Consider the following 64,142-nt stretch of genomic DNA (forward strand, 5'->3'; position numbering starts at 1 on the left):
TCTCTCCCCCACGAACATAATCCATAATCCGCTGATCCATGAACATGAATATGAATACATGAGTGCTTAAATCACAGATGTTAAACATTGTTTGGGTTAGCTAAGTAACTCATTTTGTTATGGGCTCCTGAGTGGCGCAGTGGTCTAAGGCACTGTATCTCAGTGCTAGAAGTGTCACTACAAACCCTGGTTCAATTCCAGGCTGTATCACAACTGGCCATGATTTGGAGTCCCATAGGGTGGTGCACAACACTATTGTTGTCTGGGTTTGGACGGGGTAGGCTGTCATTGTAAATAAGAATTTGTTCAATGACTTGCCTAGTTAAATTTTAAAATATATACTTACGGTGACTATCATCTGAGGGTACAATATGTTATATATTACAAAATATATTGTCTACGATATATTTAAGCAATAAGGCCGAGGAGGTGTGGTATATGGCCAATATATCATGGCTAAGGGCTGTTCTTAACCACGGATGGTCCCTGGATACAGCCCTTAGCCGTGGTATAATGGCCATATACCACAAACCTTCGAAGTGCCTTATTGCTATTATGAACTGGTTACCAACGTAATTAGAGTAGTAAAAATAAATGTTGTGTCATACCCGTGGTATTACGGTCTGATATACCACGGCTGTCAGCCAATCAGCATTCAGGGCTCAAACCACCCAGTTTATAATACAAAATATATTGTCTACATTTTACAATGAAAGGTGTTGTTTGTGTGGGAGCTGGGAGGAATCAAAGCATATGTCTGGCATATGAAATTATGTATGTGAGGGGTTTGAATAGGAATAAAAACACTTCCTGCTCACTTGTTGTGTGTGTGTGTGTGTGTGTGTGTGTGTGTGTGTGTGTGTGTGTGTGTGTGTGTGTGTGTGTGTGTGTGTGTGTGTGTGTGTGTGGGGTTGATATTGCAGGACTATTAGATAAGGTGGTTGCCAGGGATATGAGCACAGCGGTTAAACTTGGTTAAATATGCAGCGGACCTGTTGGCATTGTGTAACTGCTTGGATACAGCCACGCCAATGAAAGCTTTCGCCAGCTCCCTTGGCAACAGTAGTAATGCATACATTCTCTTTTAGTTTCTCTTTGAGTGTGTGTATGGGTTGGGTGGGGGCTGGAGAGGGAGGGAAAACAGGACAGACTAGAGACAGACTACTGCATGGCCCCACTTCCAGTTAGAGACAGACTACTGCATGGCCCCACTTCCAGTTAGAGACAGACTACTGCATTGGCTCCAGTGCCTGCTAGAGACAGACTACTGCATTGGCTCCAGTGCCTGCTAGAGACAGACCACTGCATTAGCTCCAGTGCCTGCTAGAGACAGACCACTGCAGTGGCTCCAGTGCCTGCTAGAGACAGACCACTGCAGTGGCTCCAGTGCCTGCTAGAGACAGACTACTGCATTGGCTCCAGTGCCTGCTAGAGACAGACTACTGCAGTGGCTCCAGTTCCAGCTAGAGAGAGACCACTGCATTGGCTCCAGTGCCTGCTAGAGACAGACCACTGCAGTGGCTCCAGTGCCTGCTAGAGACAGATCACTGCATTGGCTCCATTGCCTGCTTAGACCTAGTTATTTTTAACCCAACCAGGGGGAAACAAAGGGGAATAATCAGCTTTCATCTTCCATTACTCTATTGTTGTTTCACCTCCAAATCTGACTCGTGAAGAAAGCATCCGGTTCGCCTGCAATCCTTCTTCCTCTGTGGTGATTATGTTTCGGCCTGGTCACCTATACACCACAAATGCCCTTTCTTCTTTTTTCTTTCTTCCTGGGCTGTATTGGGCCAACGTTCCCCCTGTTTCCTCGCTATGTGATGGGAATGGGGATGGTTCTTTTCAGCCCTCAGAGCGGAGGTCAGGATGAAAAAAAGACATTGTTTTCCAATGGGTAGGCCCAACAAGAGAGGTTCATACAGCTTTGTACAGCTCTCGAGGGAGGTTGTAATCTCCTATCACAGGGTAGACATTACACTGCTATCAGAGGGAGCTAAGTAGCTCATTAGGCAGGGGCTGACTGTCCCTTGGGAGGAGAGCTTGGAGTTTAAGATGGGCATATCATCAGAGGCTGGTAGTGAATAATAGTTATGGATGGAAGACCGGTAATGAGCCAATCAAAATCCACGATGGCTGCAAGGGGTTTGCAGGGGAATCCCCTAAGCATATCTAGTGTATCTTATGGAGAACCAAGGAGAAGCCACTGAGGATTCCTTAGAATGTCTTACTATAATGTGACTCTGGATAAATAGAAAAGTGATCAATCATTGCTCTAATAAAAAAATACTACAGAGTATAATAACCCATATGCACAATATATGATATATACACAATATACGCAATATGTACAGCATTTTATATATACTGAATTTTCACAACCAACATTCACATACATTAATGAAACAACATATTTGCATATGCATTTATTTAATTTGAAATGCTATCTCAAAGTTGTATAATAAACATATTTCAGTTGATATCACAGGATAATAACAGTAAATCCACTTGTATGGGAAGCTGCTTTGCATTTTTCTGATTCTGTGGCAGCAGAGACACCTGGTGGCAAAACAGGAACATTATTTCCTGTTTGACAGCTGCAGACACACTACAAAAAACATTGCTATACATTGAGCCACTACAGTGAATTGTGCCTTGACGCCTTAACCGACTCATTTTAAGCATGGAAGTATTGAGCTTGTCACTTAAGTTACCCACACAGGTATGACTAGCACGCAGTTGACTGGGGTTTGAGTATGAGTATAAGGTAGCAGGGTTATGTCACTCAAGTTACCCACACAGGTATGACTAGCACGCAGTTGACTGGGGTTTGAGTATGAGTATAAGGTAGCAGGGTTATGTCACTCAAGTTACCCACACAGGTATGACTAGCACGCAGTTGACTGGGGTTTGAGTATGAGTATAAGGTAGCAGGGTTATGTCACTCAAGTTACCCACACAGGTATGACTAGCACGCAGTTGACTGGGGTTTGAGTATGAGTATAAGGTAGCAGGGTTATGTCACTACCCACAAGGTATTACCCACACAGGTATGACTATGACTACACAGTTGACTGGGGTTTGAGTATGAGTATAAGGTAGCAGGGTTATGTCACTCAAGTTACCCACACAGGTATGACTAGCACGCAGTTGACTGGGGTTTGAGTAATGAGTATAAGGTAGCAGGGTTATGTCACTGAGAGTCCACACTGTGTTGGAGAGGGACACCGTTGACAGTTCAATCCAGGCATAAGTGACATAAGGGGTCGCTTAGGGGCCCCAGGCTCGCTTAGGGGCCACAGACTCAGTCGGGGTCTCAACTTACTATTGCAAGGTGCAACTTTGAAATTTGGTTGTGCATCAGCAATGATTCTCTTGTTATGTCAGACACGGACTGTAACTCAAGCCCTGACGTCCAGGGGGCCCTCATTGATTTTGTTAGTTACTCTCACTCAGATATCATGGCATAAGTCATGATATCCTGCCAAATCTCACTTAGGGCCCCCAAAAGACTAGTAGCCGGCCCGGGTTAAATTCCTTCTGATGGTCCTGAATTATCTCCTCTGGTCCTAGATTATTATATCAGTATTCCAGCAACGTTTCACAGTAAATTGTTGTCTGATGTGCAAATGCACAAGGTAACAAGACACATTCCAAAAGGTGTTGTATCTTGTGGGATGTGATACATGTTAATTAAGATAACAAGATCATGTATTGCCAGAGCTGCCCATGTTATACTGGATGACATGCTTTGTGACACTGAATGACACAGACACAATAAATTATAAATGTGACAACTTTCAGACAATAAAAATATTGTGTCAACCATTTACTTTTACATATCTAATTTGACACTACGTAAAGATACTAACCAAGTCAGCTACTTGACCTGTCAAATAGCCATCATGGGAGCATGAGCAGGTCCAGCAGCCAGCTCTGTTCCAACATGCACCCCATCCGGTATCACAACAAGCAGTGATACGGCCAGATTAACAATTCAAATCAAATCAAATTTATTTATATAGCCCTTCGTACATCAGCTGATATCTCAAAGTTCTGTACAGAAACCCAGCCTAAAACCCCAAACAGCAAGCAATGCAGGTGTAGAAGTACGGTGGCTAGGAAAAACTCCCCAGAAAGGCCAAAACCCAGGAAGAAACCTAGAGAGGAACCAGGCTATGTGAGGTGGCCAGTCCTCTTCTGGCTGTGCCGGGTGGAGATTATAACAGAACATGCCAAGATGTTCAAATGCCACTACAGACAGCCATGCCCTCCTCAGCACTACAGACAGCCATGCCCTCCCCAGCACTACAGACTGCCATGCCCTCCCCAGCACTACAGACAGCCATGCCCTCCCCTCCCCAGCACTACAGACAGCCATGCCCTCCCCAGCACTACAGACAGCCATGCCCTCCCCAGCACTACAGACAGCCATGCCCTCCCCAGCATTATAGACAGCCATGCCCTCCCCAGCACTACAGACAGCCATGCCCTCCCCAGCACTACAGACTGCCATGCCCTCCCCAGCACTACAGACAGCCATGCCCTCCCCAGCACTACAGACAGCCATGCCCTCCCCAGCACTACAGACAGCCATGCCCTCCCCAGCACTACAGACAGCCATGCCCTCCCCAGCATTATAGACAGCCATGCCCTCCCCAGCACTACAGACAGCCATGCCCTCCCCAGCACTACAGACAGCCATGCCCTCCCCAGCACTACAGACAGCCATGCCCTCCCCAGCATTACAGACAGCCATGCCCTCCCCAGCACTACAGACAGCCATGCCCTCCCCAGCACTACAGACAGCCATGCCCTCCCCAGCACTACAGACAGCCATGCCCTCCCCAGCACTACAGACAGCCATGCCCTCCCCAGCACTACAGACAGCCATGCCCTCCTCAGCACTTTTTGGTATTTTTTAAAAATTTGTACACCTTTATTTAACCAGGTAGGCTAGTTGAGAACAAGTTCTCATTTGCAACTGCGACCTGGCCAAGATAAAGCATAGCAATACGACACATACAACAACACAGAGTTACACATGGAATAAACAAAACATACAGTCAATAATACAGTAGAACAAAAGAAAACAAAAAGTCTATATACAGTGAGTGCAAATGAGGGAAGATACGGGAGTTAAGGCAATAAATAGGTCATGGTGGCGAAGTAATTACAATATAGCAATTTAAACACTGGAATGGTAGATGTGCCAAAGATGGATGTGCAAGTAGAGATACTGTGGTGCAAAAGGAGCAAAATAAATAAATACAGTATGGGGATGGGGTAGATAGATGGGCTGTTTACAGATGGGCTATGAACAGGTGCAGTGATCTGTGAGCTGCTCTGACAGCTGGTTCTTAAAGCTAGTGAGGGAGATATGAGTCTCCAGCTTCAGAGATTTTTGCAGTTTGTTCCAGTCATTGGCAGCAGAGAACTGGAAGGAAAGACGACCAAAGGAGGAATTGGCTTTGGGAGTGACCAGTGAGATATATCTGCTGGAGTGCGTGGTACGAGTGGGTGCTGCTATGGTGACCAGTGAGTTGAGATGAGGCGGGGCTTTACCTAGCAGAGACTTGTAGATAACCTGTAGCCAGTGGGTTTGGCGATGAGTATGAAGCGAGGGCCAACCAATGAGAGCGTACAGGTCGCAATGGTGGGTAGTGTATAGGGCTTTGGTGACAAAACGGATGGCACTGTGATAGACTGCATTCAGTTTGTTGAGTAGAGTGTTGGAGGCTATTTTATAGATGACATCACCAAAGTCGAGGATCGGTAGGATAGTCAGTTTTACGAGAGTATGTTTGGCAGCATGAGTGAAGGATGCTTGGTTGCAATATAGGAAGCCAATTCTAGATTTAATTTTGGATTGGAGATGCTTAATGTGAGTCTGGAAGGAGAGTTTATGGTCTAACCAGACACCTAGGTATTTGTAGTTGTCCACGTATTCTAAGTCAGAGCCGTCCAGAGTAGTGATGCTGGACGGGCGAGCAGGTGCAGGCAGGGAACGCTTATTTTCCACCATAATTTGCAAATAAATTCATAAAAAATCCTACAATATGATTTTCTGGATTTCTTCCCCTAATTTTGTCTGTCATAGGTGAAGTGTACCTATGATGAAAATTACAGGCCTCTCTCATCTTTTTAAGTGGGAGAACTTGCACAATTGGTGGCTGACTAAATACTTTTTTGCCCCACTGTATTTAGTTATAAAGAGACCTCTCAATACTCATTCTCATGATAGCATATTGTTAATAACCAGCAGACAAATATGAAACCTAAGCAGGTTTGGGCTTGGTTAGAACCTTGGATGGGAGACTAAATAAATTGCAGTATATAAATAAACTCCTCAGTAGGAGGTGCTGCACAGCCTATTGATTTTAACATTGAAGATCGGACTTTGCTCCAAAGGTACAAATTCAACATATTGTATACAAGATTTGTCTACGTTGAAAATTGGTTACCATGATGACATAATTCTGTGGTTGAAATTTCACCCTCAAAACAACAGTTTACTAGCTTGAAGACTTTTTCCAATCCGATGTATTTTCCACATAGATCCCATGTCACAATACGTTGACAAATTACGTTGAAACAACGTTGATTCAACCAGTTTGTGCCCAATGTGTAGTTTATTCTGCTTCATGCTGGGAGCATTAAAATTGAGCATGTGTCTATAAGTGGAGCATGTGTCTATAAGTGGAGCATGTGTCTATAAGTGGAGCATGTGTCATTCAGTGGAGCATGTGTCTATAAGTGGAGCATGTGTCTTTCAGTGGAGCATGTGTCTTTCAGTGGAGCATGTGTCTTTCAGTGGAGCATGTGTCTTTCAGTGGAGCATGTGTCTTTCAGTGGAGCATGTGTCTTTCAGTGGAGCATGTGTCTTTCAGTGGAGCATGTGTCTTTCAGTGGAGCATGTGTCTTTCAGTGGAGCATGTGTCTTTCAGTGGAGCATGTGTTTTTCAGTGGAGCATGTGTCTTTCAGTGGAGCATGTGTCTTTCAGTGGAGCATGTGTCTTTCAGCGGAGCATGTGTCTTTCAGCGGAGCATGTGTCTTTCAGTGGAGCATGTGTCTTTCAGTGGAGCATGTGTCAGCGGAGCATGTGTCTTTCAGCGGAGCATGTGTCTTTCAGTGGAGCATGTGTCTTTCAGTGGAGCATGTGTCTTTCAGTGGAGCATGTGTCTTTCAGTGGAGCATGTGTCTTTCAGCGGAGCATGTGTCTTTCAGTGGAGCATGTGTCTTTCAGTGGAGCATGTGTCTTTCTAAAGACTAAATACGGGGACACCTGGCCACAGAGCAATAACCACTCGAAGGACAAGGCAGAAGATACATCCTGAGACATTGTATAAGAAGCAGATGTTGTCATCCCCAAGCAGTCAGAGGCAGATTATTAGTATGGGCCAGCTTTGAAATGCATTGTGGCCTGTGGTGAGTGTAAAAATGCCCGACCTTATGGTGAGACTTAGCACCCACTAAACTGTGGACTATCAAAGACAATTTCCCAGAGGGGTTGTATAACCAAAGAAATAAACCCTATAACTAACATCATTATCACTCACTTTCCTTTGCTTATGATTAATATGTCTTGTCCAGTCAAACTCATGCGTAATGTCAACCCAAACTCTTATGTCATGTCAACTCAATCTCATATGTAATGTCAACTCAAACACATGTGTAATGTCAACTCAAACTCATGTGTAATGTCAACTCAAACTCATGTGTAATGTCAACTCAAACACATGTGTAATGTCAACTCAAACACATGTGTAATGTCAACTCAAACTCATGTGTAATGTCAACTCAAACTCATGTGTAATGTCAACTCAAACACATGTGTAATGTCAACTCAAACTAATGTGTAATGTCAACTCAAACTCATGTGTAATGTCAACTCAAACACATGTGTAATGTCAACTCAAACTCATGTGTAATGTCAACTCAAACACATGTGTAATGTCAACTCAAACTCATGTGTAATGTCAACTCAAACTCATGTAATGTCAACTCAAACTCATGTAATGTCAACTCAAACTCATGTAATGTCAACTCAAACTCATGTAATGTCAACTCAAACTCATATTTAATGTCAACTCAAACTCATGTAATGTCAACTCAAACTCATGTAATGTCAACTCAAACACATGTCAACTCAAACTCATGTAATGTCAACTCAAACTCATGTAATGTCAACTCAAACTCATGTAATGTCAACTCAAACTCATGTAATGTCAACTCAAACTCATGTAATGTCAACTCAAACTCATGTAATGTCAACTCAAACTCATGTAATGTCAACTCAAACTCATGTAATGTCAACTCAAACTCATGTGTAATGTCAACTCAAACTCATGTGTAATGTCAACTCAAACACATGTGTAATGTCAACTCAAACTCAAACTCATGTGTAATGTCAACTCAAACACATGTGTAATGTCAACTCAAACTCATGTGTAATGTCAACTCAAACACATGTGTAATGTCAACTCAAACTCATGTGTAATGTCAACTCAAACACATGTGTAATGTCAACTCAAACACATGTGTAATGTCAACTCAAACACATGTGTAATGTCAACTCAAACACATGTGTAATGTCAACTCAAACTCATGTGTAATGTCAACTCAAAACATGTGTAATGTGTAATGTCAACTCAAACACATGTGTAATGTCAACTCAAACACATGTGTAATGTCAACTCAAACACATGTGTAATGTCAACTCAAACACATGTGTAATGTCAACTCAAACACATGTGTAATGTCAACTCAAACACATGTGTAATGTCAACTCAAACACATGTGTAATGTCAACTCAAACACATGTGTAATGTCAACTCAAACACATGTGTAATGTCAACTCAAACACATGTGTAATGTCAACTCAAACACATGTGTAATGTCAACTCAAACACATGTGTAATGTCAACTCAAACACATGTGTAATGTCAACTCAAACTCATGTGTAATGTCAACTCAAACTCATGTGTAATGTCAACTCAAACACATGTGTAATGTCAACTCAAACACATGTGTAATGTCAACTCAAACACATGTGTAATGTCAACTCAAACTCATGTGTAATGTCAACTCAAACACATGTGTAATGTCAACTCATGTGTAATGTCAAACATGTCAACTCAAACACATGTGTAATGTCAACTCAAACACATGTGTAATGTCAACTCAAACACATGTGTAATGTCAACTCAAACACATGTGTAATGTCAACTCAAACACATGTGTAATGTCAACTCAAACACATGTGTAATGTCAACTCAAACACATGTGTAATGTCAACTCAAACACATGTGTAATGTCAACTCAAACTCATGTGTAATGTCAACTCAAACACATGTGTAATGTCAACTCAAACACATGTGTAATGTCAACTCAAACACATGTGTAATGTCAACTCAAACACATGTCATGTGTAATGTCAACTCAAACACATGTGTAATGTCAACTCAAACACATGTGTAATGTCAACTCAAACTCATGTGTAATGTCAACTCAAACACATGTGTAATGTCAACTCAAACACATGTGTAATGTCAACTCAAACACATGTGTAATGTCAACTCAAACACATGTGTAATGTCAACTCAAACACATGTAATGTCAACTACATAATGTCAACTCAAACTCATGTGTAATGTCAACTCAAACACATATGTAATGTCAACTCAAACACGTGTAATGTCAACTCAAACACATGTGTAATGTCAACTCAAACTCATGTGTAATGTCAACTCAAACACATGTGTAATGTCAACTCAAACACATGTGTAATGTCAACTCAAACTCATGTGTAATGTCAACTCAAACACATGTGTAATGTCAACTCAAACACATGTGTAATGTCAACTCAAACACATGTGTAATGTCAACTCAAACACATGTGTAATGTCAACTCAAACACATGTGTAATGTCAACTCAAACACATGTGTAATGTCAACTCAAACACATGTGTAATGTCAACTCAAACACATGTGTAATGTCAACTCAAACACATGTGTAATGTCAACTCAAACACATGTGTAATGTCAACTCAAACACATGTGTAATGTCAAACTCAAACAAACACATGTGTAATGTCAACTCAAACACATGTGTAATGTCAACTCATGTGTAATGTCAACTCAAACACATGTAATGTCAACTCAAACACATGTGTAATGTCAACTCAAACACATGTGTAATGTCAACTCAAACACATGTGTAATGTCAACTCAAACACATGTGTAATGTCAACTCAAACACATGTAATGTAATGTCAACTCAAACACATCAAATGTGTAATGTCAACTCAAACACATGTGTAATGTCAACTCAAACACATGTGTAATGTCAACTCAAACACATGTGTAATGTCAACTCAAACACATGTGTAATGTCAACTCAAACACATGTGTAATGTCAACTCAAACACATGTGTAATGTCAACTCAAACTCACACATGTAATGTCAACTCAAACACATGTGTAATGTCAACTCAAACACATGTGTCAACTCAAACACATGTGTCAACTCAAAATGTCAACTCAAACACATGTGTAATGTCAACTCAAACACATGTGTAATGTCAACTCAAACACATGTGTAATGTCAACTCAAACACATGTGTAATGTCAACTCAAACACATGTAATGTCAACTCAAACACATGTAATGTCAACTCAAACACATGTGTAATGTCAACTCAAACACATGTGTAATGTCAACTCAAACACATGTGTAATGTCAACTCAAACACATGTGTAATGTCAACTCAAACTCAAACAACTCAAACACATGTGTAATGTCAACTCAAACACATGTGTAAAACTCAAACACATGTGTAATGTCAACTCAAACACATGTAATGTCAACTCAAACACATGTGTAATGTCAACTCAAACACATGTGTAATGTCAACTCAAACACATGTGTAATGTCAACTCAACTCAAACACATGTGTAATGTCAACTCAAACACATGTGTAATGTCAACTCAAACTCATGTGTAATGTCAACTCAAACACATGTGTAATGTCAACTCAAACTCATGTGTAATGTCAACTCAAACACATGTGTGTCAACTCAAACACATGTAATGTCAACTCAAACTCATGTGTAATGTCAACTCAAACACATGTGTAATGTCAACTCAAACACATGTGTAATGTCAAAACTCAAACACATGTGTAATGTCAACTCAAAACATGTGTAATGTCAACTCAAACACAATGTAATGTCAACTCAAACACATGTGTAATGTCAACTCAAACACATGTGTAATGTCAACTCAAACACATGTGTAATGTGTAATGTCAACTCAAACACATGTGTAATGTCAACTCAAACAAACACATGTGTAATGTCAACTCAAACACATGTAATGTCAAACAAACATGTGTAATGTCAACTCAAACACATGTGTAATGTCAACTCAAACACATGTGTAATGTCAACTCAAACACATGTGTAATGTCAACTCAAACACATATGTAATGTCAACTCAAACACATGTGTAATGTCAACTCAAACTCATGTGTAATGTCAACTCAAACACATGTAATGTCAACTCAAACACATGTGTAATGTCAACTCAAACACATGTGTAATGTCAACTCAAACACATGTGTAATGTCAACTCAAACTCATGTGTAATGTCAACTCAAACACATGTAATGTCAACTCAAACTCATGTGTAATGTCAACTCAAACACATGTGTAATGTCAACTCAAACACATGTGTAATGTCAACTCAAACATGTGTAATGTCAACTCAAACACATGTAATGTCAACTCAAACTCATGTGTAATGTCAACTCAAACACATGTGTAATGTCAACTCAAACACATGTAATGTCAACTCAAACACATGTGTAATGTCAACTCAAACACATGTGTCAAAATGTCAACTCAAACACATGTGTAATGTCAACTCAAACACATGTGTAATGTCAACTCAAACACATGTGTAATGTCAACTCAAACAAACACATGTGTAATGTCAACTCAAACACATGTGTAATGTCAACTCAAACACATGTAATGTAATGTCAACTCAAACACATGTGTAATGTCAACTCAAACTCATGTGTAATGTCAACTCAAACACATGTGTAATGTCAACTCAAACTCATGTGTAATGTCAACTCAACTCAAACATGTGTAATGTCAACTCAAACACATGTGTAATGTCAACTCAAACACATGTGTAATGTCAACTCAAACTCATGTGTAATGTCAACTCAAACACATGTGTAATGTCAACTCAAACACATGTGTAATGTCAACTCAAACTCATGTGTAATGTCAACTCAAACACATGTGTAATGTCAACTCAAACACATGTGTAATCAACTCAAACTCAAACATGTGTAATGTCAACTCAAACACATGTGTAATGTCAACTCAAACACATGTGTAATGTCAACTCAAACACATGTGTAATGTCAAAACTCAACTCAAACACATGTGTAATGTCAACTCAAACACATGTGTAATGTCAACTCAAACTCATGTGTAATGTCAACTCAAACACATGTAATGTCAACTCAAACACATGTGTAATGTCAACTCAAACACATGTGTAATGTCAACTCAAACACATGTGTAATGTCAACTCAAACTCATGTGTAATGTCAACTCAAACACATGTAATGTCAACTCAAACTCATGTGTAATGTCAACTCAAACACATGTGTAATGTCAACTCAAACACATGTGTAATGTCAACTCAAACTCATGTGTAATGTCAACTCAAACACATGTAATGTCAACACAAACTCATGTGTAATGTCAACTCAAACACATGTGTAATGTCAACTCAAACACATGTGTAATGTCAACTCAAACACATGTGTAATGTCAACTCAAACACATGTGTAATGTCAACTCAAACACATGTGTAATGTCAACTCAAACACATGTGTAATGTCAACTCAAACACATGTGTAATGTCAACTCAAACACATGTGTAATGTCAACTCAAACACATGTGTAATGTCAACTCAAACACATGTGTAATGTCAACTCAAACTCATGTGTAATGTCAACTCAAACACATGTGTAATGTCAACTCAAACTCATGTGTAATGTCAACTCAAACTCATGTGTAATGTCAACTCAAACACATGTGTAATGTCAACTCATGTGTAATGTCAACTCAAACACATGTGTAATGTCAACTCAAACTCATGTGTAATGTCAACTCAAACACATGTAATGTCAACTCAAACACATGTGTAATGTCAACTCAAACACATGTGTAATGTCAACTCAAACACATGTGTAATGTCAACTCAAACACATGTGTAATGTCAACTCAAACATGTGTAATGTCAACTCAAACACATGTGTAATGTCAACTCAAACACATGTGTAATGTCAACTCAAACTCAAACTCATGTGTAATGTCAACTCAAACTCATGTGTAATGTCAACTCAAACTCATGTGTAATGTCAACTCAAACACATGTGTAATGTCAATGTAATGTCAACTCAAACACATGTGTAATGTCAACTCAAACACATGTGTAATGTCAACTCAAACACATGTGTAATGTCAACTCAAACACATGTGTAATGTCAACTCAAACACATGTAATGTCAACTCAAACACATGTGTAAAACTCAAACTCATGTGTAATGTCAACTCAAACACATGTGTAATGTCAACTCAAACACATGTGTAATGTCAACTCAAACACATGTGTAATGTCATGTCATCTCAAACACATGTGTAATGTCAACTCAAACACATGTGTAATGTCAACTCAAACACATGTGTAATGTCAACTCAAACACATATGTAATGTCAACTCAAACACATGTGTAATGTCAACTCAAACACATGTGTAATGTCAACTCATGTGTAAAACACATGTGTAATGTCAACTCAAACACATGTGTAATGTCAACTCAAACACATGTGTAATGTCAACTCAAACACATGTGTAATGTCAACTCAAACACATGTGTAATGTCAACTCAAACACATGTGTAATGTCAACTCAAAACATGTGTAATGTCAACTCAAACACATGTGTAATGTCAACTCAAACACATGTGTAATGTCAAACACAACTCAAACACATGTGTAATGTCAACTCAAACACATGTAATGTCAAACACATGTGTAATGTCAACTCAAACACATGTGTAATGTCAACTCAAACACATGTGTAATGTCAACTCAAACACATGTGTAATGTCAACTCAAACACATGTGTAATGTCAACTCAAAACACATGTCAACTCAAAATGTCAACTCAAACACATGTAATGTCAACTCAAACAAACATGTGTAATGTCAACTCAAACACATGTGTAATGTCAACTCAAACTCATGTGTAATGTCAACTCAAACACATGTGTAATGTCAACTCAAACTCATGTGTAATGTCAACTCAAACACATGTGTAATGTCAACTCAAACACATGTCAACTCAAACACATGTGTAATGTCAACTCAAACTCATGTGTAATGTCAACTCAAACACATGTGTAATGTCAACTCAAACACATGTGTAATGTCAACTCAAACACATGTGTAATGTCAACTCAAACACATGTGTAATGTCAACTCAAACACATGTGTAATGTCAACTCAAACACATGTGTAATGTCAACTCAAACACATGTGTAATGTCAACTCAAACACATGTGTAATGTCAACTCAAACTCATGTGTAATGTCAACTCAAACTCATGTGTAATGTCAACTCAAACTCATGTGTAATGTCAACTCAAACACATGTGTAATGTCAACTCAAACTCATGTGTAATGTCAACTCAAACACATTGGTTGCTGATGTAAGTGTATTTCAAGCATACTTTGAACATCACATTTAACAAGCGAAAAGTACAAGTTGGAAAGTTGACATTGATAACACTTTCTAATGATTTGACATGAACAAAAGCATCAACACATCAACAAATTGACACTGACACATTCAACAAATTCAGAGGTGTGGTGATTGTACTGTAATACAAATCTAAAAGTTGGGAAAGCGTTTGAGAGTAGTAAATAACCAAAGTAAAGTAGCATGGAGTTTGTCACACAAGGTCAGCGGCATTAGGAGGACATGCGTCATTAGAGAGATAATGGGAATACAGAGAGGTACAGCAACCGTTACATTATTCAATAACATGGAGGATGTATGGGCTTATTCTTAATTACGCTCTCAAAATGGTGGTGACTGTAAAACGTACGCAACAATTTATAACCAATATGTTCTTCTCCATGTTTATGTGTAGGGGGCTTTATGATGGTGTGATGGCAGAATTTGGGGTGAGCTGTTGTAACTTCTCAAGGGGATATGTTCTGTGTTGGACTGTGATGTCATGCCTTTCATAGACTCCTGGTATGTCTGCACCCTAACACAAGGCCATTGTGTTCCCGGAACTTTTGCTTGTATAAAGAACTGTTGTGTAAACAATATGATTGTATCGTCACCTCCCACAATATAAGAGACATGGAACCATTTACTCTTTGAGTTCTTCCCTGTGAAACCAGAGGTACATCTCCACTGCAGCTGCTTGTACTAAAGATTTTTCTATTATATAACTAAATAGTCTCTGATTTAATCTTTGGATCTAATTTTCCACAACAATGGTTAGTTGAATACTGTCTCCCATTTTCTCCAGTAAGTCCTGAAATTAATATATATAGATTACGGAGACATAATTTATAGAGCAGCTAGTAAGGGTGCTCTCGAGCGGCTAGATGTTCCTTACCATTCGGCCATCAGATTTGTCACCAATGCTCCTTATTGGACACATCACTGCACTCTATTCTCCTCTGTAAACTCCTCTGTAAACTGGTCTTCTTTGTATACCCGTTGCAAGACCCACTGTTTGATGCTTATTTATAAAACCCTCTTTTCTGAGATACCTACTGCAGCCCTCATCCTCCACATACAACATCTGTTCTGCCAGTCCCATTCTGTTAAAGGGCCCCAAAGCACACACATCCCTGGGTCGCTCCTCTTTTCAGTTAGCTGCAGCTAGCGCCTGGAACGACCTACAACAAACACTCAAACGGGACAGTTTTATCTCCATCTCTTCATTCAAATACCTAGTCATGGACACTCTTACTGACAGTTGTGGTTGGTTCGCGTGATGTAATATTGTCTCTACCTTCATTGTGCTGTTGTCTGTGCCCCATAATGTTTGTACCATGATTTTAGCTGCTACCATGTTGTGCTGCTGCCATGTTGTGTTGCTACCATGTTGTTGACATGTTGTGTTGCTACCATGCTGTGTTGTCATGTGTTGCTGCCATGCCATGTTGTTGTCTTAGGTCTCTCTTTATGTAGTGTTGTGGTGTCTCTCTTGTCGTGACGTGTGTTTGTCCTATATTTTTAACTGACTTGCCTAGTTAAATAAAGGTTGAAAAATAAAACATAAAAATATACATTCAAGGATTTTTCTTTATTTTTAATATTTTCCACATTGTAGAATAATAGTGAAAAAAATCAAAACTATGAAATAACACATATGGAATCATGTAGTAACCAAAAAAGTGGTAAACAAATGTAATTCCTCAAAGTAGCCACCCTTTGCCTTGATGACAGCTTTGCACACTCTTAGCATTCTCTCAACCAGCTTCATGAGGTTGTCACCTGGAATGCATTTCAATTAACAAGTGTGCCTTGTTTAAAGTTAATTTGTGGCATTTCTTTCCCTTCTTTCCGATCATAGATACAATTTGGCTACATAGGCCTACAAACATTTACAATGAATAGCAAAATCACAATAATCACTAGAATGGCTTCAGATCAAAGTCCACGTTGAGACAGAAGGGAGCAAGAGTCCTTAAATTAAAGATCCAGGCAGCCTCTCGTTTTAACAATAAATTGTCGAGGTCACCCCCTCTCCTAGGGAGGGTGACATGTTCAATGCCGATATAATGTAAGGACGAAATCGAGTGGTTTGCTTCCAAAAAGTGGGCCGCAACTGGTAAGTCGAGTTTTTGCACCGAATGGTGCTATGATGCTAACATCTGCAAACAATGTGTATGTGACCAATACAATTTGATTTGATTTGACTTGTCCCGAAGCTACTCCTGCGTTGTCTTGGATGTCTGCTGTTGGGCGGATGGCCAGCTCTAGGAAGTCTCTTGGTGATTCCAAACTTCTTCCATTTAAGAATGATAGAAGCCACTGTGTTCTTGGAACTTCAATGATGCAGAAATGTTTTGGTACCCTTCCCCAGATTTGTACCTCGACACAATCCTGTCTCTGAGCTTTACGGACAATTCTTTTGGACCTCACATTGCTTGGTTTTTGCTCTGACATGCACTTACAAATGTGGGACCTCATATAGACAGGTGTGCCTTTCCCAATCATGTCCAATCAATTGAATTTACCACAGGTGGACTCCAATCAAGTTGTAGTAACTCAAGGATGATCAATGGAAACAGAATGCACCTGAGCTCAATTTCGAGTCTCATAGCAAAGGTTCTGAATACTTATGTAAATAACTTATTTCTGTTTTTTATCTTTAAGAAATGTGCAAAAAGTGTCTAGAAACATGTTTTCACTTTGTCATTATGGGGTATTGTGTGTAGATTGCTGATATTTTTTATTTATTTAATCAATTTTAGAATAAAGCTGTAATGTAACAAAATGTGGAAAAAGTCAAGGGGTCTGAATACTTTCCACAGGCGCTGTATATAAAATAGGAAAATGCATTTTCACTGCTTAAATGAACTGGCTGTTTCCATGACACAATCTGTAGAGTACCTGGGGCAGCCAGCGGAAAATACGAAGGGTTGGTAATGTTCTTTAGTTTCCCCTCGATTGGCTCAGTGTTCTGTCACTCATGGGGACACTACGTCACAGCAAAATCTACAGGGAGAGCTCGAAAAATCAAGCCCCTTGGGTGCTGCCATAGAGTTACATTAGAAGTGCCCATTCAAGAAGGCTCACGGTCATTGGCAACAGACAAAACGACGTCAAATCACATATCTACCGTAGTTTTGATTGGACTGATCATGTCAACATCATACTTTCAAAATCTTAGCTAGCAAGTTAGACAAGCAGTCATCATCATGAATCACGTCGACAATCTACATAACACATGTTTTTATGTTTTGCCCCACCAGGATTTACATGCTAAAATCCCCAGTGCTAAAGAACATGGGCCTGGCTGCTGCCCAATTGAATATGCATGCGACTTTTAATGGGAGAAAGCTGTGTGCTATTGGGTGGAATGTTCAGTGACCATGATTCAGTGTGCCAGCCTTGGTTGTTGATGTTAAATGAGAGGACACAATGAGTTTGTGTTGACAGGGGTTGCATTCATATGGTTCATGCTCCAGGAGCTACGTCTTTCATGACAAGTTCATCGACATTAACACCTTTTATCCATGTTCATCGATCCTCCTGTCTCACCTTATTAACGTTTCTTTGTGTTGCAAAATGAGATGTTTGTTTAGCTGGTGGCGCTGCACCTGAATGTCAACTATATTAAAGGAACACTTCTGTCCTATTCAAGTCAGTTGTTCTTCTTCCTGGTTATGGTGGATCACGACTACGTACTTGTTGATGTCGTAGGATAAATACTTAGTCGTTACTTTTGAATTGTATAAACCAAATAATATTTTGTCAACACCTTGGCTTTCACACGTAGTGAATTTGACAGCAAAGTCATGCAACACAGGTAGGCTTTCTTTTGCTCTATCTCTATCTTTGAGCTTTCACACATGGTGAATTTGACGTCAAAGTTATGGAACACAGGTAGGCTTTCTGTCTTTGAGTTGCACAACTGTCTTGAAAGAACAGTAGAGCATCTTTTAACATGTTTCTCTGTGATGGTAAAGCTCTGTTTCAAACAATAGTGTTCTAGTTCAGTGTTGTTTCCATGACATGAAAGTGGGCAAGAGTGGTCATAAGCGGGTTGACTGAAGATTTACGGTGAAGAAATACAATGAATTACCATCATTAATCTAAATTAATGTTATAGTTGACAGTCTGTCATTGAGTGAGATTCATGCCATTTCATTCCTTGATATATAATCTATGAAATCGCTATTGAGCAAAATGTATAACTACTGTTGATCTGTCTATCTGTACTATCTAGTAGTCGAAAATCCTATGTAGTAATGGCACAATATAATGGGTAGTTAACAGGGTAGTTAACAGCATATTTAACAGGGTGGATAACAGCATATTTAACAGGGTAGATAACAGGGTAGTTAACAGGGTAGTTAACAGGGTAGTTAACAGGGTAGATAACAGGGTAGTTAACAGGGCAGTTAACAGCATATTTAACAGGGTAGATAACAGGGTAGTTAACATATTTAACAGGGTAGTTAACAGCATATTTAACAGGGTAGATAACAGGGTAGTTAACAGGGTAGTTAACAGGGTAGTTAACAGGGTAGAGTTAACAGGGTAGTTAACAGGTAGTTAAGCATATTTAACAGGGTAGTTAACAGGGTAGTTAACATATTTAACAGGGTAGTTAACAGCATATTTAACAGGGTAGAGATTTAACAGGGTAGTTAACAGGGTAGTTAACAGGGTAGTTAACAGGGTAGATAACAGGGTAGTTAACAGGGCAGTTAACAGCATATTTAACAGGGTAGATAACAGGGTAGTTAACAGGGTAGTTAACAGGGTAGATAACAGGGTAGTTAACAGGGCAGTTAACAGCATATTTAACAGGGTAGTTAACAGGGTAGTTAACAGGGTAGATAACAGGGTAGTTAACAGGGCAGTTAACAGCATATTTAACAGGGTAGATAACAGGGTAGTTAACAGGGTAGTTAACAGGGTAGATAACAGGGTAGTTAACAGGGTAGTTAACAGCGTATTTGACAGCGTAGGTAACAGGGTAGTTATGTCACGCCCTGGTCTAAGTATTTTGTGTTTTTCTTCATGTATTGGGTCAGGCCAGGGTGTGGCATGGGGTTTTTGGTATTGTGGTGTGTTTTGTCTTGGGGTTTTGGTGTGTATGTATTGGGATTGTAGCTGGTGGGGTTATCTAGCAAAGTCTATGGCTGTCTGGAGTGGTTCTCAATCAGAGGCAGGTGTTTATCGTTGTCTCTGATTGGGAACCATATTTAGGCAGCCATATTCTTTGAGTTTGTCGTGGGTGATTCTGTTACGGTTCTCTTTTGGTGAAGGAGATTCGGACCAAAATGCAGCGTGTAGATTGCGATCCATATTTAATGAACGAACGTAAAACACGAATCAATAACAAACACTACAAAACAAAGAACTTAACGAAAACCGAAACAGCCTATACTTCTGTAAACTAACACTGAGACAGGAACAACGACACATAGGACAATCACCCACGACAAACTCAAAGAATATGGCTGCCTAAATATGGTTCCCAATCAAATCAAATCAAATGTATTTATATAGCCCTTCGTACATCAGCTGATATCTCAAAGTGCTGTACAGAAACCCAGCCTAAAACCCCAAACAGCAAGCAATGCAGGTGTAGAAGCACGGTGGCTAGGAAAAACTCCCTAGAAAGGCCAAAACCTAGGAAGAAACCTAGAGAGGAACCAGGCTATGTGGGGTGGCCAGTCCTCTTCTGGCTGTGCCGGGTGGAGATTATAACAGAACATGGCCAAGATGTTCAAATGTTCATAAATGACCAGCATGGTCGTATAATAATAAGGCAGAACAGTTGAAACTGGAGCAGCAGCACGGTCAGATGGACTGGGGACAGCAAGGAGTCATCATGTCAGGTAGTCCTGGGGCATGGTCCTAGGGCTCAGGTCCTCCGAGAGAGAGAAAAAAAGAGAGAATTAGAGAGAGCATATGTGGGGTGGCCAGTCCTCTTCTGGCTGTGCCGGGTGGAGATTATAACAGAACATGGCCAAGATGTTCAAATGTTCATAAATGATCAGCATGTTCGAATAATAAGAAGGCAGAACAGTTGAAACTGGAGCAGCAGCACGGCCAGGTGGACTGGGGACAGCAAGGAGTCATCATGTCAGGTAATCCTGGGGCATGGTCCTAGGGCTCAGGTCCTCCGAGAGAGAGAAGGAGAGAATTAGAGAACGCACACTTAGATTCACACAGGACACCGAATAGGACAGGAGAAGTACTCCAGATATAACAAACTGACCCTAGCCCCCCGACACATAAACTACTGCAGCATAAATACTGGAGGCTGAGACAGGAGGCAACAGAAACACCTGAGAGACAACGACGTCAGAGACAACGATAAACACCTGCCTCTGATTGAGAACCACTCCAGACAGCCATAGACTTTGCTAGATAACCCCACTAGCTACAATCCCAATACATACACACCAAAACCCCAAGACAAAACACACCACAATACAAAAACCCCATGCCACACCCTGGCCTGACCCAATACATGAAGAAAAACACAAAATACTTAGACCAGGGCGTGACAAGTTAACAGGGTAGTTTCCCAAATTCGATCCTCAAATGTATTTTTAACACTACACAACTGATTCAAATTATCAAAGCTTAAAGATTAGTTGATTATTTGAAGCCATGTAGTGCTAGGGGGAAAAAAACAAAACAAACATGCACCCCTTGGGGTCGCGAGGACCGAGTTTAGGAAACCCTGCAGTAGTTTATCTCATTGCCAACTGTCCAGCAAGTTGAACTGTTGGGGAGTGTCTGAGAACCAACAGGTATATTGAATAGAGCAGTGGTTCCCAACCAGGGGTACTTGGCCTATCCACAGGGGGTACTTGATAAGACTCATAAAACCATTGGTCTACTGGTAAAATGCACATGACGGGGTACTTCAGGGGTACTCCGGTAAGAGCTAAATTCAGTTGCTGGTACAGTAATCCAAAAAGGTTGGGAACCACTGGTCTAGAGTGATAACAGACTGTTATTTTGTGCAGGTCATTCCATCAATCTTTCCGCACCACTTCTTCTGTGAGAAGAGGAGGTCGTGAGACATCTGGAAAGAGGCTCTTTGTGACAGGTGCCAAAAGTGCGGGATGGGCAGCATCAGGAGGAGGAGCGACGAGGTACACTGTCACCCTTAAAAACACTATATTTTAGTCATTCATTTTAATATATTTTTTCTGACATGCAGTGGGGGTTCCTCCAAGAAGGAAACAGATAATGGTTCTCCTAATTTAAATTGAGAAAAATGTCAACTGATTCAACAAACTAAAAAAATCCTCTTTGTAAAATGAATTGAAATGGACTTGACCCCAACACTGGCCTGACCACTACCTCAGGTCCATCTACCAGAAATTCCGAGATGTTGACCTGCTGGACAAGAAGAAGACGATGACAGCTATGAAGGCTGGGGAGGACCGGGCTATTCTCCTAGGCCTGGGCATGGTCATTGCGTCAGCCATGATGTACTTTGTCCTGGGCATCACTGTACTGCGCTCCTATGCAGACAGGTACTGGACTATCAATCTGACAGTGGATTGTTTTGTGTGGATTTTGTACTTTTGGGTGGACTCTGCTTTCGTTCATTCTGAAAGACTGTAATTCAATCAGTCTGCCTTTGTAGTGTTGATGAGGTATGTTTGTTTGGCAGTCTTTTCTTTGTGCAAGTCACTGCACAGCATGCCACAGTATTATGGAGGGTTATCAGCGCCAATTCTAAAATGCAATGCTTAAATGCTAAATTGAAATGTGAAAATGACGCATCTACCTCTCTACCTGGTATTTTTACACCCCAACATCTTTCTGCAATTTGATTTGAATACAGAGAAAAATCTATATTTACATGCCACTGTGTAAATCCTACAATAGCCTTGAACTATTACCTTTATCTCTCCATATAGTGTGTGGACAGAGGGGAGTGTCTGTATCGTGCTCAACTCCACCATCACAGCAGACATGAACTGCTCTTACAGCTGTGGCTCGGACTGCTGGAGAGGCTCCAAGTACCCCTGTCTGCAGGTCTACGTCAGTGTTAACACCACGGGCAGGGTCAGCCGCTTATCCCACAATGAGGAGAGCTGGGACGCCAACTTTGAGGTGAACGGAGGGTCAGAACGGAGGTTGTGAAAGACTGGATAGCGTATGTTGACATGGGGCTTGTGATATTCTGACTACACCATATGTACACATACATGTTATTCACTCATTTCATCTAAACTGCTTGCGTGCGTCAGCGAGCGTCTGAGCAGCCAGGCACTAAAATAGAACTTGGTTCTATTTTTGACGCTTGACACACTGCAAGTTCTACCTCTTCCATCTCCTCATTGGTTTTTAGGAGCATGTAGCTGTCATGCCCTGACCATTGAGAGCTGTTTATTCTCTGTTGGTTGGGGCGTGATAGTGACTAGGGTGGGTCATCTTGGTGATTCATGGTTTATGTTGGCCTGGTATGGTTCCCAATCAGAGACAGCTGTTTATCGTTGTCTCTGATTGGGGATCATATTTAGGGGATCATATTTAGGAACTCTACGCACGCTGCGCCTTGGTCTACTCCTTTCAACGAGTGTGACAATAGCCGCGTGGGTGATTGAAAGATGAACCAAGGTCCACACTCCAGTCCAGTTGGTGGTGGTAATGCACCTTAAAGTTGGTTGCCAATCGCCATATAAAGTCCACAGAAGAAGAAGAAGAATACCGATGGAGGAGAGATTACAATAAAATAACTAGGTTTCCCCTTTTATCTGTGAATTAATTGTCGGAGAAGAGAACACACGATTTTGAGTGATTCAAAATGGGTAAAAATTCTACAAAGATAGAGAGAAAAAGGACCTTGTGCATCTCAGGTAAAATAACCACCCAGTGTTTATATCCCATGACAAATTAGCTAGCAACAGCAAGCTAGCAAGCTAAATGTGTCACGAACCTTGCCGAAGACGGTGCCTCTTCCTGTTCGGGCGGTGCTCGGCGGTCGTCGTCGCCGGCCTATTAGCTGCCATCGATTTCCTTTCCGTTTGTTTTTGGTTATTGGGTAATTGGGTACACCTGTTTTGTATTAGGGTTTGTTTGTAGGGTATTTAAGGGCACTAGGCCCGCTGGGTATTTGTGCGGGCTTGTTTGTGTTACTCTGTGTTTGATGGTGTGAGTTATTCGTACATTTATTCTCCGGACTATTTTGTCCTGTTGTTTGGACCGGCAACTTATTATACGCCCTGTGTGTTGGCGTGACTGTTTTTGTTGCACTGGGGAATAAATTTGAAGGAAAGACTGAACCCTGCTCTCTGCGCCTGATTCCACCCACCACCACTCCTAGTTGATCGTAACAAAATGGCCCTGAATTTTTCATGTGTTTTGACCTGTTCCCAAATTAATATGGTTGGTTCAGAGTTCATTTTGATATTTCAACCTGCGTGTTCTGATTTCATCTGGTGGGAATGGACAAAATAAAACGCGGACGCACGCACGTGCCCTGTCTAGCCAGCATGTGAGCTAGCAGGCCTGCTTCTTCCTGTTCAGGTAGTCTGGGAAACTCCTAGCCCTATGCATGACTCTTGATGCGCTATGTACCGGTTTCTCTCAACAGGAACAAATGTTTATACAAATAAATATTTATGTTGACTATCAAAGGATGCTTACTAAGCCTGTAGGTTAGGTATGCATGCTGAAAGCCCCCGAACTAACATCAATGTCACCCACCCACTTTTCTATTTCCAGTGTTTCTACGTGCCAAAGTGCCAGAAGGACACCAATGCGATGCACCACATTATCGTGAACATCTCAGAGCGCCTGAAGCCGCACCACCAGGTCCTGTGCTACTACGACCCCAGCGACCAGCAGGAGAGTGTCCTCCTGACCCGGCAGTACGGCCACAGTCCCGTCTTCCACTCGCTCTTCTGGCCCTCCTGTATGCTCACGGGGGGCACCGCCATCATCTTCATGGTCAAACTCACCCAGTACCTCTCCATTATGTGCGAGCAGGTTATCAAGATCGAAAGGTGAAGCTTGCCTGGCGTGGCAGCTGAGAGCGTCAAACATGGCCGCCAGTCCGGACAGATGATGACATGAAAGGGATTGTTTCAACCGAATGACCCTGTGACCTCTTGTAATGTCGCTCTCTCAGCGCTGAGAGATTTGGAACAGGTGGCTGGACTGGCTTCTGTTCTGAAACTGACATCTTGGAAAGCAGATAAATGAATGTTCGACCCCTGTTGCCTGGAAAGCAACTTGCATGCATGTTTTCTTACTGAATATGTAAACTTTTTATATAAAATAACAGGCTATTTGAAAGTTATTAAATTATTCACCAACGCTGAACATGGGACTTTCACAGAAAGTTGGGTACAATCCTAAGTGTTGAGTATTGGTGAGCACTTTATCTAACACAGATGACAATGCCAACCTACATTTGTGCTGACGGAGTGAGACAGAGAGTTCATTCTCCTAAATTGTCCAATGTATTTGCTGAAGATAACTGTTCACGTCCTACTGTGTCAAAGTTAGAACCCTGTTTCGGTTCCTGTATGTTCACAATGAAGAGGGTTAAAGACCATTGTGGATATACTCGAACTAGGTAGAATATGCAGAATCTAATGGGGAAAATGCTGAATGACACCATCAACATATTTTAGGGGTCAGCTATAGCTTATATTATTTATAGTAGATACCATTTTATTGTTCAGTCTGTCATACAGAACTTGTGTGCTATGCAGCAACAACAAAAATCAGTGTCTTGTGTTGCTCTGATGACAATCCCAGGAAAGCTGCAAATTCCGTTCTGTTTATTTTTAATACATTTTGCTCTGTATGCAATAAATTGACCTCTCATAACTTATACATGCACTTATGCCTTCCCATGGTGAGGCATATCAAAATGAAATAAATCCTTTAATGGTGAATCAAGTAATTGTTTACAAATGATGCAACTGTAATAAACCCTACATTCTTGTTCAGAAATTCCTTCCTTTGAGGGCATTTGGCATAACAGCCTTTGAGCCTTTCCTAACCCTAACCCTAACCCTAACCCTAACCCCTCTTAGAAAAATGTCACACCTGGCTTTGCATAAGACTGGCTTTGGATAGAAATACACATTTTATGGCTGCATTAATCACATCTTTGATATTGTCAGTTTCACTGCTCTCCGTTGTTATGACATACGTGTTGTTTGCTTGGCCAACTGTCCGCTTCCATCTTCCTTTTACAGCAATGGAACGCAGCAAATATTTGACAATCAAGCAAGGGGGTTTCCTTGAATTTTCCCCCCTTTGCTGTCCACTTCATGACAAGGTTATTACCCCCTGACCAGAAGCAGTGTAGGCGGCCTAGTCCATTTTAGAGTGGAAGAGCTATAAGGAGTGCCCAGTAGGCCTAATGGCTGTCAGACGGTTTCGGAAGATACATCTGCGTTTATGAAAATGGCGTCCCTTCAGAGGACAAGAACAAGATGTATGTAATGAGAAGTGCAATATCACATGGAGACGTATACTTGGAATACAGAGGAGTAATGGAAGGAAAAAGAGAGGCAGAGGAGGTCGAAAAGAGAGAGGGAAGATGAGGGGGAGCTTGAAGCAGAGGGAGCTGTACGCCGGATTTAAGACAGGAGGAGAATTGGAAGTGAGTGAGGGCAAGGTATTGGAGGTGGCAGGTGTGATGAAGTTCTCGGAGCCTGAGGATTGCACCGAGGGTCAGGATAAATATGAGTCAGCGACGGTAGGAGGGTAATTTTGTGAAAAGTGAACCTTTGCCTTCAGGCTAATCCATTTGTGGTTTCAGGATGGGTGAAAACAGTTGGATGCTGTGGAATCGGTGAAGGTGATAATTGTCTTGTGATAATTGTTTGTGTTTCTGCTGGTCAGAGGGAATAGGTGCTCTGCGTGTAACGAATGGGGACATAAGATGTGAATTGTTTTCTCTCAAGAAAACGGCTCCATTGACAGGAGTGATTTCTGGGATAGCAGTAAATGCAGTGGTGTAAAGTACTTAAGTAAAAATACTTTAAAGTACTACATAAGTCGTTTTTTGGGGTATCTTTACTTTACTATTTATATTTTTGACGACGTTTACTTTTACTTCACTACATTCCTAAAGAGAATTATGTACTTTCTACTCCATACATTTTCCCTGACTCCCAAAATTACTTTTTACATGTTGAATGCTTAATCAAGAGAACATCCCTGGTCATCCCTACTGCCTCTGATCTGACTGACTCACTAAACACATGCTTCATTTGTAAATGATGTCTGAGTGTTGGAGTGTGCCCCTGGCTATCCGTACATTTAAAAAACAAGACAATGGTGCCATCTAGTTTGCTTAATATAAGGAATTTGAAATTATTTATACTTTTACTTTTGCTACTTAACTATATTTTAGCAATTCTATTTACTTTTGATACTTAAGTATATTTAAAGCCAAATACTTTTAGACTTTTACTCAAGTAGGATTTTACTGAGTGATTTTCACTTTTGCATTTTCTACTAAGGTATCTTTATTTTTACTCAGGTATGACAATTGGGTACTTTTTCCACCACTGGGTAAATGTATCAAGGCACAAGGCGAGACCCAGATGCAGACACAGGAGGCAGATGGTTGGAGTCGTACAATGTTTATTAATCCAAAGGGGTAGGCAAGAGAATGCTCATGGACAGGCAAAAGGTCAAAACCAGATCAGAGTCCAGGAGGTACAGAGTGGCAGACAGGCTCGTGGTCAAGGCAGGCAGAATGGTCAGGCAGGCGGGTACTAAGTCAGGCAAGGGTCGAAACCGGGAGGACTAGAAAAAGGAGAATGCAAAAAGCAGGAGAACGGGAAAAACGCTGGTTGACTTGGAACATACAAGACGAACTGGCACAGAGAGACAGGAAACACAGGGATAAATACACTGGTACAGAGAGACAGGAAACAGAGGGATAAATACACTGGGGAGAATAAGTGATACATGGAGAGGGTGGAGACAATCACAGGAACAGGTGAAACAGATCAGGGCATGACCCCCCCCCCCCAGGGACACCTTCTGGCGTACTACCTGGGCGCATACCTGGCTGACCGGGGTGTCGGCGGTGGAAATTGACGACGAGGGCCGGGTCCAAGATGTCTTTAGCAGGAACCCACCACTCCCCCCCGGGCCATAACCCTCCCAGTCAACCAGGTACTAGAAACCCCTGCCCCGTGGTCGAACCTTCAGGAGGTGTCTTACCTTATACACTGGCTGGCCACCGATAAGCCGGGGGTGGAGGGATGGGCCTGGAGACAGAAGACAAAGGACAGTGAGACACAGGCTTAATCCTAGACACATGGAAGGTAGGCTGAATACGGAGGGTACGGGGTAACACAAGACGGACAGCAGTGGAACTCAGGACTCTGGAGATGGGAAAAGGACCAATGAACCGAGGTCAAACCGAGGACCAATGAACCGAGGACCAATGAATCGATCCCTTCGGGAGTTGGTCTTGAGAATAGCCGCCCTGGCTCTTCTCCAGGTATGTTGACAGTGGCGGACAAACCAAGGGTACACTGTCACGCCTGCTCCCGCTCTTCCTCCCCCTCCCCCAGCCGGCTTGCCCAGCGCCTATTTCTCGGCCGGTTCGCCCAGGTGGGGTGCCGGGTGGCGGCCCTAGAGGGGGGGGTACTGTGACGCCTGCTCCCGCTCTTCCTCCCTCTGGCGCTCGAGGGCACCAGACTCCCCAACATTACGCACTCAAGCCACCTTCAGTACGCACACCTGCCTTTCCCCATCACAGGCATCATCACTCATTGGACTCACGTGGACTCCATTTCTTGTGTAATTTCCTTCGCTATATCTGTCTGTTTCCTAGCTCTGTTCCCTGCTTCAGGATCATTTGTCTCATGTCCATGTTACCCGTGTTCCGACGCAGTTCCTGTCTTGTTTCCTTGTCTGTCCCTGAATAAATGTCTGACTCCCTGTACCTGCTTCTCCTGTCCGGCATCGGTCCTTACAAGACGTGAAAGTTGACCAACTGAAGGGGAAGTTTCCTGGTGTTTGTGATGCTCGTCGTTTGGTAAGACGCAGAGAAACAGTGGTGGTGAAACAGAAGAGTCGTTGTCTGTTATTTTGAGTTTTGATGTTGAGTCTTTGCTCGACAAAGTGATGTTAGGGTATATAAGTTATCCTGTACGAGCTTTTGTGCCGAATACATTATGTTGTTACAGGTGTCAAGCTGATGGGCATGTGGCAACAGTGTGTAGGAGGGAGGTTCCTAGGTGTGATACATATGCAGAAGGGCATGAGACAAATGAATGTGTAGTATTGGGGAAAGTAGTGGTATGTGTTAATTGTAGAGGTGCCCATGGGGCTGGGGATCAGAAATGTCCGGTGCGAGAGAGGCAGGTTGAGGTTTCCAGGGTTAGAGTAGTGCAGAAGTTGTCTTATGCTGAGGCAGTGAAGAAAGTAGAGGAAGTTGGTGCAAGGGGGAGGCATCCTGAGAATAGTGGTGTGAGCAGTAGATCTCTACCAGTACATAGGGATAGGCCAGCAAGTGATATATTCTTCAGTAAGATTGGATTTTTAGCATTTATTTTTCTTTATTTTATTTAACCTTTATTTATCTAGGCAAGTCAGTTAAGAACAAATTCTTATTTACAATGACGGCCTACCAAATGACAAAAGGCCTCCTGCGGGGACAGGGGCTGGGATAAAAAAAATAGGACAAAACACACATCATGACAAGAGAGACACCACAACACTACATAAAGAGAGACCTAAGACAACAACATAGCAAGGCAGAAACCCATGACAACACAGGATGGTAGCAACACAACATGACAATAACATGGTAGCGACACAACATGGTAGTAGCACAAAACATGCTGCAAACATTAGGTAGAGACAACGAAACATCACGCAAAGGAGCCACAACTTTCAGTAAGAGTGTCCATGATTGAATATTTGACTAAAGAGATTGAGATGAAACTGTCCCGTTTGAGTGTTTGTTGCAGCTCGTTCAAGTCACTAGATGCAGCGAACTGAAAAGACGAGTGACCTAGGGATGTGTGTGCTTTGGGGACCTTTAACAGAATGGGACTGGCAGAACGGGTGTTGTATGTGGAGGATGAGGGCTGCAGTAGATATCTCAGATAGGGGAGAGTGAGGCCTAAGGATTTTATAAATAAGCATCAACCAGTGGGTCTTGCGACAGAGATAACCAGTGCAGTGATGTGTCCTATAAGGAACATTGGTGGCAAATCTGATGGCCAAATAGTATTTTTATTTATTTTTATTTAACCTTTATTTAAACAGGTAGGCCAGTTGAGAACAAGTTCTCATTTACAACTGCAACCTGGCCAAGATAAAGCAAAGCAGTGCGACAAAAACAACAACACAGAGTTACACAAAAACAAACGGAGAGTCAAAAACACAATAGAAAAATCTATGTACAGTGTGTGCAAATGTAAAAAGAGGCGAAATAATTCAAATTTAGCGTTAACACTGGAGTGATAGATCTGCAGATGATCTTGTGCAAGTGGAGATACTGGGGTGCAAAAGAGCAAGAGGATAAATAACAATATGGGGATGAGGCAGTTGGGTGTGCTATTTACAGATTGGCTGTGTACAAATACAGTGATCGGTATGCTGCTCTGACAGCTCATGCTTAAAGTTAGAGAGGGAGATATAAGACTCCAGCTTCAGTGATTTTTGCAATTTGTTCCAGTCATTGGCAGCAGAGAACTGGAAGGAAAGGTGGCCAAAGGAAGTGTTGGCTTTGGGGATGACCAGTGAAATATACCTGCTGGAGTGTGTGCTACGGGTGGGTGTTGCTATGGTGACCAGTGAGCTGAGATAAGGTGGGGCTTTACCTAGCAAAGTTGTATAGATGACCTGGAGCCAGTGGGTTTGGCGACGAATATGTAGTGAGAGCATACAGCCAACAAGAGCATACAGGTCGCAGTGGTGGGTAGTATTTCTGGATTTGATGACAAAACGGATGGCACTGTGATAGACTGCAGCACGAGCGAAGGCGGCTTTGTTGCAAAATAGGAAGCCGATTCTAGATTTAATTTTGGATTGGAGATGCTAAATGTGAGTCTGGAAGGAGAGTTTACAGTCTAACCAGTCACCTAAGTATTTGTAGTTGTCCACATATTCTAAGTCAGAACCGTCCAGATTAGTGATGCTAGTCGGGCGGGTGGGTCGGGCAATCAGTTGAAGTGCATGCACTTAGTTTTACTAGCATTTAAAAGCAGTTGGAGGCCAAGGAAGGAGTGTTGTATGGCATTGAAGCTCGTTTGGAGGTTTGTTAGCACAGTGTCCAAAGAAGGGCCAGATGTATACAAAATGATGTTGTCTGCGTAGAGGTGGATCAGATAATCACCAGCAGCAAGAGCGACATCATTGATGTATACAGAGAAAATAGTCAGCCCGAGAATTGAACCCTGTGGCACACCCATAGAGACTGCCAGAGGTCCGGACAACAGGCCCTCCGATTTGACACACAGAACTCTATCTGAAGAGTTGTTGGTGAACCAGTCGAGGCAGTCATTTGAGAAGCCAAGGCTATTGAGTCTGCCGAGAAGAATGCGGTGATTGACAGAGTCGAAAGCATATTTGTAAACAACAGCTGTTGCACAAAATCTAAGGAAGTCTCTAGATTTTGCTCACCTGAAGTAGAGTATCTTGCGATAAATTGTAGACCACACTATCTGCCTAGAGAGTTTTCAGCTATACATTTCGTGGCTGTTTATTTACCACCACAGACGGATGCTGGCACTAAGATCGCACTCAGACAGCTGTATAAGGAAATAAGAAAACAGGAAACCGCTCATCCAGAGGCGGAGGTCCTAGAGGCCGGAGACTTTAATGCAGGGAAACTTAAATGAGTTCTACCTAATTTCTATCAACATGTTAAATGTGCAACCAGAGGGAAAACAATTTTTGATCACCTGTACTCCACACACAGAGATGCGTACAAAGCTCTCACTCGCCCTCCATTTGGTAAATCCGACAACAATTCTATCCTCCTGATTCCTGCTTACAAGCTAAAATTAAAGCAGGAAGCACCAGTGACTCGGTCTATAAAAAAGTGGTCAGATGAAGCAGATGCTAGACTACAGGACTGTTCTGCTATCACAGACTGGAACATGTTCCGTGATTCTTCCAATGTCATTGAGGAGTACACCACATCAGTCACTGGCTTTATCAATAAGTGCATTGAGGATGTCGTTCCCACAGTGACTGTACGGACATACCCCAACCAGAAGCCATGGATTACAGGCAACATTCGCACTGCGCTAAAGGGTAGAGCTGCCACTTTGAAAGTGCGGGACTCTAACCTGGAAGCTTATAAGAAATCCTGCTATGCCCTCTGACGAACCATCAAACAGGCAAAAAGTCAATACAGGACTAAGATTGAATCATACTACACCGGCTCAGATGCTCGTCTTATGTGGCAGGGCTTGCAAACTGTTACAGGCTACAAAGGGAAGCACAGCCACGAGCTGCCCAGTGACACAAGCCTACCAGACGAGCTAAATCACTTCTATGCTCGCTTCGAGGCAAGCAACACTGAGGCATGCATGAGAGCATCAGCTGTTCTTGATGACTGTGTAATCACGCTCTCCGTAGCCAACGTGAGTAAGACCTTTAAACAGGTCAACATACACAAGGCTGCGGGCCCAGATGGATTACCAGAACATGTGGTCTGGGCATGTACTGACCAACTGGCAGGTGTCTTCACTGACATTTTCAACATGTCCCTGATTGAGTCTGTAATAAAAACATATTTCAAGCAGACCACCATAGTCCCTGTGCCCAAGAACACAAAGGCAACGTGCCTATATGACTGCAGATATTATGAATGCTATTCATTGACTATAGCTCAGTGTTCAACAGCATAGTTCCCTCAAAGCAAATCACTAAGCTAAAGATCCTGGGACTAAACACCTCCCTCTGCAACTGGATCCTGGACTTCCTGACGGGCCACCCCCAGGTGGTGAGGGTAGGTTGCAACACATCTGCCACCCTGATCCTCAACACCGGAGCCCCTCAGGGGTGCGTGCTCAGTCCCCTCCTGTACTCCCTGTTCACCCATGACTGCATGGCAAGGCATGACTCCAACACCATCATTTAATTTGCAGCCGACACAACAGTGGTAGGCCTGATCACCGGCAATGACAAGACAGCCTATAGGGAGGAGGTCAGAGACCTGGCCGGGTGGTGCCAGAATAACAACCTATCACCTATCCCTCAACATAACCAAGACTAAGGAGATAATTGTGGACTACAGGAAAAGGAGGACCGAGCACGCCCCCATTCTCATGGGTGTAGTGGAGCAGGTTGAGAACTTCAAGTTCCTTGGTGTCCACATCACCAACAAACTAACATGGTCCAAACACACCAAAAGCCTATTCCCCCTCAGGAAACTAAAATGATTTGGCATGGGTCCTCAGATCCTTAAAAGGTTCTACAGCTACAACATCGAGAGCATCATTGCCTGGTACGGCAATTGCTCGGCCTCCGATCGCAAAGCACTCCAGAGCGTAGTGTGTACAGCCCAGTACATCACTGGGGCCAAGCTGCCTGCCATCCAGGCCCTCTACACCAGGCGGTGTCAGAGGAAGGCCCTAAAAATTGTCAAAGACCCCAGCCACCCCAGTCATAGAGTGTTCTCTCTATTACCGCATGGCAAGCGGTAGCGGAGTGCCAAGTCTAGGACAAAAAGGCTTCCCAACAGTTTTTACCCCCAAGCCATAAGACTCCTGAACAGGTAATCAAATGGCTACCTGAACTATTTGCCTTGTGTGTGCTACTCTCTGTTTATCATATATGCATAGTCACTTTAACTATACATTCATGTACATACTACTCATCTGGCCCGACTAACCGGTGCCTGTATATAGCCTCGCTACTGCTATTATCACTATTTTTTTACTGTTGTTTTTTTTTTTTTTTTGCACTGTTGGTTAGAGACTGTAAGTAAGCATTTCACTGTAAGGTCTACCTACTCCTGTTGTATTCGGCGCACATGACAAATAATCTTTGATTTGATTTAATCTAGCATGGGTAGGATAGTCATCTGAATCAGGGTTAGTTTGGCAGCTGGAGTGAAGGGGAGCGATTACGATAGAGGAAATCAAGTCTAGATTTAACTTTAGCCTGCAGCTTTGATATGTACTGAGAGAAGGACAGTGTACCGTCTAGCCATACTCCCAAGTACTTGTATGAGGTGACTACCTCAAGCTCAAAACCCTCAGAGGTAGTAATCACACCTGTGGGGAGAGGGGCATTCTTCTTATCAAACCACATGACCTTTGTTTTTGAGGTGTTCAGAACAAGTTTAAGGGCAGAGAAAGTTTGTTGGACACTAAGAAAGCTTTGTTGTAGTGTTTAACAAACATCCGGGGAGGGGCCAGCTGAGTATAAGACTGTATCATCTGCATATAAATGGATGAGAGAGCTTCCTACTGCCTAAACTATGGTGTTGATGTAAATTGAGAAGAGTGTCTGGCCTAGGCTCAAGCCTTGGGGTACTCCCTTGTTGAAAGGCAGTGGCTGAGACAGCAGATGTTCTGACTTTATACACTGCACTCTTTGAGAGAGGTAGTTAGCAAACCAGGCCAAAGACCCCTCAGAGACACCAATACTCCTTAGCCGGCCCACAAGAATGGAATGGTCTATCATATCAAAAGCTTGGATATAGTAATGGATATCATCTGTACTGCAGGAATGGAACGTAAGTTGTAGAAAATTGAATTTGTAGTGGCAACTGCAGAGAGGTATTTGGGTGTATGAGATTTGACCTCAAAAGAGTTACAGGGTGTGTTGAGTGGTGGTGTCCTGTTCTTTCAGGCTGTTGGCCTGAGGTAGGGTTAGATATATTAAAATAGTGGAGTTGGGTGGTGGGTGTATGGTTAGATGGTAGGGTATTTGTTGATTTATTCATATTTTTTAAATAAAAAAATAATAACAATTCAAGCAAAGTATAAGTGACGTATACTCCAGTTTAGTAGGTGGCTGTAATGCAACATTTATTGGATGCTAACCGCCATTAAACCTCAGATAAAAACGTAATGGCTCTGGTGGGTTGTAGGTCAGGGTTTTGTTCAAGTCCCTCATTAAAACGATTCAAACCATCAGTGGATCCCACCCCTGGTCCTCCCTAATAGCAATCCCTGGCCACCCAACTCCTGGCCTACTATTAAAGCATTTTTACTTGAGTTGTGTTGTCATGCTGTCAGAATTGTAAAAAAAAAATATATATATATATATATATATTTCAAGAGTGTGTTTTCTTACACGTTTAAACAGTATGTATAAAAATGTAAACAATGCTGTTGGTGAAATGAAAACGACAGAGAACGTTCTGTGCATCTTGTCTTGGAGGTCAAAGCCCGATGCCACTGGGGGTCTCTGATGGGGCGGTACTAACGACAAGCCAGGCGGCCAGCTGTGGCTAAACGAACACACTATAGCGGGCTTGTGAGCCATCCAAAAAAAAATGCCGTATTTTTCGCTATTGGTTTGGGCTTCACATCATGGAATGTAATGAACTTATTCCTTGGGGGGGGAAACTATATATTATAGCCAACGGACGTCTTTGTTGAGAAATCGGACTGCCTCTGAGACTTGGATGGAGGTGCAAACAAGCGCCACGACCGAGGAGGTGTAGAACGGGTACGAATCGGGTTTGTTTAGCTAACGTCAGCTAGCTATTATCGGGAGAAAGTTGCCTGTTTACGAGTGAAAACAGGGCGTTACTTGCGCGAGACAACAACCAAACTATTGTTTGTCTGCAGATGCCAGGTATTTAATCATAAAAAAAGGTGTCAAAAATACATATCAAATAAATACATACTTTTCAACGAGACGACAGTACGGCGTAGTTGTATAAATGAGACATCGGACAATTAGCTAGGCTAGCTGGCACACGCTAGCTAAGTCGGCACAAACAACTAGCTAATGGCTAGCGGTTTGTCAGCTAATATTAGCAAACTTGCTATAGGTAGTAGCACCGGTGTTTTAGCTAGCTAGGTAAAGTGTTTAAGATAACTCTGTAACTAGACGCATTCTAGCAAGGAAAAAGAAAATAACAATTGCCGGTTAGTTATCGAACTTTTGCCATCCTAATACACCCATATTGGGCTGAATTAATAGGTTGCCAAATTAGCTAAACAACTAGCTAACTAGTTACTTTATTAGCAAGCTAGCTAACCAGCTAGCTACTGTCTTCAAATTCCATTGGCATTGCTTGTTGTGACACAGCTGGTTCATTAGCTAGCTAATGATTACAGTGACTGAGCTGTCAACCTCTCCACTTAGCTACCAAACGACCTATTGTTTTGTTAAATATTTTCTTCGAGCAACATATGTCCTTTTTCATGCTTGAGCTACCCCCTTGCATTTACTTTTTCTGGACAATGAACAATTTGAGTTCATCATTTTATAATCTACTGTAAGCAACCGCCTGATTATAATGTGATAGTAATTCGTTTTTTGCACTTCCACTCTCATTCAATATATTTAGCTAGCAGTATGGAGATTTTTTAAACGGGTCACTGCGTCTTATGGAATTGTCCCCCTCTCTCTCTGTCCAGTTGGTCGACCCGTCTCATCCTAATTATTAGCATAGTGAGGAGCAACCGACCTGACCACCATGCCTCCCAGACCGTCTTCTGGGGAACTATGGGGCATGCACTTGATGCCCCCAAGCATCCAGGTGGACTGCCTTCTCCCAAATGGGATGATTCTGACATTGGTGTGCACACGCGAGGCAACACTCATCTCAGTCAAACACGAACTCTTCAAAGAGGCCAGGAAGTATCCTCTCCACCACCTCCTACAAGAGGAGACCTCCTACATCTTTGTCAGCGTTACCCAAGAGGCTGAGAGAGAGGAGTTCTATGACGAGACAAGGAGACTGTGTGACCTCAGGCTTTTTCAGGCCTTCCTGAAAGTCATCGAACCAGTGGGCAACCGAGAAGAGAAGATACTCAACCGAGAAATTGGTATGCATGTCTCTTGTAATTCTTTATACTTGGTCACTGACGTCACATAGGCGCTTTCTTTGAGTATAGTGTGACATCTGGCTGTTTTCAAATACAGCACTCACATTTCATGAATGAATACTGAGTGTGATTAAGATTGATACAATGTGTCTTGAAGCTATAGGAGTACATGAAATGTTATTTTTCTTTGTACAGGTTTTGCAATAGGAATGCCTATATGCGAGTTTGACCTGGTCAAGGACTCGGAAGTGCAGGACTTTAGAAGAAACATATTGAATGTCTGCAAGGAGTCTGTGGACCTCCGAGACACTAATGGACCCATCAGTAGAGCGTTGTACGTCTACCCTCCCAATGTAGAGTCGTCAGTAGAACTGCCCAAGCACATCTTCAATAAGCTTGACAAAGGTAGGAAATGGGAGACAGTGACACATAAAGAAGGTTTTGGTCTGGGAAAGGCAAAATGTCCCAGCCACGTACAGCCTAATATTCTAGAAACAGACACTATTGTAAACATTGACAGAATCACCATCCACTTGTTTCAAATATGTTTTTTGTGTGATTTTAATCAATTAAAATAAAATCTAATTTGTCACATGCGCCAAATACAACAGGTGTAGTAGACCTTACTGTGAAATGCTTGCTTTACCATCCCTTAACCAACAATGCAGTTCAACAAATGGAGTTAAGAAAATATTTACTAAATAAACTAAAGTATAATTATTGTTTTTTTAAGTAATACAATCAGAAATGGTGTGACATTTCTGATTGGATGGTGGAAGACTTGAACATTTACTTGACTTGAACATTGAACATAACACTTTTACCTCACTTTTACCATGTTACTGGATGGTGGAACATTTACCTCACTTTTACCATGTTACTGTAGTAGCACAGTTATTCAGGACCCTGGGACTGACCACCATATTGTTTTCTCCCCCAGGTCAAATCATAGTGGTCATCTGGGTCATCGTGTCACCGAGCAACGACAAGCAGAAGTACACCCTGAAGATCAATCACGACTGCGTGCCGGAGCATGTGATCGCAGAGGCCATCCGCAAGAAGACGCGTAGCATGCTGCTGTCCCACGAGCAGCTCAAGATGTGTGTGCAGGAGTATCAGGGAAAGTACATCCTCAAGGTGTGTGGCTGTGACGAGTACCTGCTGGAGAAGTACCCCCTTAGCCAGTACAAGGTAAACACAGACCCACACACATTGCTCTGATGCGTACTCCACATCTTGAATAGGAATACAATTACACATCTGATGTAGATCGACTCTTGCAGGTGTGTTTTTAAATATTATATAGAAATATGATACCAAAGAAATAATTCCCAAATGCAGCTTTTTATGGCAACAGTCTGATCTGAAATGTTGGCGTTTGAGAGGAAAATAAGAAGAAAAACACTTTTTTTACAAGCGTACTCTGTTAGGACATTCTTCCTTTGAATCCTGTCTGAAGCCTTTTAGAATGACTAGCCAATGACTAGCTAGCAATGTTGCACAGTTAAAAGCAGATGCACAAAACACAGGTAGCCATTCGTTGCATGTTCAATTACCTCTGGCTTGGTGTAGTGACTAATGTCCTTGTGTCTATGCCTTTCCTTTCCAGTACGTGAGGAGTTGCATCATGCTGGGGCGCATGCCTAACCTCATGCTAATGGCCAAGGATAGCCTTTACTCCCAGCTGCCCATCGACACCTTTACCATGCCCTCGTACGCCCGACGCATTTCCACGGCAACGCCCTATATGAACGGCGAGACGGCCACCAAGTCCCTGTGGACCATCAACGGCACGCTGAGGATCAGGATACTGTGCGCAACCTATGTCAATGTAAACATCAGGGACATTGACAAGGTACTGTACTTGAGGACTTTTGGGTTGTGTTCAGTAGAGCATATCGTAATGAAATGTTTTGCAACTGATAACGAATACCTGTGTTTAGGGCTGTGGCGGTCATGCCATTTTTGTCAGCCGGTTATTGTCATGCAAAAGACTGCCGGTCTCACGGTAATTGACCGTTAATTAACAAACACGTTTAGCATCTCCATTCTCCATGCATACAAGCCTCTGATGCCTGCCTTTGGAATATCTACATTTAAAAAAAAGGTCTAATTAATTGCTTTTGCACCAACACAGTAAATGCATTATTTATTTTAGGCAGGTCGAAAGAAACATGATATGAAGAAAAGGTATTTCAAAAGAACAGCATGAGTTGGCCTACTGTATGTTATCTGGATATTCTCCATGTCATAGGCTGTAGGCTTGTTAGCATACAAGATATGCTCATAAGTCCTGTGACGTTATTTAATATTATGATTTTATAGTAAGCAAGAATATAATTCACTAAACAAAAGTTGGTGTTCTGTTCTTTGCCTCACGCTGTTCTCTCAAGTGATCATATTTTCACCCATCAGACTTCTCAATTTAATCTTTACTAACATGTAAAATTAGTTTCAATTTAGAATGCCACATAATCAAATGGGCAGGGGAATATTCTTTTAATGCATATGCACTGGAATAGCGAATGGAGGCCATTTTCCCACCGGTACATTTTCCACTCAAGTTATGTAGGCTACTCTGGTCATTTCGCTGTGCCACAGGTGATATTGTGCCCAAACTCTGTATGCCATAGGCTCACCCATACCCGTGTCCTGCATCTACCCAGTGCTTAGTTTGAGTCTCTGCGTGTTGGAGAAAGGAATGAAGGAGAGGGGGGGGGCAGAGACAGAAATGCAGTGGTTCGATATTCTGTAGCTGAAGGTATTGTCAGCCTATTCATTATATAAAAAATGCCCTCTTACTAGGCTATTTAAAATCTAAAACAAATTCACTATAATTCTAGGCTAAATCTCTATTTGATTTATTTAGGCTAGACCAATTATGTTTCGACGAGATCTTAAGCCACTATGTTGGGGTATCTTTACTGTGTGTGAATGTTTTTCTGCCATGTGTAATATGCGGTAGACTATGTATTATATAACAGCACAATCATCATTTTAATTCTGTTATTTTTGGAAGGGCTTGGGCTCATATTTATTAATTTCATATGTAAATACTGTATTCTATTCTACTGTATATTAGTCAATCAAATCAAATTTTATTTGTCACATGCGCCGAATACAACAGGTGTAGCCCTTACTGTGAAGTGCTTACTTACAAGCCCTTAACCAACAATGCAGTTCAAGTTCAATGTAAATAGCCCGGGTGGCCATTTGATTAATTCAGCATTCTGATGGCTTGGGGGTAGAAGCTGTTAAGGAGCCTTTTGGTCCTAGACTTGGCGCTCTGGTCCTGCTTGCTGTGCGGTAGCAGAGAGAACAGTCTATGACTTGGGTGACTGGAGTCTTTGACAATTTTTTTGGGCCTTCCTCTGACACCGCCTAGTATATGTGTCCTGGATGTCAGGAAGCTTGGCCCTAGTGATATACTGGGCCGTATGCTCTGCCCTGCGTTGCGCCTTACGGTCAGATGCCGAGCAGTTGCCATACCAGGCGGTGATGCAACCAGTCAGGATGCGCTCGATGGTGCAGCTGTAGAACTTTTTGAAGATCTGGGGACCCATACCAATCTTTTCAGTCTCCTGAAGGGGAAAAGGTGTTGTTGTGCCCTCTTCACAACTGTCTTGGTGTGTTTGGACCATTCTAGTTTGTTGGTGATGTGGACACCAAGGAACTTGAAATTCTCAACCTGCTCCACTTCAGCCCCGTTAATGTTCATTGGGGCCTGTTCGGCCCTCCTTTTCCTGTTGTCCACAATCAGCTCCTTTGTCTTGGCCACGCAGTCGTGGGTGAACAGGGAGTACAGGAGGGGACTAAGCATGCACCCCTGAGGGGCCCCAGTGTTTAGAATCAGCGTGGCAGATGTGTTGTTGCCTACCCTTACCACCTGGGGGCGGCCCGTCAGGAAGTCCAGGATCCAGTTGTAGATGGTGTTTAGTCCCAGGGTCTTTAACTTAGTTCCCACAAAGCTCATCACTATGGCGTTGAATGCTGAGCTATAGTCAATGAACAGCATTCTCATAGGTGTTCCTTCTGTCCAGGTGGGAAAGGGCAGCGGGGATTGAGATTGCGTCATCTGTTGGGGCGGTATGCGAATTGAAGTGGGTCTAGGCTTTCCGTCATGATGGTGTTGATGTGAGCCATGACCAGCCTTTTAAAGCACTTCATGGCTACCGACATGAGTGCTACGGGGCGGTAATCATTTTGGCAGGTTACCTTCACTTCTTGGGCACAGGGACTATGGTGGTCTGTTTGAAACATGTAGGTATTACAGACTCTGTCAGGGAGAGGTTGAAATTGTCAGTGAAGACACTTGCCAGTTGGTCATCGCATGCTTTGAGTACATGTCCTGGTAATCCGTCGGGCCCCGCGGCTCTGGGAATGTTGACTTTTTTTAAGGTCTTGTTCACATTGGCTTCGGAGAGCGTGATCACACAGTCGTCCAGAACTGCTGGCGCTCGCATGCATGCTTCAGTGTTGCTTGCCTCGAAGCTATCATAAAAGGCATTTAGCTCGTCTGGTAGGCTCGCTCCACTGGGCAGCTCGCGGCTGGGTTTCCCTTTTGTAGACCTATAACATTTTTCAAGCCTTGCCACATCCGACGAGCATCACAGCCGGTGTAGTGGGATTCAATCTTAGTCCTTTATTGATGCTTTGCCTGTTTGATGGCTCGTCTGAGGGAATAGCAGGATTTCTTATAAGCATCTGGATTAGTGTCCCACTCCTTGAAAGCGGCAGCTCTTACCTTTAGCTCGGTGTGGATGTTGCCTGTAATCCATGGCTTCTGGTTGGGAAATGTACGTACGGTCACTGTGTGGACAACGTCGTCGATGCACTTTATTGATGAAACTGGTGACTGAGGTGGTATACTCCTCAATGCCATTGGATGAATCCCGGAACATATTCCTGTCTGTGCTAGCACTCCGACATTGCTCGTCCTAATATATATTTTACTTTTAGATATGTGTGTATTGTTGTGAATTGTTAGATATTACTGCACTGTTGGAGCATTTTGATACACATATTTAGCAGATGTTATTGCGGGTGTATGTGACCAATACGATTTGATATGTATAGTCATATGAACAAGTTCAGGCAGTACTGCTTTACAAAAGGTTTTCTCCCCACTGAACACGATCCTGTTGTCAGTTCTGTTGTACATGTCAGTGCAGGTCCTCGTGAAGAAGAGGAACAACATTTAGATGTAATATCTGAATAGATCCGGTTTGGGCCCTAATGTCCTGGATGTCAGTTTCTGTATCAAAGGCATCTATGTAAATGATTGATGTGTCCCTGCTATTGATCTAGATCTATGTCCGGACTGGGATCTACCACGGTGGGGAGCAGCTGTGTGACAATGTGAACACTCAGCGCGTGCCATGCTCAAATCCCAGGTATGCCATCCAGTGTCATAATAAACTATGCTTTCTTTATGAAGTACTTGCTAAATCACATACTGCAGGTCGTTACAGTGAGACTATTTTTACTCGCATATGCGCCCAAGTATTTTGCTGTGTGACCTGGATTTTTAATTTAGAAGCACCAGTGTGCCTAGAAAAATGTATGATTCTACCTTTTGCTACCTCATATTTCGCATTGTGCTCCTAAATATCTTTCGGTGTGCCTTTTATTTTTCAACTTAGGCTCACATGTGCTCCTTGTAAAATAGACGAAGCCTATTGTTAGCTTCATAAGTATGTTTATTTGATTGATTGGTGAAATGTTCTTGTTGTCCATCCCAGATGGAATGAGTGGCTGAACTACGACATGTACATTCCAGACATCCCACGTGCCGCCCGCCTCTGTCTGTCCATCTGCTCTGTGAAAGGGAGGAAGGGGGCTAAAGAGGTGAGCTCTCCCTCCTGCCTACCGGTGCCAGGAACTTAGTTTGGCCAAACCAAAAGTCACTTTTTTTCCCTGTCAGAAAGTATCAGAGGTCTCAAACTCAAAATACCAGAGGGCCTATGTCGGTCTTACTGTTGCCGGGGGCGCGCGCAATGTCGGTCTTACTGTTGTCAGGGGGGCCTATGTCAGTTACTGTTGTCAGGGGGGCCTATGTCAGTTACTGTTGTCAGTTACTGTTGTCAGGGGGCCTATGTCACTTACTGTTGTCAGGGGGGCCTATGTCAGTTAGTTGTCAGGGGGCCTATGTCAGTTACTGTTGTCAGGGGGGCCTATGTCAGTTACTGTTGTCAGGGGGGGGGCTCAGGGGGCCTATGTCAGTCTTACTGTTGTCAGGGGGGCCTATGTCGGTCTTACGGTTGTCAGGGGGGGGTCCTACGGTTGTCAGGGGGACCGGTCTTACGGTTGTCAGGGGGACCAATGTCGGTCTTACGGTTGTCAGGGGGACCAATGTCGGTCTTACGGTTGTCAGGGGGACCAATGTCGGTCTTACGGTTGTCAGGGGGACCAATGTCGGTCTTACGGTTGTCAGGGGGACCAATGTCGGTCTTCGGTTGTCAGGGGGGGGACCAATGTCGGTCTTACTGTTGTCATTTTGGTCTTGGTGTTGGGGGACCAATGTCGGTCTTACGGGGGGTTGTCAGGGGGACCAATGTCGGTCTTACGGGGGGGTTGTCAGGGGGACCAATGTCGGTCTTATTGTTGTCTTGGTGTTGGGGGACCAATGTCGGTCTTATTGTTGTCAGGGGGGCCTATGTCGGTCTTATTGTTGTCATGTCGGTCTTACTGTTGGGGGGCTATGTCTGTCTTACTGTTGTCAGGGGGCAATGTCGGGGGTCGGGCGGCCGGCCCTATGTCGGTCTTACTGTTGTCGGGGGCCCTATGTCGGGGCCCTATGTCGGTCTTACTGTTGTCGGGGGGGCAATGCCGGTCTTACAGGGGGTTGTCAGGGGGATTTTGGTCTTGGTGTTGTCGGGGCCAATGTCAGTCTTAGTGTTGTCAGGGAGGGGGCCAATGTCGGTCTTGGTGTTGTCGGGGGGCCAATGTCGGTCTTGGTGTTGTCAGGTGGGGGCCAATGTCGGTCTTGGTGTTGTCAGGTGGGGGCCAATGTCGTTCTTGGTGTTGTCGGGGGGCCAATGTCGGTCTTGGTGTTGTCAGGGGGGGGCTAGAGCGAAGCAGCTTTTGGGCCTGATGTGGCCCTCGGGCACCCAGTTTGAGACTCCTGTTGCAGATGGATATGGAGAAAAAACATTACCAGTACATTTCCTGGCTTTGACCAATCCTGCTGTTGTCTTTGTGCAACCATCGCCTTCAATTTTATCCTTCCATTGCTTGGAATGCTATATCGTTTAACAAAATAATTTAACTATTTACATTAACCACGATTCCAATCCAACTCCATACATTTGACTACAATACAATCCAACGTTGCTCTATTGTTGCTGCAGGAGCATTGTCCGCTAGCCTGGGGCAACATCAATCTGTTTGACTACACCCACACTCTAGTGGCCGGGAAGATGGCCCTCAACCTGTGGCCTGTGCCCCATGGCCTGGAAGACCTGCTCAATGCCATCGGAGTCACTGGCTCCAATCCAAACAAGGTTGGAGGTGTTAGCTAGCTCGACTACACACACACACACACACACACACAGAGACCGATGCAAAGACACACTTTCTCAAAGACTCTCAGCTAGAGTGGCGAACGTTAAGCCGCACACACACATCTACACACACCTACAGAGACAAAGTTACACACACCATCACGACCCCAAATTCATTCACATACAGCTTGAGCGGCTAGCAATAATCCTCCGCTCTCGCTGTCTAAGCCTCTTATCTCCCTTATTAATGACTAATTGACGCGCCACCTAACCCCACAATAGGACACCATGATTCTCTTCAGGCCCTTTTGAATGACCCCTTGTGACCTTTTCATTATATTACCATGGGCCCACAGGAAACCCCTTGCCTGGAGCTGGAGTTTGATCACTTCAGTAACCCGGTCAAGTTCCCCGACATGCCGGCCATCGAGGAGCACGCCAACTGTAACATATCCCGGGAGCTGGGCTTCAACTACTGCCACACCGGTTTGGTAATTCCCAAGCGTTTGTGTTTCTAAGTCAATATTAACATTGTACGTTAATCTGTTATGTTGATTTAATGCTGTTGACAAGTCTGGTATACTAGAGACGTCACTAGCAGTCACCGCACAACCTGAGACGCCTGTGGTATCATATTTCATTCATAGTGTCTCTCCCTGAGGCATGTTCATTAGGCTCAAAACAGGAAGGAAAAACCCCCATCTTGAAACAGGGAGGGTACTACCTGAGTGTGTCCAATAAGAACACAGATTTGAGTTTTCTGTTGCAAAACGTTGTACAACGGAGTGTTTATTGAACACAACCTTGTTTCCCACCAGTACTGTCGTCTAATAAGCAGCATAATGGTCTCTATTGCAGAGTAACAGACTGGCGAGGGACAACCCCCTGACAGACAGTGACAATGAACAGCTGCGCTTGGTGTGTAACAGAGACCCACTGTCTGAAATCACTGAGCAGGAGAAGGACTTCCTGTGGAGGCACAGGTAATATGCAGTATGTGTGTGTGTACATACAGTGTGTATGCTTCATCAACAAATGCATATTTGTTATGAAAAACTCGTAAACAAAACCCTCGCAAGATCTATCTAACATTTCTTACCTGATATTGTTTGGTTACATGCTCAAGCTACCTCAACAAGCTCTTCTACGAACTATCCCAGTGTGTGATGTTAGGAGAGGAAACTAATGCACTATACTCTCCACCTGTAGACATTACTGCGGGACTATCCCAGAGATACTTCCCAAGATTCTCCTGGCAGTGAAATGGAACTCCAGAGATGAGGTTGCACAGGTAAACAGTCTCACATTTCAACTGCTGACACTTGTCTTTTTTAATAGCCTATGCATAGCATGGGCTATTTGCTGCATATTCATTTTAATTGATTTGACTCATTTATAGCCATTTGTTTCCATTTCTGAGACGGTCATGTCAGTAAATATGATTTTTTTTTTTTATTTAAAAAAAATAATTTCCTCAAGCTTTGCATTTTTATTTTAGACATGCATTTTTATATTTGTTGTTCTTTGTCTCAGATGTATTGCCTTCTGAAGGACTGGCCAGCCATAAAGCCAGAACAAGCCATGGAGTTGCTGGACTGCAACTTCCCCGATCCCATGATTCGAGACTTTGCCGTGAAGTGCCTTGAGAAATACTTAACAGACGACAGACTCTCTCAATACCTCATCCAGCTGGTCCAGGTACAGTAATAAATACCTACTAGACAGACTCATTACCTCATCCAGCTGGTCCAGGTACAGTAATAAATACACTTGTGTTTAAAAGTTTGGGGTCACTTAAAAATGTCCTTGTTTTTGAAAGAAAAGCACATTTTCTGTCCGTTTTAAAAAAACATAAAATTGATCAGAAATACAGTGTAGACATTGTTAATGTTGTAAATGACTATTGTAGCTGGAAACAACTGATGTTTTATGGATTATCTACATAAGCATACAGAGGCCCATTATCAGCAACCATCACTCCTGTGTTCCAATGGCACGTTGTGTTAGCTAATCCAAGTTTATCATTTTAAAAGGCTAATTGATCATTAGAAAACCCTTTTGCAATTATGTTAGCTGAAAACTGTTGTTCTGATTAAAGAAGCAATAAAACTGACCTTCTTTAGACTAGTTGAGTGTCTGGAGCATCAGCGTTTGGGGGTTCGATTACAGGCTCAACATGGCCAGAAACAAAGACTTTTCTTCTGGAACTCGTCAGTCTATCTTGTTTGTCTTTGCAGAGTTGCAAATAAAAATCCCTATCTCAGACTGGCCAATAAAAAGAAAAGATGAAGATGGGCAAAAGAACACAGATACTGGACAGAGGAACTCTGCCTAGAAGGCCAGCATCTCGGAGTCGCCTTACTGTTGACGTTGAGACCGGTGTTTTGCGGGTACTATTTAATGAAACTGCCAGTTGGGAACTTGTGAGGCGTCTGTTTCTCCAACTAGTCACTCTAATGTACTTGTCCTCTTGCTCAGTTGTGCACCGGGGCCTCCCATTCATCTTTCTATTCTGGTTAGAGCCAGTTTCCTCTGTTCTGTGAAGGGAGTAGTACACAGCGTTGTACGAGATCTTCAGTTTCTTGGCAATTTCTAGCATGGAATAGCCTTCAATTTTCAGAACAAGAATAGACTGATGAGTTTCAGAAGCAAGTTCTGTGTTTCTGGCCATTTTGAGCCTGTAATCAAACCCACAAATGCTGATGCTCCAGATACTCAACTAGTCTAAAGAAGGCCAGTTTTATTGCTTCTTTAATGAGCACAACAGTTTACAGCTGTGCTAACATAATTGCAAAAGGGTTTTCTAATGATCAATTAGCCTTTTAAAATGATAAACTTGGATTAGCTAACACAACATGCCATTGGAACACAGGAGTGATGGTTGCTGATAATGGGCCTCTGGCCTCTGTATACAGATAATGGGCCCCTGTATACATAGATAATCCATAAAAAAATCAGCCGTTTCCAGCTACAAAAGTAATTTACAACATTAAGAATGTCTACACTGTATTTCCGAGCAATTTGATATTTTAATGGACAAAAAAATTGATTTTCTTTCAAAAACAAGGACATTCCTAAGTGACCCCAAACTTTTGAACTGTAGTGTACCTACCAGACAGACTCTCTGAATACCTCGTCCAGCTGGTCCAGGTACAGTCATACGACCCACTCATCGTCTGTGTTGTGTAGAGACAGAATGGCCACATACTCTTCTATTCATTTTCTTTGACTCAACATGAATGCCACTGCCATCTTGATAGTTGGGGTTTTGACACCATCTGACAACGTTTTAAATAATGAACACTACGTAATGACATTCAATATGACCCTTTAGGCTAAGTGCTTTATTTTACATGGTGGCTTTATTCCGTCTTCTCTCTCTCTGTGGTTTTGCTAAAGTAATCCTTTTTGATATCACAGTGTATTCAGAAAGACCCCTTGACTTTTTCCACTTTTTGTTACGTTACAGCCTTATTCTAAAATCGATGAAATTGATGAAGGAAAAAAAACAATCTACACACGCTACCCCATAATGACAAAGCAAAAACAGACATTTTTGACATTTTATGCAAATTTATTAAAATTAAAAAACAGATGTAGTTTATTTACATAAGTATTCAGACCCTTTGCTATGAGACTTGAAATTGAGCTCAGGTGCACCCTGTTTTCATTGATCATCCTTGAGATGTTTCTCCAACTTGATTGGAGGCCATCTGTGGTAAATTCAATTCATTAGACATGATTTGGAATGGCACACACCTGTCTATAGAATGTCCCACAGTTGACAGTACATGTTAGAGCAAAAACCAAACCATGAGGTCAAAGGAATTGTCTAAAGAGCCCTGAGACAGGATTGTGTCGAGGCACAGACCCGACTTTCAATCCACATAAATCAAATCACATTTTATTTGTCACGTGCCAACTACAACTGGTAAAAAGACCTTACCATGAAATGCTTACTTACAAGCCCTTAACCAACAATGCAGCTCAATAAATTAGAGTTAAGAAAATATTTACTAAATAAACTAAAGTAAAAAAATAAACACAATAATGAGGCTATATACAGGTGGTACCAGTACCGAGTCAATGTGCGGGGGTACAGGTTAGTTGAGGTAATTTGTACATGTTGATAGGGGTAAAGTGACTGCATAAACAGTAAACAGAGAGTTGCAGCAGTGTAAGAACAAAGGGCGGGGGGGGGGGTCAATGTAAATAGTCCGGGTGGATATTTCATCCCCCACATGGACATTCTTCCTGCTCGTATCTCATTTAGGCTACACTGGTTTCCAGTTAAGAGTTTACATCTATCAGCTCCTACAGAGAGGTAATGAACTCAACAGTTTAATGAATTGGACAAGTCGCTCCTAATTTTAGGCTCCTGCTATTAAGGAGAAGAACACGAAGGGTGAAATCGACTATTCACCTCAAATATTTAATACATTTCAGAACAAGGCTGTAATGTAACAAAATGTGGAAAAAGTCAAGGGGCCTGAATTAGAGGTCGACCAATTATGATTTTTCAACGCCGATAGATTATTGGAGGACCCAAAAAGCCGATACCGATTAATCGGCCGATTTTTAAATAATATTTTTTTTTTTTACAAATATTTTTTTTTTTTTAACATTTATTTTATTGTTATTTGTAATAATGACAATCACAACAATACTGAATGAACACTTATTTTAACTTAATAAAATCAATTTAGCCTCAAATAAATAATGAAACATGTTCAATTTGGTTTAAATAATGCAAAAACAAAGTGTTGGAGAAGAAAGTAAGTGCAATATGTGCCATGTAAGAAAGCTAACATTTAAGTTCCTTGCTCAGAACATGAGAACATATGAAAGCTGGTGGTTCCTTTTAACATGAGTCTTTTAATATTCCCAGGTAAGAAGTTTTAGGTTGTAGTTATTATAGGACTATTACCCTCTATACCATTTTTGTATTTCATATACCTTTGTGCATGCCCTGGCCTTGCTCTGATCCATAGGGTCTGACGCTAAACAAGCCAGAGAAGAGTATTTAGAGACCAATGAAGTAGATGTTCTTATAGGCACTTCAGTATTGCCAGTGTAATAGTATATCTTCCGTCCCTCTCTTCGCTCCTCCCTGGGTTCGAACCAGCAACACAACGACAACAGCCACCATCGAAGCAGCGTTGCCCATGCAGAGCAAGGGGAACAACTACTAAAAGGCTCAGAGCAAGTGACGTTTGAAATGCTATTAGCGCGCACTAACTAGCTAGCCATTTCACTTCGGTTACACCAGCCTCATCTCGGGAGTTGATAGGCTTGAAGTCATAAACAGCGCAACAAAGAGCTGCTGGCAAAATGCACGAAAGAGCTGTTTGAATGAATGTTTACGCGCCTGCTTCTGCCTACCACCGCTCAGTCAGATACTTAGATACTTGTATGCTTGTATGCTCAGTCAGATTATATGCAACGCAGGACATGCTAGATAATATCTAGTAATATCATCAACCATGTGTAGTTAACTAGTGATTATGATTGATTGTTTTTTATAAGACAAGTTTAATGCTAGCTAGCAACTTACCTTGGCTTACTGCATTCGCGTAACAGGCAGTCTCCTTGTAGAGTGCAACGAGAGAGAGGCAGGTCGTTATTGCGTTGGACTAGTTGACTGTAAGGTTGCAAGATTGGACCCCCCCGAGCTGACAAGGTGAAAGTCTGATGTTCTGCCCCTGTACGAGGCAGTTATCCCACTGTTCCTAGGCCGTCATTGAAAATAAGAATGTGTTCTTAACTGACTTGCCTAGTTAAATAAAGGTATAAAAACATTTTTACGGCAAAATCGGCGCCCAAAAATAACAATTTCCGATTGTTAGGAAAACTTGAAATCGGCCATTCCGATTAATCGGTCGACCTCTAGTCTGAAAACTTTACGAATGCACTTTGTGGGTGTGTGTTGTAAACGTGCCCTGTGTTTTTCTTCTTCTTCTTGCCACCAGGTTCTTAAGTACGAACAGTACCTCGACAACCCGCTGGCCCGCTTCCTGCTGAAGAAGGCTTTGACCAATCAGCGGATAGGACATTTCTTCTTTTGGCATCTCAAGTGAGTTTGTTTTCTGGTTGTTTCCACAGTGTGTATTATGGATGGCTTGATGTTGCCACAGGCAGCTGGAATGCCATTCTGCTGGTTAATACATCTTTCTCCAAGGTCCTCTAAAAAGCTTAATTTGTGCATATCATGGTTTACGTAAAGAAAAGCTGACCGAGGGCAATTCGCCAGATCAAGTTACACATTTATTTTCACTGTGTGTTCATGCATTTATTTGCGTAATCACAAGACATGTGTTTTTGGAAATATTTTTTTGCATACATTTCTATGGGTCATGCAGTTTGAGAAGTCTTGCTTGTACATTTTGTATGAGGGTGCACAATTAGAGGTCAACCGATTATGAATTTTCAATGCCGATACCGATTTTTATTGGAGGACCAAAAAAGGCCGAAACCAATTAATCAGACAATTTAATTTTTTTAAATGACAATTACAACAATACTGAATGAACACTTACTTCATCTTAAAATCAATTTAGCCTCAAATAAATAATGAAACGTGTTCAATTTGGTTTAAATAATGCAAAAACAAAGTGTTGGAGAAGAAAGTAAAAGTGCAATATGTGCCATGAAAGAAAGCTAACATTTAAGTTCCTTGCTCAGAACATGAGAAGATATGAAAGCTGGTGGTTCCTTTAAACATGAGTCTTCAATATTTCCAATATTGCCATTTCACATCAATTACACCAGCCTAATCTCGGGAGTTGATAGGCTTGAAGTCATAAACAGCGCAATGCTTGAAGCATTCGAAGAGCTGCTGGCAAAACGGACGAAAGCGCTGTTTGAATGAATGCTTACGAGCCTGCTGGTGCCTACCATCGCTCAGTCAGACTGCTCTATCAAATCATAGACTTAATTATAACGTAATAACACACACAAATATGAGCCTTAGGTCATTAATATGGTCAAATCCGGGAACTATCATCTCAAACAAAACGTTTATTCTTTCAGTGAAATACGGAACCGTTACATATTTTATCTAACGGGTGGCCTCCATAAGACTAATTATTCCTGTTACATTGCACAACCTTCAAAGTTATGTCATAATTACGTAAAATTCTGGCAAATTAGTTCACAACGAGCCAGGCGGCCCAAACTGTTGCATATACCCTGACTCTGCATGCAATGAACGCAAGAGAGGTGACACAATTTCACCTGGTTAATATTGCCTGCTAACCTGGATTTATTTTAGCTAAATATGCAGGTTTAAAAATATATACTTCTGTGTATTGATTTTAAGAAAGGCATTGATGTTTATGGTTAGGTACAGTTGTGCAATGTTTATGCTTTTTTCGCAAATGCGCTTTTATTAAATCATCCCCCGTTTGCCGGTGTTGGCTGTCTTTGTTAGGAAGAAATAGTCTTCACACAGTTCGCAATGAGCCATGCGACCCAAACTGCTGCATATACCCTGACTCTATTGCAAGGGAAGTGACACAATTTCCCTAGTTAAAAGAAAATCATGTTAGTAGGCAATATTAACTAAATATGCAGGTTTAAAAATATATACTTGTGTATTAATTTTAAGAAAGGCATGGATGTTTATGGTTAGGTACACGTTGGAGCAACTAGTCCTTTTTCGCGAATGCTCACCGCATCGATTATATGCAACGCAGGACACGCTAGATAAACTAGTAATATCATCAACCATGTGTAGATATAACTAGTGATTTTTATTGATTGTTTTTTATAAGATGAGTTTAATGCTAGCTAGCAACTTACCTTGGCTTCTTACTGCATTCGCATAACATAACAGGCAGGCATAACAGGCAGTGTAATGAGAGGCAGGTGGTTAGAGCGTTGGACGAGTTAACCGTAAGGTTGCAAGATTGAATCCCAGAGCTGACAAGGTAAAAATCTGTCGTTCTGCCCCTGAACAAGGCAGTTAACCCTGTGTTCCTAGGCCGTCATTGAAAATAAGAATGTGTTCTTAACTGACTTGTCTAGTTAAATAAAGGTGTAAAAAAATATTGGCCAAATCGTTTTCCAAAAATACCAATTTCCGATTGTTATGAAAACTTGAAAACGGCCCTAATTAATCGGCCATTCCGAATTAATCGGTCGACCTCTATGCACAATCTGGTCGATGATTAAATCTCATATGATGGTATTTGACATTGACGATATATCTTGAAGGTCAAGACTATGCTGTATTTGAACTCAGTTGAGCTATATCTATCTTTTAAATGAAGTCTAAATAAATTAACTAAGCCTTGTTTTTTTTCGCCATACTAAGATTGCTGAATGAAAATGCGACTAATATATATATATATATATTTGTTTTATTATTATCTACTTATTAATGTTGCTAAAGGATTATATTGCATTATTTGGAGTAGCATATCGTAGAAGAGGTCTGCTGCTGAACCGTCGTTCACTATCACATGAGTTATTGTCTCTGCCTCCAGGTCGGAGATGCACAACAAGACTGTGAGCCAGCGGTTTGGCCTGCTGCTGGAGTCCTACTGCCGGGCCTGTGGCATGTACCTCAAGCACCTGAGCAGACAGGTGGAGGCCATGGAGAAACTCATCAACCTTACCGACCTCCTCAAGCAGGAGAAGAAGGACGAGGCCCAGAAGGTCAAGTTTACACTGTGGTCAAGGCCCTTCCACTTCACGCCCTAACATGGAAGCCTCAATAGATGACCACGTTTTTCTTATCCTCAATACAACACAAAATAACAACCCACAGTCATACAACAAACTAGCGATACTAAGCAAAACGAGTGGAACTGCTATACAAGCCAACAGGCCCAAATGGTCTTCATGACTATGGACTCCTTGCAGTAAAGTGAAGCTCTCTCTCTCTCTGCCCTCAGGTTCAGATGAAGTTCCTGGTGGAGCAGATGAAACGGCCTGACTACATGGATGCCCTACAGAGCTTCACCTCTCCACTCAACCCAGCGCACCAGCTGGGAAACCTCCGGTACAGACGCTTTTTCAATCCAGAATGCGCAGTAGACATGACCACAAACGTCCACATATTTCCCCGGGAATGTTTGAACAAAGAAACCAAGAAATGTATCCTGTGAAATTGAGGGTTAATGACAGGTCAAATGTTTTCTTAACGTTATTCTCAGCGCCTCCGTGTTGATACTATGTTTACGATCTGTTTTAGCTTGGAAGAGTGCCGGATGATGTCATCGGCCAAGCGGCCCCTGTGGCTCAATTGGGAGAACCCCGACATGATGTCAGAGCTGCTCTTCCAGAGCAACGAGATCATATTTAAAAACGGAGATGGTATGTCTCGCTAATGCATATCGAATCACTCAACCCCCTTGACTCACTAGACGATAAACATGCTTACAGGATCCCATTTTACATGCATGTCCCCAAACCCACTTTGCATTGCCCTGGCACCGATTCATAATGCATTAAGGCAGGGTTTCCTAAACTCGGGACACCAAGGGGTCCACAACACTACACCACTGATTCAACTATCCAACGTTGATCATTAAGCTTTGATTATTTGAATCAGCTGTATAGTGTTAGGGGCAAAAACCAAAACGTGCACCCCTTTGGGGTCCCCAGGACTGAGTTTGGGAAACACTGCATTTTAAAGTGTGATCAAAGCTTGAACTGCTCATCATCTTGCTATTCCACCCCCCCCCATGTCTCCTTCAGATCTGAGGCAGGACATGCTGACTTTGCAGATCATTAGAATAATGGAGAACATCTGGCAGAACCAGGGCCTTGATCTCAGGTACTGTCTCTTCGTAGCCGCTCAGCAGCAGCATGCATGAATAGTCGATTTCATCCTTCGTGCTCTTCTCCTTAATAGCAGGAGCCTAAAATTAGGAGCGACCCGTGTAGCCTAAATGAGATACGAGCAGGAAGAATGTCCATGTGGGTGGACTGGAAGTCAGGTCGTTTTCTTATTGGTCTATTAACTAATTTATCACAGGCAGGCCAAAACTCCATCCCACCAAAACAGGCTGTCTTTTCAAACAGCTCTTACACTAAAAGGGCATTTATTATAATTTTCAAAATTCCACAGTATTATTCCAACCTCATAGGTTGGAATTCCATGACAGACTGACCAGGTGAAAGCTATGATCCCTTATTGATGTCACTTGTTGAATCCACTTCAATCCGTGTAGATGGAGGTTAAAGAAGCAGTTTTAAGCCTGTGTCGATGGCTGGATAGACTGAGGCATAGATGTGTTGGACTGTAGTATTTTGAGGGATTTACAGACCCATCCAAACTTTTTCATTATCATATTTTGTAAGTTACTTTTCTTAAATTGTAAATATTGTATATTTTGTTGGAATTGTGAATTTGTATGATTGTGTGCAGGGCTTCTTGGTCTCAAATGGGATTTCCTGTTTTAAATCAATTGAAATCTATCCTATTGCTTCCTCTGTGTCATTCAGGATGCTGCCGTACGGCTGCCTGTCCATCGGCGACTGCGTGGGCCTGATAGAGGTGGTGAGAAACTCCCACACCATCATGCAGATCCAGTGTAAAGGAGGCCTGAAGGGGGCGCTGCAGTTCAACAGCCACACACTGCACCAGTGGCTCAAGGACAAGAACAGGGGAGAGATGTGAGTGATGCCTGGGCTAGGTTCCAATAGCCACACTTGAACACTACATAGAACGAATGCTCAGTAGGCCTATGTAGCTTTCATTCGAAGCAATCCTAGTTAATTCTAAATGATACTATTGTAATGGATAGAGATTTGGTGAGACATTTCATAGTTCCAAGCAGAGAAACTATTTGGAACAGTCCGTTGCTTATGGGGGGACAACATATCAAGTTTATTCTCCACAGGGCAAAGGTTTCCTGGAATTGCTTAGGAGTGGATTGTACTGTGTTTGGTATTCCTATTATTACAACTTCCTCTTCAGTTAAATGCCATTTGACTCATGGAAAACCCATTAAACTGTGTCCAGGTACGACCAGGCCATTGACTTGTTCACACGGTCGTGTGCGGGCTACTGCGTAGCCACCTTCATCCTGGGGATCGGTGACAGACACAACAGCAACATCATGGTCAAAGATGATGGACAGGTACTTCACACACTAACTGCCCTGCTACACTATAGCCGTCAGCCGTTGAGGAAATGCTTCCTTTAAAATCAATGAAAGCTGCTTCACGTCCAATGGCAGGATCCAAGCTCAAGACTCTGAGGTTCAATTCTTGACGCACGCGATCATTATATCTTGTGAATTGAAATAACGAGAAATTGTTTATTTGTTGCATATGGCCTCGACTAAACACCACTGGTTATTTTACTAAGATTTATGACGTCAAGAAGCTACTAGGAGAAACTCTAGCGAGCTACATTGACTAGCTAGGTTCAGAATATAAACAAAAACAACTTGTGTAATTACAGGATCATTTAGAACGACCACTAGCAATAATGTAAAAAAAAAAAGAAGAAAAATAATAATAACTGGACCGAAAGCTGTTGTACTGACACATAATTGATGACTGTGGTGCAGTAGGGGAGAATGGAGTAAAGATGCTCCTCCGCTCTCAAAACAACACGCTCTCTGTAGCAGGTAGAACTGGTTGGAAGATTCCTGGAATAAGCAGGAAACCTGGGAATCTTCCAACCAGGATTTCTGAAAAACTGGGGAATTTTGTGAAAGTTGCCAGATTTTTTGCAATCCTACACACTACTCTTTTCTCTTGACGTTCTTTGGTTCTAGGTTAAAAAATAGTTGTAAAAATATTTTCTCCTTGCAGCTATTCCACATAGACTTTGGCCATTTCCTGGATCACAAGAAGAAGAAGTTTGGCTACAAGCGAGAGCGGGTGCCCTTCGTCTTGACACAGGACTTCTTAATCGTCATCAGTAAAGGAACCCAGGAGTGCACCAAAACCAGGGAGTTTGAGAGGTACAGTTTCACTATTTTGTGTTATGTTAGCTTTCCTATAAGTGAATATTAGGTGTTAGGTTCACTACCCTAAAGGGGAAGGTACGTGTTTGAATATATGATGCTGTACCCTTTTTGTCTTCCTTTGCTTTAAATGGATGAGTACATGTTATTGTGTTACAGAATATCATTACTCCAACCGGTAATACAATGCAACTTTATTTATCTCTCTCACACACACACACACACACACACACATCTCCTAACCCAGCTAGGTTCAACATTTCCCAGACTAATTGTCCCTCACTGTTGTCCTTCCATTCCCACCAGGTTCCAGGAGATGTGCTACAAGGCCTACCTGGCCATCCGGCAGCACGCCAACCTCTTCATCAACCTGTTTTCCATGATGCTGGGCTCGGGGATGCCCGAACTGCAGTCCTTCGACGACATCGCTTATATCCGCAAGACCCTGGCGCTAGACAAGACGGAGCAGGAGGCCCTAGACTACTTTATGAAGCAGATGAACGACGCCCACCACGGCGGCTGGACCACCAAGATGGACTGGATCTTCCACACAATCCGCCAGCACGCCATGAACTGAGAGGGGGCCATCTGCCCGGAGAGTAGCAGCAACGCAGAGAGGACAAGGGCGGATCTCTACACCATCCGCCTGGACTGTGTGTCAACGGAGAGACTAGAGCGGATCTCTGCACCATCCGCCAGCTAAGCATGCCATGAGCTGAGATGGCAGAGCGGACAACGCTAGCGTCCACGGATGGAGCTATGAATGGATAGAAACCATTGGCTGAATTGAGAGGCTAGAACGGATCGCTACATCATCTGCTAACTTCTGAGCTCTGAGGGAAATGCACATCTGTACACCATCCACTAGGAGGTGCCAAAAGTGGATATTAGGGATGCATCAATAGGGAAATGACGGACTAATGCGATAATCATATTTACTGGACATTATCTTTCTCATATTGGTATGGTAATATAGCCACAGTTCTCTTTGTAAAATTAGTGGAACAACCACGATTGTAAACAGCCATTTTGCAAAAGTTATGTCATTTTTAAGATGAAAGCGATCTATTGTATTATCAGCCGATACCGATATGATGGCCGTTTTTTTTTCTTTCCTATATCAAAGCCCGCCCAGGATCAGGTCCTGCTAACACACCAGGATACCGTGAAGACCTGCCCTGCTAACACACCAGGATACCGTGAAGACCTGCCCTGCTAACACACCAGGATACCGTGAAGACCTGCCCTGCTAACACACCAGGATACCGTGAAGACCTGCCCAGGGTCATGTCCTGCTAACACACCAGGATACCGTGAAGACCTGCCCAGGATCATGTCCTGCTAACACACCAGGATACCGTGAAGACCTGCCCTGCTAACACACCAGGATACCGTGAAGACCTGCCCAGGGTCATGTCCTGCTAACACACCAGGATACGGTGAAGACCTGCCCAGGGTCATGTCCTGCTAACACACCAGGATACCGTGAAGACCTGCCCAGGATCATGTCCTGCTAACACACCAGGATACCGTGAAGACCTGCCCAGGATCAGGTCCTGCTAACACACCAGGATACCGTGAAGACCCGCCCAGGGTCATGTCCTGCTAACACACCAGGATACCGTGAAGACCCGCCCAGGGTCATGTCCTGCTAACACACCAGGATACCGTGAAGGCCTGCCCAGGGTCATGTCCTGCTAACACACCAGGATACCGTGAAGGCCTGCCCAGGGTCATGTCCTGCTAACACACCAGGATACCGTGAAGACCTGCCCAGGGTCATGTCCTGCTAACACACCAGGATACCGTGAAGACCTGCCCAGGGTCATGTCCTGCTAACACACCAGGATACCGTGAAGACCTGCCCAGGGTCATGTCCTGCTAACACACCAGGATACCGTGAAGACCTGCCCAGGGTCATGTCCTGCTAACACACCAGGATACCGTGAAGACCTGCCCAGGGTCAGGTCCTGCTAACACACCAGGATACCGTGAAGACCTGCCCAGGGTCAGGTCCTGCTAACACACCAGGATACCGTGAAGACCTGCCCAGGGTCAGGTCCTGCTAACACACCAGGATACCGTGAAGACCTGCCCAGGGTCAGGTCCTGCTAACACACCAGGATACCGTGAAGGCCTGCCCAGGATCAGGTCCTGCTAACACACCAGGATACCGTGAAGACCTGCCCAGGATCAGGTCCTGCTAACACACCAGGATACCGTGAAGACCTGCCCAGGGTCATGTCCTGCTAACACACCAGGATACCGTGAAGACCTGCCCAGTGCACGCAACGGAAAATGGTTTGATACGGAAAACAAAACAAAAATTATTATTGGACAAGTCTTGGCAGTCTCCTTCCCTTTCAATCATGTCTTCTTCCTCTTGGTGCCCATTGAACACGACCCAGAATACCACCAGCATTGTTAATTCCCAGTGATGGATGGTTGACAGACACTAGGATGTCCTTTTCATCGTCTGCTGTCAACTCTAAGATTAGCGAAGAGAACTGACAAATCGTGTTTGATCTCAATTGACGATCACACATCTTGTGTGTGTCGCCCCCCCCCCCGCCTCCACAGATGGAAACGGTCATGTTTTGTGACCTCAAAGTTTGAGATTTTGTACAGAAGTATCCCAATGGTCTTGTATGCATACATTATTCCTTTTTAGTCTTCATTTTCTACTGAGCCAAAGTACTATATATATATATATATATCTCTCCCCTACTACATCTGACTTATCAGTCTAACCATGAGTCACTACTATTCCAATCCCTGTGTATCTCCTTTGTAGCACTGATCTCTACAGTATTTGTTTGTTTGTCTATCAGTATTATGATGCGTGTGCAGCGTTCTGGAGTAAAATGGCTGCCGTCCAGCACCCAGTTGGATGCAACACAGAAGTTTACGATGACCGACAGAAAATAACTGTAGATTTATCCTGTAACTGTAAATTCATTTGAATTCATCCTCTTCGTTTTGTTGTTTTTTCAGGTTGTATTTTTAAAGGGAAATGGGGGCAAAATGGATGTGCAATGTTATAGTTCTGTTACACTATGCAATTTGTGATCTTAATGTACTGTACTGCAAAGTAGAGTCGATGGGAGTATCTAATCATATACACAGCATTAAAGATGTCTTATCAACTGTACAGACAAGACAGTACACAGAAGACGAATGCACAATTATGCACTGACAGTATCATCGATTTCTTCCCTCACAGGATGACTCGAAGAACGGAAGAACTGTTAAAAAAAAGAGCCTCTTGTACCCTGCCTTACACTTTAGTTGTTTTTTCTTCAGATCTAACCAGACATTTTCAGAAAGCGTTTGGAACTACCGTAGATTTTTTTTTGGGGGGGTGACTTGGAATTTGCTTCATCCTGTATTTTCAGAATACAAGTATGTATAGATTTGATCCTATTCCAGACTTCCCCAGCATTCTATGTCATATGAACTCCCTAATCAGTAAAGTTGTTTAAGATCAATAAAATAAAAGTGTAACAGGTGAATTTGTGGTTTTGCCTTCCCTGACAACTGCCCTTTTTTAAGTGTGGATTTTGCAGTTTTCTCATTGCATAAATATACTTTTATTAGTCAGTTGTTTGCCAGTTTTTACCAAATGACATGGTATGTGTTTCTGTGCAGGTTACAGATGGTTGGGCAGGTCCCATTCAAAACAAGACCACTACAATGACCGTATTACAAACTATATGCAAGCGCTATCATAGAACATTTTTCCTTTTAATTTTTGTTGTGGTTAAATGTCATCCTTTTCTTTTCACTGTTAATGCATGAGGTCCCTGAAGATACGTTGTTCAACCAAGTGTTGTTTACTTGAAGTTCATGTTTAAATGACATTTTGTTACTTGTGAGGTACAATGTCATCACACCATGAAGATAAGCAATACTACCCTGGGGCCAGGGAATAATGTCTGGCACCCATGAACTATATGTGTGTAAATCGCTTTCTTTGAGTAACTACAGAGGTAATATATTTTTGTATTCTAAATGTAGACTAACTCTCAATATAATCACTAAACAAAACAAAAAACTGGAATTATGCATAGTACATCGTTTCACACCCCACTAGACAGCTTGTAGTTATTGAAATATGAGATACTAGTGATGGACAACATGAGCTTGGTAAGGAGGAGAATGTATCGAGGGGAATTTCACTGAAGGTCTTCTGCTCTGGCTAGGAGTACAGTGTAAATGCACAATGATGAAAAGCTATCCTGCATGTTTTCAAACCCACTATTCATGAGTTATCTATTCATCAAAGTACTATGCACTCATTATTCTTTCAAACTAATTCATATACCATGTCTGGATAGAACCCTGTATTCATTCACTCATTGTACTGTTTGCTAAAAAAAAAATCTTTGCTCTGTATCCCCAGATATTTTGAGAACCAATAAATGTCATTTCTAATGATCCATTTCTTGCCTCATTTTATCATTAATCTCATGATTAAAAGAAAAATATATTTATAAAAACCTAAATGAATCCTAAATTGTTTCAATTTGATACATTAAGTGTCAGTAAGATCTAGCCTCGTCCCCAGGCTAACTGCTACCCCATATCGACAAAGTACCTGCTATGAGTAACCAGACCAGGAAATGTTTTCCTTAAAATCAGCAAATTCAGACATGCAGTAGGAGTTCCTATAGTCCTAGCGCATGAAACTAACTTTCCAGGAGAGAGTTGGTAAAGTAATCATCCTCTTTTCCATTTCACACTACATCAGCCCATTGACTTCTCTCCATACAGTGGGAATCACATACACAGTATATAATCTCCATGTCCTGTCACTGGCTATGTTCAAATACACATTGTAGTATGCCACTGTCACCTTGACTTGAGTTATCCTACATAGGAGACCTAGACCACCTTGGAAGCTGGTAGATTTATCTTTTTGTCAGTGTCTTCCTACCCGCTGCTGCCTCACTACCCAGCTCCAGTCTCTGGTTGAGCTTCGCCAGGCCACCAAGTAGACCACAGCCTGTCATTTCCAACACAGGACGCAAAAGCCTTCCTACCTGTTTAGGTGGGGTTTGACCAGAGTACATGGTGAAGCCCAGGATGACGATCTGTTACTATTACCTGGGCCTTGGCCCTGTCCCTTCCCCTACCCACACCTGTTCCTGGAGGATCTTCCTGTGACATACAAGCATATGGAATACACACACACACACAAGATACAAGTGGCCGCTAAAGGATGTCCTACCCGATTGGATGTGTTCTGCCAAGCCTCCTTTTCATATTGGTCTCCCAAGTTGTTGGTGGAAAGACTGAAATGTCCAATCACATTCTATCTGACTGTGACATCAGGAGTTTCATAAACATACATTTATGAATCAATTATTCATGATTTTACGATACCAAAACAACTTGTATTATTCATGCAATGTTGATTATGTAAAAGGAAGACATGTGGAGATATTAACTCAATGACATAATTGTTTAACACCCCCGGGGCATCCGGCCCACGCCAGCTTGTGAATGGGGAAAGGCAACTCAATAACGCATTAGCCTACAGTAGTTAGGCCTATGTCCATTAGTAACCTGAGTCTGAGCATGATGGAGGAGTAAGCTCTATATTTTCTGTGATGGAGGATTTACAGTATATTACAATATGTTTGACCATCATGTGAAATCACAGGAGGCTGCTGAGGGGCGGACAGGCTCATGTTAATGGGTAGAATGAAGTGAATGGAATGGTATCAAACACAACCATTTATTCCATTCCAGGCATTAGTTTGAACCTGTCTGCCCCAATTAAGGTGCCGCCAGCCGTCTGTGTGTGCAATTTATTCATCTTATGATAAAGGGCCTTTGGAAAGTATTCAGACCCCTTGACGCTTTCCACATTTTGTTACATTACAGCTTTATTCTAAAATTTATTAAATAAAAAAAACTCCTCAGCAATCTACACACGATACCCCATAATGACATCACAATACCCCATAATGACATCACAATACCCCATAATGACATCACAATACCCCATAATGACATCACAATACCCCATAATGACAAAGCGAAAACAGGTTTTTAGAATTTTTTTCAAATGTATTAAAAATAAAAAACAGAAATACCTTATTTACATAAGTATTCAGACCCTTTGCTACGAGGCTTGAAATTGAGCTCAGGTGCATTCTGTTTCCATTGATCATCCTTGAGATGTTTCTACAAACAGGATTGTGTCGGGGCACAGATTTGGGGAAGGGTACCAATTCCAATTTTGCTTTGCAGCATTGAAGGTCCACAGTGGCCTCCATCATTCATAAATGGAAGAGGTTTGGAACCACCAAAACTTCCTACAGCTGGCCGCCCGGACACACTGAGCAATCAGGCGAGAAGGACCTTGGTCTGGGAGGTGACCAAGAACCCAATAGTCACTCTGATAGAACTCTTGAGATCCTCTGTGGAGATGGTTGTCCTTCTGGAAGGTTCTCCCATTTCTGCAGCACTCCACCAATCAGGCCTTTATGGTAGAGTGGCCAGACGGAAGCCACTCTTCAGTAAAAGGCACATGGCAGCCCACTTGGAGTTTGCCAAAAGGCACCTAAAGGACTCTCAGACCATGAGAAACCAGATTCTCTGGTCTGATGAAACCAAGATTGAACTCTTTGGCTTGAATGCCAAGTGTCACTTCTGGAGGAAACCTGGCACCATCCCTACGGTGAAGCATGGTGGTGGCAGAATCATGCTGTGGGGATGTTTTTCAGCGGCTGGGACTGGGAGGCTAGTCAGGATCGAGGCAAAGATGAACGGAGCAAAGTACAGAGAGATCCTTGATGAAAACCTGCTCCAGAGCGCTCAGGATCTCAGGCTGGGATGAAGGTTCACCTTCCACAGGACAATGACCCTAAGCACACAGCCAAGACAACGCAGGAGTGGCTTTGGGACAAGGCTCTGAATGTCCTTGAGTGGCCCAGTCAGAGCCCGGATTTGAACCCGATCGAACATCTCTGGAGTGACCTGAAAATAGCTGTGCAGCAATGCTCAACATCCAAAATGACAGAGCTTGAGAGGATCTGCAGAGAAGAATGGGAGAAGCTCCCCAAATACAGGTGTGCCAAGCTTGTAGCGTCATACCCAAGAAGACTCGAGGCTGTAATCGCTGCTAAGGTGATTCAACTAAGTACTGTGTCAAGGGATCTGAATACTTTTGAATGCACTGTTTATTTGATTATTATGTGAACTACAGAACAAAAATATAAACGCAACATGCAACAATTTCAAAGATTTTACTGAGTTACAGTTCATATGAGGAAATCAGACAATTAAAAAAAATTAATTAGGCCCTAATCTATGGATTTCACATGGCTGGGCAGGAATGCAGCCATGGGCAGGCCTGGCAGGGCATAGGCCCACCAACAAGGGAGCCAGGTACAGTCAATCAGAATGAGTTCTTCCCCACAAAAGGGCTTAATTACAGGCAGAAATACCATCATTCACTAAACCCTAAACCTCAATGAAATTGGGAATGTGGAAAGTGGAAATTTAGCAAATTGAGGTGACAAAACTGCTTGGAGTAACCCTGGATTGTAAAAACATATTGAAACAACAGTAGCTAAGATAGGGAGAAGTCTGTACATCATAAAGTGCTGTTCTGCATTCTTAACAGCACTATTACCAAGGCAGGTTCTACAGGTCCTAGTTTTGTTGCACCTGGACTACTGTTCAGTTGTGTGGTTAGGTGCCACAAAGAGGGACTTTTGCAATTGGCTCAGAACATGGCAGCCCGGCTGGCCCTTGGATGTACACAGAAAGCTAACATGTCAATATCTCCTGGCTCAAAGTGGATTGACTTCATCACTACTTGTATTTGTGAGAGGTATTGACATGTTGAATATTTTAACAACTGGCACACAGCTTGGACACCCATGCATACCTCACAAGACATGCCACC

At 42.5% G+C, this 64,142-nt stretch overlaps 2 protein-coding genes across 3 annotated transcripts; both read left to right on the forward strand.

The window, feature by feature from the left end:
* The first annotated feature begins 18,483 nt into the window (after positions 1-18,483).
* LOC112227143 (calcium-activated potassium channel subunit beta-2) lies at positions 18,484-25,784 on the forward strand. The gene is made up of 5 exons (XM_024391999.2): positions 18,484-18,653; positions 21,841-21,969; positions 22,186-22,356; positions 22,747-22,942; positions 24,557-25,784. Exons 1-5 carry the CDS (start codon positions 18,643-18,645, stop codon positions 24,839-24,841), a joined length of 792 nt encoding a protein of 263 aa, XP_024247767.1. The 5' UTR covers positions 18,484-18,642; the 3' UTR covers positions 24,842-25,784.
* Positions 25,785-35,161: 9,377 nt separating this feature from the next.
* Positions 35,162-60,660, forward strand: LOC112227144 (phosphatidylinositol 4,5-bisphosphate 3-kinase catalytic subunit alpha isoform). Of its 2 annotated transcripts, none has more exons than XM_024392002.2 (21): positions 35,162-35,590; positions 36,382-36,792; positions 36,988-37,197; positions 37,733-37,983; positions 38,402-38,647; positions 42,100-42,185; positions 42,534-42,639; positions 44,142-44,294; positions 44,651-44,785; positions 45,153-45,277; positions 45,504-45,585; positions 45,828-45,992; positions 50,264-50,367; positions 52,781-52,952; positions 53,192-53,298; positions 53,491-53,612; positions 53,997-54,075; positions 54,747-54,917; positions 55,267-55,384; positions 56,067-56,218; positions 56,528-60,660. In XM_024392002.2, the coding sequence occupies exons 2-21, from the start codon at positions 36,441-36,443 to the stop codon at positions 56,796-56,798; spliced, it is 3,207 nt and encodes a 1,068-aa protein (XP_024247770.1). In that variant the 5' UTR covers positions 35,162-35,590; positions 36,382-36,440; the 3' UTR covers positions 56,799-60,660. The 2 variants fall into 2 exon arrangements, with proteins under 2 accessions (XP_024247770.1, XP_024247768.1); XM_024392000.2 differs by having other exon boundaries at positions 35,162-35,461.
* The last annotated feature ends 3,482 nt before the right edge of the window (positions 60,661-64,142 follow it).

This window comes from Oncorhynchus tshawytscha, linkage group LG28, assembly GCF_018296145.1.
Source record: "Oncorhynchus tshawytscha isolate Ot180627B linkage group LG28, Otsh_v2.0, whole genome shotgun sequence".
NCBI lineage: Eukaryota > Metazoa > Chordata > Actinopteri > Salmoniformes > Salmonidae > Oncorhynchus > Oncorhynchus tshawytscha.

Excerpts from the sequence above, each read along its gene's own strand:
- LOC112227143 (XM_024391999.2), top strand. Across the intron at positions 22,357-22,746 it reads CTGCGCTCCTATGCAGACAG|TGTGTGGACAGAGGGGAGTG; the intron begins GTACTGGACTAT and ends CTCTCCATATAG. Across the intron at positions 22,943-24,556 it reads GCTGGGACGCCAACTTTGAG|TGTTTCTACGTGCCAAAGTG; the intron begins GTGAACGGAGGG and ends TTCTATTTCCAG.
- LOC112227144 (XM_024392002.2), top strand. The coding sequence starts at position 36,441 with ATGCCTCCCAGACCGTCTTCTGGGGAACTATGGGGCATGCACTTGATG. Across the intron at positions 36,793-36,987 it reads GATACTCAACCGAGAAATTG|GTTTTGCAATAGGAATGCCT; the intron begins GTATGCATGTCT and ends TTCTTTGTACAG. Across the intron at positions 45,586-45,827 it reads CCAGAGATGAGGTTGCACAG|ATGTATTGCCTTCTGAAGGA; the intron begins GTAAACAGTCTC and ends TCTTTGTCTCAG.